General features: G+C 46.4%; 1 protein-coding gene across 1 annotated transcript; it reads right to left on the bottom strand.

Moving 5' to 3' along the window:
• Positions 5042-7961, bottom strand: GLYCAM1 (glycosylation-dependent cell adhesion molecule-1). Its single transcript, NM_001285626.1, is given in 4 exon segments — positions 5042-5291; positions 5786-6010; positions 6819-6863; positions 7828-7961. Coding segments are annotated over 4 exon segments (465 nt in total). The 5' UTR covers positions 7892-7961; the 3' UTR covers positions 5042-5160.

The raw sequence follows: 60948 nt of genomic DNA, 5'->3' as shown, positions 1-60948 counted from the left end.
ATAAAACTGAATCACTTTGCTGCACACCAGAAACTAACACAGCATTGTAAATCAACTATGCTTCAACAAAAAAGAGAAAACTAATACAAGATGAAAACCTTTTTCTCTCAGTGTCTGTGGGATGAGACTCTATGGCAGCTGGTACGGCAGAACATTTCTCAGGCCATGTTTCACCCAGGAGTGGAGTTGATGCATAAACAGGAACGTTCCTGAATAGCACTGTCTCTTTCTCTGCTGCTGCTGCTCCTAAGCTGCTTCAGTTGTGTCCAACTCTGTGCGACCCCATAGATGGCAGCCCGCCAGGCTCTCCTGTCCCTGGGATTCTCCAGGCAAGAACACTGGAGTGGGTTGCCATTTCCTGCTGCCCTCTCCTAATGCAAACATACACACTTGGATAGGCTTCCCCGCCCCGCCTCTCCCCTGAGAATGTCTGCTCTTTCCCTCTGTGCAGGGGCTTAGGCAGGCAGGAAGGAGAGGAGGTCCCTTTCAGTCTCCTGTCTCAATTGTACTCTCCAGCTCAGCTGGCCAGGGAGGGCAGAGTGCTGTTGTCTGGCACTGGTAGGGTTATTAATAAAACTGATACTTTGTCTCCCTTCTGCCCTCTGTTCTCTGGGTGCTTTCTCCACAGACCAGATTCAGAGTGGGGAGGGATGACAACATGCTGGGCCTTCCTATGGCCCTGATGGTAAAATCAAGGACTGGCCTTTGGGGACCCAGTACCTGCGTGTTTGTGTGTTCAGTCACATCAGTCGTGTCCGACTCTTGGCGACCCTATGGATGCAGCCCGCCAGGCTCCTCTGTCCACAGGATTCTCCGGGCGAGAATACTGGAGAGGGCTGCCATGGCCTCCTCCAGGGGATCTTCCCGACCCAGGGGTCAAACTCCCATCTCTTCCGTCTCCTTCACTGCAAGCGGATTCTTTACAACTGAGCCACCGGGGAAGCCTGTGAGGACCCAGTACAGTGGATTTAAAAAGGCAACAGGCTCTGAAGTTACCTCTGGCCTGCAGCTTTATAGGTACAGTTGAAGCTGGAAAGAAATTATCACAGTTCCATGTGGGTACAGAGCACGAAACTTAATTTTACTTCAGATTATTTGTGCTCATCTTTAGCAGGAGCATGAGTAAGTGATGCGCAGTTGAGTGTCCCAGGTCCTGATTATCTATGCTGTTATGAATTTCACTTAGGGTCGCAGAAGGAAGGAACCGTGGAGGGGTTTTGCTTATGGCCTGTCCCCAGGTTCCTAGAATTATTTCCTGCTACACAGTTTCAAGTTGGCTTGGAGTTGTACCTTTATTAAGTTGGCCCTGTATATTCAGACATTGTGCAACTTGCTGTGGGATTAACCACAGAGGTGTGGTGGACCTCATGCTGATAAAAAGACCAGGACCCCCCATATGGAGAAAATGCCAATGTGTGTGAAAGTGGAAAAGAACTCAATTTGGAATTATCACAAAATGAAAGATAAGAGAGAAATGAACAAATCTTGTACCTGGAACATTCTGTCTCTAGAAATCAGACTTATTCAGGAAATCAAGCAGGCATGGGGTCCATGTGAGATACAAGCGTTGGTCTCGTAGTGAGAAAAGTCAGCAAGTAAGGGGAAGGAGAAAAAGAAGGAAGTTCTATTGCTCAAACTAGGGGAAAAGATTTTCTTGAGAAAAATGTTGAGTTTTTAGAGAGTATGCTTGGGATGTATGAAGAGAAAAAGGAAATATTTTCACACCTCAATGATTTTAAGGGCAGAACTAGAAAGGAGCACAATATTCGTTTCTAGATGATGAAGGACGAAGGGGTAGATTTGACAATGCAAAGTGGAGTGAGGCCGCTAGAGGGAGCATGGACCCAGGGAACTAGTGTAGACAGTTGCCCAGCAAGAGGGAGGAAAGGACCAGGTGGTTTGGTGGGAGCAGTGTGAGTGTCATTAGGTAGATAACTTTTAAACAGCCATGGTTATTTGAGTGGTGTGTGTATTGCCCATGCCCACACCTAGGAATTTGTGGCATCAAGACACATAGTCACTGAGAAGATGAAACATACACGAAGGGGAATTAATCAGGCAAGAAATAGATGTAGTCACATCTGAGTTAAATTGGAACTACCGGCAGAATTATTTTAAATTTCTACGTATTGCAGGATGACAAAATGTCTTAAGTGCCCCTCTCTGAGAGAAGACATAGTAGGCATGCCCTCATCCCGCTATGGCAAAATTGACACCCAAATCAATCCTCCATTGTGTTGCAGAGAAAAGCCAATTCTGACTCCAGGTTGGAACTGTTTCTTTAACTTGCTTTCCATTGCTTTTGTTATTATAATCATACATAATGGTCTGCCTCAGAATCCAGCCACTTTGCCTGGCTGTTAAAGTAAAGTGCCTTTGTTCAGAACCCTGTCTATCTGTAGATGGCAGGAAGGAAGAAACTAACTCATCCCTCTCCCCTCCCCACACCCTCCCCTTGCCATTCTAGGAGATATTTACCAGATTAATGGCCTTTATATGGAGAAGGCAATGGCAACCCACTCTAGTACTCTTGCCTGGAAAATCCCATGGATGGAGGAGCCTGGTGGGCTGCAGTCCATGGGGTCGCAAAGAGTCGGACATGACTGAGCGACTTCACTTTCACTTTTCACTTTCATGCATTGGAGAAGGAAATGGCAACCCACTCCAGTGTTCTTGCCTGGAGAATCCTAGGGACAAAGGAGCCTGTTGGGCTGCCGTCTATGGGGTCACACAGTTGGACATGACTGACACGACTTAGCAGCAGCAGCAGCATGGTTTGTTTCCTCACTTCCCCCCATCTCTGGGGGTTCAAAAGAACCTGGCATCCAGACCCCGATAAGGTGGTTATTTTGAGACATTAGTCTGCCGTCTTCTTGGTGAGCTGACTCAACACCTTGTCTCCGATTCATTGGCCTGTCATGTGGCTAGCAGAGAGAGCTTGGACTCGGTAACAGTTGGAGGTTTCTCTCGGTTGGAGTTTGAATTCACATGTTGGGAAAGAGATGGCATAGACTGAGAGCATCCTGGTGAGGTGCTGCTTTCTCAGGTACCACTGAGTTTCTCCTATGTGCGGTGCAAGCATTGGCAACTTGATTGGCTGAGCTCAGTGCCCCCACCTGTCAGGAGGAAACTGTCGTGGAGATGCCTGGCCATCACCTCTTGTGTCCCAACTGTATTCTGCCCTGACTGAGTAAGCTAGCTTTCTGCCCCTGTTCTGCCATGAGCTGCCCACTGAAGACCACATTCAGGAGGAGCACTGACCAGACAGGCTCTTCCCCAAGCAGCAGGTGCAGCAGCACTAGAGAGCCTCTGTGCACTCACGAGGCATTTCCACAATATCTTTCTCTTGCACCCTGAACTCTCACTAAGAGTTTCTTGGCCTCCACCTTAGCCCTGAAAAAACCCCTACAAATAGCCATGCACTAGATTTTGGACACATAATGGCCCTGATGTCTGAACTCAGGAAAACACATTTATCAACTTATTAAAAGATGTGATACAAGATACTGATGAACAGCCAGGTGGAGAGATACACAGGGCAAGGTCTGGGAGGGTCCGTGGTAGGAGCTTCCGTCCCCATGGAGTCGAGCTGCACACCCTCCTGGTCCGTGGATGTGTTCCCAACCTGGAAATTCTCTGAATCCAGCACTATCGGGATTTTATGGAGGCTTCTTCACATAGGCATGATCAATTATTAACTCCATTTCCAGGCCCTGCCCTCACTCTGGACAAGTGCGGGGAGGGGCTGAAAATTCCCAGCTTCTAACCATGGTTTGCCATCCAGGAGCTCACCCAGAGATGCTTAAATACAACGAAAGATGTTCCTAGTGCCCTTATCACTTAGGAATATACAAGGGTTTTAGGGGCCTGTCATAGATGTGGCCAAAGACCAAATGTTAGAATAAGAGATGCTCCTAAATGTGCTCATCACTTAGGAAGTTATGAGGGTTTTAGGAGCTCTATGCCAAGAACAAGCTCTATTATCTCACATCTCCCTTCCTGTCATCCTATCTGTCCTGGTGTGAAGAGTCTTCTCTCCAGTTGCAAGAAAAAAGAGGTGTATTACTTTATTTTCCCATGCTCTTTCCCCCACAATGAGTTCCATATGCCTTGACAGTGAAAACTGGCTGCAGTTGAGGGAGATTGGCACACATTTGTAGATGAATCTGGCACGTAGGAAGCACTTGGTGGATGTTTGTTGTGTGTATAGATGGAGTCGCCCACCCTGAGTTGAAGCAGAAGTCTTGGCAGATGAGGGTATAGATGAGGAAGAAAAGTGAAGAAGGAATGAGAAGGCACTGGATGGGGCCTGGGAGCACAGCAAGCAGTCACAGAATGTGCAGGGACCTGAACCTGGAGCTTGGAGAACCAGGGCAGAGCAGCATCTCCCTGAGAAGAACATTCTAGAATCTTCTGTCCAGTTCTACAGACAGAGTGAAGAGCATCAGGACTGTGAAACAGGCACAAGTTTCACTGGGCTCAGTGGGCTTTGGGAGAGCAGTTGCTGCAGGCTGGTGGGTGGGCAAGGTAGACTGCAGGCCAGTGAGGTGGGCATGGTGGGTGAGGGAGCCTGGGGGCAGTGGTGTGTGAGGTGGAGGGGCAGCTGGAGAGAAGGGCCAAGACTTCACAAAGAATATTTTGGGATGTGGAGACTTGAACACATTTGTAAACTGAGGAGGAAGTAAGTAAGTAAGTAAGTAAGTAAGTAAGTAAGTGTGTGTTAGTTGCTCAATCATGTCCGACTCTTTGCAACCTCATGGACTATAGCCTGCCAGGCTCCTCTGTCCATGAGGATTCTCCAGGCAAGAGTACTGGAGTGGGTTGCCATGCCCACCTCCAGGGGATCTTCCCCACCCAGGGACTGAACCCAGGCCTCCTGCATTGCGGACAGATTCTTTATCGACGGAACCATCAGAGAAGCCGGTGGTGGTGGAGGAGGAGTTTAAAACCAAAGGAATGGGGTGACTAAAGGAAGAATCCTGGCAGAGTGGGGGCCTTGGGCCTTCCTTCCTGGTGCTACAAAGCCAACACAGAGCCAGGCTTGGGATGCAAGGCTTTAATAAAGGACTTGAGGAGCTGAGAGGTGGTGGTGATGGGGCAAGTGGTGTGGGTGCTGCAGGCACTGGCAGCGGCCCCCCTGGGCTGTGGGCATCCCCATTACTACGGCTTCACGACTTCAGAGGCAGGAGGGAATAGGCTTTTCAGATATTTTATGATTTCTTTCACTGTGTTTTCCAGATTCTTCATGATTTTATGACCGAGCTCCATCAGTTTTCCTTCTGTGGCGGATGCTGGGGAATATCAGGAGAGAAAAGTCAGGGAAGAGCTATTGCCCTGCACCCTCGCCGCTCCCCAACACTTTGCCACAGTGCTGGCAAAGGCAACTAATGGGTCCTTTGATTTGCTTTTCACTCTCATTTCTTAACATTTTTTTTCATTTATTTTTAATTGGGGGATAATTGCTTTACAAGGTTGTACTGGCTTCTGCTATACATCGACATGAATCAGCCATAGGTATACATATGTTCCCTCCCTCCCACCTCCCGCTGCATCCCACCCCTCTAGGCTGTCACAGAGCACCAGGTTGAGCTCCCTGTGTCATACAGCAACTTCCCATTAGCTGTCTACTTTACGAATGGTACTGTATATATTTCAATGCTACTCTCTCAATTCCTCTCTCATTCCTTTTTGCTACAGCTTCCTTTCTCTTTCTAACCCAACCATTTCCACCCTCCTTTGCTGCGTATTGTTTGCCCAGCTCCTTCCCACTTCCCCCATCTCTTACCATCACTGGGAGCGTGCTCTGTAGTCTCTTCTGATCCAAGGGTAGCATTTCTGAGTTGTTTTTCCTTGAGTATGGACAGAGGCAGCTTGGGATTCTGATTCTGTGGTTGCCTGGGAGATCTGATCACATTTGGCTCTTTGGAAATCAAATCTTCTCTGGAGATGGAAGGCTCCTTAGAAAGGTCCTCAGTGGAGATCTGGAGGTTGCTGATGATGAACTGAGCAGCTGAGACCAAGATGATGGAGGAGGTGAGGGCAGAGAAAGAGCTCATGGTGAGGAGTAGCCAGTCAGTGCTCTGTTATCTCCCTGAACACTGGTGGTCACCAGGGTTGAGTCATTGCCCAGTTATCATAGAGAAGGGTTGATGTCCCATGCCAGCATCCAAATCCACAAGCACCTGGTTTTGGATGCCTTTGGCTAGGAACTGCACTTTTAGCAAATTTACCTTCCTAGTGAAAAGAGAATAGCTATGCAAATACCTGTCCCATTGTCTGGCGCATAGGAGGGGGTTCAGTTTTTTCCCCCTGAATTTTGGGAATTGCTTGAGTCTGCCTTCTCTGGCTTTTGCCATGTAAATTGTGTATGTGTGTGTGTGTGTGTGTGTGTGTGTGTGTGTGTGTGTGTGTGTGTGTAGGAAGTTAGCCTGAGGCTAAACCATATTTACGGATAATCCACAAAGCAGAATCCTGCAATGTTCAAGGTTTTTGTGGGATAGGGAGCTTGGGACCGAGGAGCCCCAGAAGCATCCTCACCTCAGGGTGAGCTGAAACTCCTCACCTGCTAACATTCAGGTGTGAGATGTAGTCTCCATACCCATCTCCAATGACTAACCAGCATGAAGTGCTGTTCAAAGAGCTTCTGGCCCCTAGAGCTTGGCCAGTTAGTGCTGTAGGAAGGATTAAGATCCAACATCAGAAGGGATTGTCTCTGCTCCACCTCTTTCTCAGGTGGAGAATTCATCGTTGTTCGTCACTCATTGAACAATCCTTTACCACCACTGACTTACTTTAAAGGGTGCCAGTGTGAGACTTACAGGCATCAGTGGGCTGAGCTTCCAGGTGGGTTTCATCTTCTGGCTCTGAAAAATAAAACAGTTAAATTTTCCGAGTTCTGAAGACGTTTAACGTGTGAGATGCTCTTATGCAGCCCCTTTTGCCCCAGCGTTCTTCTCTCCCTTACCATGTTTTATGTTTTCCTTCGCACTTCTAACACCCTGGCCCTTATTTAATGTGCTGCTGCTGCTAAGTCGCTTCAGTCGTGTCCAACTCTGTGCGACCCCATAGACAGCAGCCCATAGGCTCCTCCATCCCTGGGATTCTCCAGGCAAGAACACTGGAGTGGGTTGCCATTTCCTTCTCCAATGCATGAAAGTAAAAAGTGAAAGTGAAGTCACTCAGTCGTGTCCGACTCTTTGTGACCCCTTAGACCGCAGCCTTCCAGGCTCCTCTGTCCGTGGGATTTTCCAGGCAAGAGTACTGGAGTGGGGTGCCATCGTCTTCTCTGTTAATGTGCTTACTGTTGGTTTATTCCCCTAGGGTGTAATCTCAATGATGACCGATATCTCTGTATTTTGAGAGTGTATTCCAAGCATCTAGAACTATGTGTCTGGCATACATTAGGTGCTCAATAAATAGCTGTTGAATGTATGTGTGTCTATGTCTTGGCCTCACTGTACAGAGGAAAGCAGAAAGCTCCATGGAGGGGTAATGACTCTACCGGGGGTTTCCAGCATCATCTGAACCTGGAATCTAATCTGAATCTCTGCTGACCCATAGTCTGCCCTGATTTGGGTTCTGTTTGGCCGCTCTGGTCCCAGCCGCAGGTTTTCTAGGGTGCAGGATTCCTGGGGTCACGTGTCCTAGCTCCCTGCCTCCGTCCCTAAGTTTATCCGGGTGTGAATGTCTGGTTCTGACTGCATCTCCTGACCTCTTCACACAACACATCACAAGGATTAAGGAAAGGCCTTTGGAGCACTGAGGCCTCTCCAGCCAAGGCTCAATGACCCCAGGGGACAGGGGGAGGTTGATGGAAGCCAGACTCACCGTTAAGGATGGCGAGAGAGGTGGCGGCCAAGCTGGCCAGAAGCAAGATGCAGAGGAATTTCATGGTGGGGCTGTAGCAGCAACCGTTTTCCCCGGGGCAGGCTGCTTGGTGCTACTGAGGAGGCTGCTGCTTGGCAGGGGCCTTATTTATTTGAGGGTAGGGATCGGCTCTGGGAACCTAGTTCAGGATTGGACCTGGAAACAAACCAGGTTTCCCCTCCCCATTTCCCTATTCTGAATACATTTCTTTTGGGGAGCTGGAACTTCTGGGAAACCAGTTAACAGGAAAGCAAGGTGCCAGCACTCCCCCTGGCCTGGAATGTGCCAAGGGAGCCAGCCCCAGGCTCCCTATATGCCAGACATTGTCTTGAGTTTGTGCATATGGGATCTTTTATTTAAATCATGATGGTTGTTAAAATATATCTATTTGTCAAACAAAAAAACACATTCAAAGTAACTACCAGGGTGTGAGTTTCCCTCCTTCATGGTACTTATTACTGATAAAATTTTACTTTTGTTTAAGTGATCATTAAATTAATATCTATCTCCCCAGGAGAGTAGGGACAGATTAGATGAGCAGAGTGAGTGAATAAAGAAAGGGCTAGGCTATCCTCTGGGGCTACAGATGAACACTCCCCAGGCATTCAGGAAAGAAAGGGCCAGGATTTTTTTTTTTAATATTTATTTTTATTTATATATTTGCTGCACTGGGTCTTAGTCGCATGCGGGACCTTCCGTTGCGACGTGTGGATTCTCCAACTGTGGCACATGGACTTACCAGTTGTGGTGCACAGGCCTAATTTGCCCCATGGCATGTGGGATCTTAGTTTCCCCACCAGGCATTGGACCTACATCCCTTGCGTTAGAAGGCAAATTCTTAACCACTGGACCTCCAGGGAAGTTCCAGGGCCAGGCTTTTATAGGGATTCCAGCTATATGCCAGACATTGTCTTGAGTTTGTGCGTATGGGATCTTTTATTTAAGTCATGACAGTTGTTAAAATATATGCTATTTATCAAACAAAAAAACACATTCATGGAGGTGAGGCACTTTACACAAGGTCACACACCTGGGTGAATTTGAACTTATGTTAGTCTGACTCTAGACCCTATGCCTTATCACACAGGGGCTGGTAGTTCTAGAAGCAGACAAGATGGAATAGCAAGACGCCCAGAGGCATCTGGAGAGGTTGGTGGGGGATGCACCTAGGGCCTGAGGCCTGCTCCTGGGCCTGGAACCGAACCGGTTGACCTCCTGTGCCCTCCTATGGCTGGAGGATTTGATGATCCCTCTGGAGCCTGTTTTTGGATCATGTCCAGGAAGGTGAGGGCTGCTGTCCCTGTGACTGAACTTCCTGTCCTCAGCAGAAAGCATGGCTTGCTGGGCATGTGGGGGTCCCACAGAGGGTAAGGTCCCACCTGTGGACCACAGAGAGCTGTGAGCTGTGTCAACCAGGGCCTTCCCTTCTCTCTGGCCGCAGGAGGGAAGAGCCCAGGGGGCTAGCAGTCCTCCTCCAATGGCTTGGGCACTGCTCTCTCCCTAAGCGAGGCTGTGAAGTGAAGGCAGTTTGTCTTGGGCTGCCTCCCACCTCCCCTTCCTCCCACCTCCCCTTCCTCCCTAGTTTCCCCCACTGATGGGCCACCTCCCCTCTGAGAGGGCACTTGGGAACAGGGCAGGGACAGAGGAGGGTGTTCACCATGTTCTCCAGTACGTGTTTGTAGCCCTGTGGGCTTGATTCCTAACACACTTCATGATTGGCAGGTTCGGGCCTCCACCATCTCCAGCTTAGGCTAATTCTCACTGTTTTTCACTGCCCTTCTGGCGTCCAGTCTGTCTCCACTCTAGTGCTAATGCTGGAGGATTAATCAAGCCCTCTTCCCTACTCAGAAGTGTCTAATGACCATCCACCAATCACAGGGTAAAGTCCAAACGCGTTGGGCGTGTGTTCGAGGTGCTCCACCTTTCTGACTCTATCTCTTGGCCCTTTGAATTACTCCTCGCTCACTGGAGTGTTCTTGTTCAAGCTGTCCCTCTATCTGCCAGCTGCGCTTCTATATCACAATCCACATCAATGATACCTCCTCCCTCGAGTGAGCCCCACCTTCTCACCATGACGATTCCCTTGGTTAATTGCCACGCCCCTGTGGTCCCCATGATAAAGTTCACATCTTCGTCTTTTTGTGATTCCATCCCAGTACTATTTCTTGAGTAGCTGTTGTGTTATAAGTTTTGGCGATACGGTGGTGAGCAAAATCTCCTGGCCCTGTCTCAAAGGCCTTTGTTGTCTAGCATTTATCACACTTGATTGTAATTCTCTGCTTTGATCGATTGCTCCCACTGGTCAATTACCATTTTGAGGACAGGAGCCATAGTTTATTTCTGTATCTCAATTTATTTAGCACTGATCCTGACACTTGCTAAGTGCTCCAGTTTGGTAAATTGAATGAGTCAATTTGTCTGTTCAAAGTTGGCCCCTGGAGGATATGTTTACTGTTAGTGGGGAGGGAGGGACCTCTGAGAGGTCTTCTTCAATAATTGAATATTCCAACAAGAATTGTATGTGATAGGTACTTGAGCTTCAACAGTGAGCAAAACTTCTGGGATTCTTGCTCTCCTAGATAGGATTGCCAGACAAAATGCAAGTTGCTCAGTTAAATTTCAGATAAGCAGTGAATAATTTTTTTAATGTAAGTATATACTCAAATATTGCATGGGACCAGCTCATACTAAAAAGTTGCTTATCATTTCCTTCAATTCACATTTAACTGGGTGTTGTGTATTTTGTTGGCCAAACTTGGCAATCCTACCCCAAGGCTCCAGAGAAGCCTCCACCCTCTGCCACCTGTCCCTTCTAGCTGGAGCTTTGTCCTGTGTGCCTGAGGGCTCACAGGTAGGGGAACAATGGACTGAAGTGAAGTCCAGCTTCCTTCTGAGAAAAGAGGTCACAGTGGTTCTTAATGCACAAGTTCCCGACTGTGTCAGATGACCCTGTTCCTCTGGCCACTCATATTTGGTGAGGAAGCCTGGGTCTTATCCAGAGAGAGCTATCACCTGGCTGGACATAAAGAAGACCAGTGGCTTCTGAGGATACCTGGGTGAGAGCCGTGTCCACTTCTGGTACTCCATACAGGATGGTCTCTAACCAAGTCAATGAGATCCTTCTCAGTGAATTCTGAATGTGAGGTCGACAGAATGAAAAGTCAATGAGATGGAAAAGTGGTCGTTGCAGAGGAGGAAGGGGGAGGCAGAGAAATGCCAACGAGGCAGAGGGAGGTTGACATATGCACCCTGGGGCTGATGTCACTGCACGACGAGCGTCGCCGGAGCAGCTGGAGGGGCTCACAGTCCACCCCGGTTGTTCCCTGCTCAGCACTCTACAGGGCCTGCTGAGATGCTTTCCTGATCACCCTTCCTGCTGTGTCAGCTGATGTAACTGGAGTGAATCTTATAAACTTGGAAAAGCCTATTTTGTTTTTAAAAATTAGCTCTTAGTTGGGACACCCAAGTCCAAAGGTCAGTCTGCCGTGACTTCATTGTATGGCCCTTGGCCAGCCACTCCCCACCTCTAGGCCTCATTCTCCTCTCCAGCAAGGAGAGGAAGGGTCCTGAGGGATCTCCAAGGATCTCTAGGGTTCCTGTTTTTCAGGATCTGACACCCTCTTGGGTCAGGGGTAGTGGCTTATTGGAGATTGCCATTTCTAAAAAGATAGCAGCGTTAGGCTGGTTAGCCTTGAACTTCAGTGCACACAGGGTCCGCTGGGAAACTCCCCCTTCCTTTGCATTTAATAAGTCTGGGATGCACCCAGAAATTCACATTTTTAAAGCCAGTGTCTAGGGCCATTCTGACTTGGAGACGTTGAGGATCACATGCTCTTTGGCAGACAGGACGACGGCTTGTAAGCAAATCTCAAGCTTTTGTTTTGATAAGAATTTTGGGAGGCAGAGAGCCTATTCTTTTGAGTGTGTGTGTGTGTGTGTCTGTATGTGTCTGTTATTATTGTAGTGGTTTCTGGCCTCAGATGGTAAAGAGTCGACTTGCAGTGTGGGAGACTGGGTTCGATCCCTGGGCCAGGAAGATCCCCTGGAGAAGGAAATGTCAACCCACTCCAGTATTCTTGCCTGGAAAATCCCATCGATGGAAGAGCCCAGCTGGCTATAGTCCATGGGGTTGAAAAGAGTCAGACACAACTGAGCGACTTCACTTTTCTGGCCTGGGGAATTAGGGGTTCAATACTACGTCCAATTCAGCACTCACTTTCTCCACTTTTCCGTCCCAACTTCGAGTTCTCCCTTCAACACCAGCGGAGAAAGAAAGTGGGGAAGTTGCTGAAACACTGACGAGAAGAATGAGGTGCTCAAGATCTACGCGTGCATGCGTGCAAAGTCCTGTCTGACTCTCTGTGACCCCATGCACTGTAGCCTGCCAGGCTCCTTTGTCCATGGGATTCTCCAGGCACGAATACTGGAGTGAGTTGCCATACCCTCCTCTAGGGAATCTCCCTGACCCAGGGGTTGAACCTGCGTCTCTTGGGGGTCCTGCATTGCAGGTGGATTCTTTACTGCTGAGCCACCGGGAAATCCTGCTGAAAATCTATCTTTTCTGTCTAATCAGACAAATATTTCGTGCTGCTCTCTCCCTTTTCTCTCTCCCCACACCTCACCATGTTGACATTGTCTTGAATTTTAGTTCTATGATATAAATTTAGTTCTATGAGACTCTTTTTGAATTTTCCTTAGTCCTTTAAACAATTATTTAATGGTTTTTCATTTGCCATATCTCTTAACTCATCTTCTTAGATTGAATTATTTGAATAGTTTTTCCATGATTGTTTTCTAAGTAGAAATTTTTGTGGCAAAATTTTTGAGTGTGATTTTATTACCGGTATCATTTAAACGATAATATCATCATTAAAAAGCATGAATGTTGAATTTTTGTCAAATCCCTATGTAGAATTCTTGGGCTATAGCCATACACTTTCCTTTATTGATCACTGGTTTATATGATTACATTCATACATTTCCTATTATTAAACCATTCTTTTTAATATTTGTTATTTTTACTTATTTGGCTGTGCCAGTCTCAGTTGCAGTATGTGAGATCTAGTTCCCTGTCCAGGGACCGAACCTGGACCCCTGGCTTTGAGAGTGCAGTCTTAGCCACTGAACCACCAGGGAAGTCCCTGAACCACATTTTTTTTTTTTCCCCCTGGTATGAATTCAACATGGGCTTTCCTGGTGGCTCAGTGGTAAAGAGTCTGCCTGCCAATGCAGGAGACACAGGAGATGTGGGTTCCATCCCTGGGTAGGGAAGATCCCTTAGAGAAGGCAATGGCAACCCACTCCAGTATCCTTGCCTGGAAAATCCCGTGGACAGAGGAGCCTGGTGGGCTACAGTCCATGGGGTCACGAAGAGTCAAACGCAGCTGAGTGACTACACGGCAAGAATGGACTCCTCTTTCAGCTAGATCCTGTTGGTATATCTCGCTTAGGACCTTCAGTGTTTGAAAGCAAGAGAATTTGTTGTTTTTTTTTTTTTCCTCCCCACTCCCTTCGTGGGCACTCGTTTGGGTTTTTAAATCAATGTTCTACTGGCTTCATTTTAGTATTTGTGAGGTTTCCCCCTCTCTCTGTGCTCTGGGACAGTCTAAATGGAATCAGGGTCTTTAAAGGGCTGATGGAACTCATTTGTGAAGTCCTCTGGGCCTGGTGCCCTTGTGTGTGTGTGATAGCTCTTGATATTTTCTGTCTCTTCTATTTTAATTTATTTATGTAGTTTAGCTCTTCTAGGGTCAGTTTTCTTGGATATTTTTCTAGAAAACAATCCATTTTATTCAGGTTTAAAATTTTATTTGTACATATTGAAACAGCATAATCTTTTAACAATTTGTCTCCTTTTGTCTTTGATATGTCTTCATTCTCATTTCTTATTCTGATTTTTCTCACTCTGTTTCCTCCACCTCTTTTTTTGGTTAAGTTTGATAACTGTACATCTATTTCCCCCTAAATAGTCAGCTCTTGGATTTTTTTAAAGTTTAGGTTTTATAATTTTTTTCCATTTAATTAATTCATTTTTAAAGATTTTGTTTCTTTATAAATATTTATTTTTGTTCATTTATCTATTTGGTTGTTCTGTTGGTCTTAGTTGCGGCATGTAGGATCTTTAGTTGCAGCATGTGGGATTAGGATGTGGGTCTATTTCCATGACCAGAGGTTGAGCCTGGGTCCCCTGCTTTAGGAGTCCAGAGTCTTAGCCACTGGACCACCAGAGAAGTCCCATTTAATTAATTTCTGATTTTACTAATTTCTTCTATATACTGTCATTAAATTTAGTTTGTTCTTTAATTTCTTTGAGTTGGTTTTTATTTCAATATTTCAAAATTGTTCAAAATCCTTCAAGCTAGGCTTCGACAGTACATGAACTGAGAATTTTTAAATGTACAAGCTCGATTTAGAAAAGGCAGAGGAACCAGAGATCAAATTGCCAACATCTGTTGGATCATAGAAAAAGCAAAGGAATTCCAGGAAAACATCTGCTTCTGTTTCATTGACTACACTAAAGCCTTTGACTGTGTGGATCACAACAAGTAATTCATTTTTATCTTTTCTTTAATGAATGTTAATATTTAAGGTTTTGAAATTTCCTAAGAATATTGTTTTAGCAATATCTCAGATATATAGTATTTTATTACTGTTGCATTCTAGATACTAAGTAGTTCTGCTTTTATTTCCCCTTTTAAATCAATAGCTGTTTAAGAAGGTTATAAATTCCCATTTGGATAGAAAATTTTAAGGGGGATTATCGAGGTCTATTCTTAATTTCTAGTTTTACAGTTTTATGATGAGAGAATGTCCATTTGTATTGCTCCCACATTTTAGAGCTTATTAACGTATTGGCTAAGTATGTGGACTTGGAGCCAGATTGACTCAGTTCAAACCCCAGTTCACCGTGTACTAGCTACCTGACCTTATTTAACTTCTCTGCTTTGAGTTTCATCATGGAATTGTTATGAGGGCTAAACAAATTGAAATCTGTAAAGTGCTTAGAACAGGGCCAGACACATTTTTAAGGTTTATAGAAATGTTAGTCATGATTATTGTTGTGGTTATTTATCATGATATACTTTTTGAGGTTTTGAAATGAAATATGTTCTTTTCAAGACTAATAAATTAGCTCTATCTTACTATTTCGGAGAAGGCGTACTATTTAAGTTACTTAGATACTCCATTTCTATATTTTCCTGCTCTACTAGACTTTTGAGGACTGAGACAAATAATTAGAGCCTCTCCAATTGCTAATTTTGCTTGTCCTCAAGTTTTGGTGTTCTCTTAGAAGGTGCAGAAACATTTGTGTCTGTGAGGTTTTTTTGTGTGTGAATTATAAACTTTATTCATATAAATACTCTTCTCATTTAATGTCTTTGTATTGATATAAATGTTATCTGATATTAAGATCAATATTCTGCTTTGAAAAATTGTCTTATGTGCTTTTGCCCATCCTTTAACTTTCAATATTTCAAAATTGCTCAAAATCCTTCAAGTTAGGCTTCGACAGTGCATGAACCGAGAACTTTCAAATGTACAAGCTCGATTTAGAAAAAGCAGAGGAACCAGAGATCAAATTGCCAACATCTGTTGGATCATAGAAAAAGCAAAGGAACTCCAGGAAAACATCTACTTCTGTTTCATTGACTACACTAAAGCCTTTGACTGTGTGGATCACAACAAACTGTGGAAAATTCTTAAAGAGATGGGAATACCAGACCACCATAGCTGCCTCCTGAGAAATCTGTATACAGGTCAAGAAGCAACAGTTAGAACCGGACATGGAACAATGGACTGGCTCAAAATTGGGAAAGGAGTACATCAAGCCTGTACATTGTCACCCTGCTTATTTAACCTATATACAGAGTACAACTTGTGAAATGCCAGGCTGAATGAATCACAAGCTGGAATTAAGATTGCCAGGAGAAATATCAATAACCTTAGATATGCAGGTGACAACACCCTAATGGCAGAAAGTGAAGAGGAACTAAAGAGCCTCATGATGAAGGTGAAAGAGAAGAATGAAAAAGCTGGCTTAAAACTCAACATTCAAAAAACTAAGATCATGGCATCCGGTCCCATCCCTTCATGGCAAATAGGAAAACAGTGGAAACAGTGACAGACTTTATTTTCTTGGGCTCCAAAATCACTGCAGACAGTGACTGCAGCCATGAAATTAAAAGATGCTTGCTCCTTGGAAGAAAAGCTATGACCAACCTAGACAGCATGTTAAAAAGCAGAGACATCACTTTGTCAACAGATGTCCGTCTAGTTGAAGCTATGGTTTTTCTAGTAGTCATGTACAGATGTGAGAGTTGCGCTATTAAGAAGGCTAAGCACCGAACAATTGTTGATTCTGAACTGTGGCTCTGGAGATGACTCTTGAGAGCCCCTTGGACAGCAAGGAGATCCAACCAGTCAATCCTCAAGGAAATCAACACTGAATATTAATTGGAAGGACTGATGCTGAAGCTGAGGCTCCAATACTTTGGCCACCTGATGTGAAGAGCCAATTCATTGGCAAAGACCCTGATGCTAGGGAAGATTGAGGGCAGGAGGAGAAAAGGGTGACAGAGGATGAGATGGTTGGATGGCATCACCAATTCAATGGATGTGAATTTGAGCAAGCTCTGGGAGATAGTGAAGGACAGAGAAGCCTGGTGTGCTGCAATCCGGGGTTGCAAAGAGTTGGATACGACTGAGTGACTGAACAACAACAAATTTCTGAGTTACTTCTTTTCTTTCTATTTAATTTTGTGTAATTTGACAAACAAGGACATCCTCATCATAACCTCAATACAACCATTAAAATCAGAAAATTAACATGAAAAATTTTAAATTTTATATTGCAGTATAGTTGATTTACAATGTCATATTATTTTCAGTTGTACAGCAAATTTATTTAGATATACAGATACACATATCTATTCTTTTTCAGATTCTTTTCCCCTATAGCTTATTACAAAGTATTTAGTAGAGTATCTTGTGCTATACAGTAGGTTCTTATTGATTACCCATTTTATATAAAGTAGTGTGTCTATGTTAATTTCAACTTCCTAATTTATGCCTTCTCCTACCTTTCCTCTTTGGTAACCACAAGTTTATTTTCTAAGTCTGTGAGTCTATTTCTGTTTTGTAAATAAATTTATTTGGATAATTTTTAGGAATACATATGCAAGTGATATCATATGATATTTGATTTTGTCTGACACTTCATTTAGTGTGATAATCTCTAGGTCCATCCATGTTGCCGCAGTTGGCATTATTTCATTCTTTTTTATGGCTTAGCAGTATTCCACTGGATACACATACCACATCTTTATCCACTCATCTGTCAATGGACATTTAGGTTGCTTTCTTGCCTTGGCTACTGTAAATCATGCTGCGGTGAACACTGGGATGCATGTATCTTTTCAAAATATGTATTTCTCTGGATATATGCCTAGGAGTGGGATTGTTGGATCATATAGTAGCTCTATTTTCAGTTTTTTAAGGAACATCCATACTGTTCTGCATTTCATTCCCACCAACAAACAGCCTAGGAGGGTTCCCTAAAAAATTAACATTTGATGTATTATTAATATCTTATTGCCATCTAAACCACAGGTCTCATTTATTTTATTTCATTGATTTGTTTTAGTTTCTAAACACTTTTATACAATCTTGAAGGTTACTTTCCATTTGCAGTTATTATGAAATATCAGCTATCTTACACACAATAGTTTATACCTCCCACTACCCAACCCCGATGTTGCTTCTCCACCCGACTGGTAACTACTGGTTTGTTCTCTGCATCTATGAGTAGCATAGGACCTATTTAAATGTTGCTGGTTGTCCCAGTAATGTCCTCTATGACAAAGGGATCCAGTCCAAGATTCTGCAGATCATTTGGCTGTCACAGTTCCTCAGTCTTTCCTGAATTTTCATGGCGTTTTCAGTTTTGAAGATTACAAACCAGTTGTGCAGAATGTTCCTCGTAATTAGATTCAGTTTCTTTTTTTTTTTTTTGTCAGAAATATCAAGAAGTGACACGATACTCTTCATATTCACATTCTGTCAGGTGGGACATAATTTGACTTGGCCCACTTTTGTGATGTTAACTTTGATCACTGATTAATGTGGTGTCCGTCAGTTTTCTCGGCTGGGGATTTACTCTTTTTCCTCTTTGTAATGAATAAATATTTTGTGACAAGTTACTTCGAGGCTATGTAAATGTCATATTCCTCATCAAACTTTTACCAATTAGTTTCACATTCATTGATGTTTCTTGGATGAGTTCTTTATCCCTGTAACGGTTGCCAAATAGTGATTTTCTAGTTCAATCATTCTTTCTTTGTTCATTAGCTGCTATTCTGCTGGAAGGAAAATAGCTGAGTTTCTCACTTCCTCATTTATTTGTTCATTTATTTATATCACTATGGACTCATGATTTTCTATTTAGTCAATGAATGATAATCCTGTTGCTATAATTATTTATTATGATGATGATTATTATAATTATAATCCTTTATGGTGCTTTTCTTTTTCATTAAACTTGGTTAGTCTGAGACAGTTTGACAGTAAGGGGATTAAGCCGCCCTTTTGGTTAGCCTGTGTATTCTTCTGACACGTCTGCATCATCCTGTGAGCACTTTTTTAGTTTCTGGCACAGCAAGGCATTTCGGCTCATCGTGTACTCTCTCTACCCCAGCCCTGGTATCAGCCATTTCTTCAAGGACTTTTGTCCTCTTAATGATACTTAGAAACAAAGATACAGGCTGTAGGTATGCTCGTTGTTCTTAGGATGTTGCTGCTTCCAGGCCTTCCCGTTGGTTAAATGTAGAGGATGTGTGCGTGATTGCATGTATGCATCTGTGTACATATGGATGTATGGATGTATGGTCATGCAGATAAATAACACATGATACGTATTTTACAGCTAGATGTATATGTGTATATACACACATGTACACACACACACATATATATGCATATGTATTTTGCTGTTGTTGGTGGTGGTGGTTGTATCTGACTATTTGTGACCCCATGGACTGTAGCCCATCAGGCTCCTCTGTCCATGGGATTTCCCAGGCAAGAATACTAGAGTGGGTTGCCATGCTCTTCTCCAGGGGATCTTCCTGACCCAGGGATCAAATCCGTGTCTCCTGCATCGGCAGGCAGATTCTTTACCACTAAGCCACCAGGGAAGCCCATATATATATATAATTTGCCAGTGATACCTCCAATTCCAGTTTGCCTCCACAGAATACAGGCTCAGTCACCCTGCTGCAGGGAGACCCCTCCTTACCCTCCTTGGGCTCTGACACCCCATACTGGGCCACTACTTCCTCCTCCACACTTGTCCCTTGGGCAGACACGCTCATCTCACTCCACTTCCAGAATCTTGTTCAGTTTCCCAGCAATCCCCCATCCCCTGCCCATGCAGGTGTCTGTCTTGCTGGGCTCTACCTATAGGCTTTTGTGCTGAATTACTGGGAAGGAAGGCAGAAGTGCAAGCTGGAAGAAAGACAGTATGAAGCAATTACTTTGTTATTGATATCTCTATTGACCCATCATTTATAGCTTGGTTTTGCTTTGTGATCCCATCTGAGAATCTTTTGCTTTCAGTGTATGAATTTGTGTTATTTTATTTATTCGTATGAAAGGTGTGTTAGATACTAGTTTTATCTTAATACTGTCCTCTTGTTTTAACAATTTTTTATTGTCATGTTTTGCTATATTATTCGTGCCTCTTTTTCCTCTTTTATGTGTATCTCTTCTGGTGATAGAAAAGATTTATAGTTTGTTTATTGTCCTTTTGATTATCTTTATAACCATAACTTCAAATAATATGCTCAGTGCTTTATTATTTAGAGTTGACTCCCTCTACTAGCAATCATTCAGATGGTGTACCTTCTGGTTTATATGTATATAGCATGGAATATTAGTCACTCATAAAAAGAATAAAATAGCAGCAACATAGATGGATCTAGAGAATATCATACCAAGTAAGTCAGAGAAGAAGTAGTACAGTAAGTACATATGAACCTTCAAATTGCAAGCTTTCAAAGATTAGAATGTGCATCACATGCCCAATCACATAAGGCGTGAGGTAAATTGCAGATTGCCCTCTGTCCCCGATGGCTGATGATCATTCCACTCTGCCATCTCCCACCTTCTCTCCCTCCTTCAATCAGTAACTCTTCTTTCCTGTCCAGTTGATGCCAGTCTCTGTATGGCAGCTACTGTACTGTACTACTGTACTTTTCAAGGTACTGTACTGTAAGGTTAAAAATGCTTTTTGTGCTTGTTTTTCATTATTTGTGTGAAAAGTATTATAAACCTCTTACAGTACAGTAGTATATAGCCAATTGTGTTAGTTGAGCACCTAGGCTAACTTTATTGGACTTATGAACAAATTGGAACAGAACTTGTTTGCATGTAGGGGACTTACTGTATATGATATCACTTTTATGTGGAATCCAAAAAAATAATACTAATGAATCCATATACTAAACAGAAACAGACTCACAGACATAGAAAACAAACTTATGGTTACCAAGGGAAAAAGGGCAGGAGGGAAGGGATAAATGAGGAGTATGGGATTAACAGATATACACTATACATAAAATAGATAAGCACTAAGAATTTATTGTATGGCACAGGGAATTATATTCAGTATCTGTGATAACCGATAATGGAGAAAAATCTGAATATATATGTATAATTGAATCACTTTGCTGTACACCTGAAACTAATACAATATTGTAAATTAACTAAACATCAATTGAAAAAACCCCTTCATGGGTCACAGCCTTGTTGTGGTGCAGAGGCTTGTGTGACTCATTGAAGCTATGAGCCATGCTGTGCAGGGCCACTCAAGATGGACGGGTCATAGTGCAGGGTTCCGACAAAACGTGTCCATGGGAGGAGGGAATGGCAAACCGCTCCAGTATTCTTGCCGTGAGAACTCCATGAACTGTATGAAAAGGCAAAAAGATATGACACCAGGAGATGAGCCCCCCAGGTCAGAAGATGTTACATCACTGACTCAATGAATGTGAATCTGAGCAAACTTGGGGAGATAGTGAAGGGCAGGGGAGTGTGGCGTCCTGCAGTCCATGGCGTTGCAGAGTCAGACACAACTTAGCGACAGAACAACTATTTTAAAAAGTGTATTTTCTCCTTTCTCTCTTCCTCTTCACCAACTGATTTTCATGGGTCATACTACTATTATGAATTTTCTTACTAATTTCTTTTATATATTCATTCCTTGACTTAAAAATAATTTCTGATACTTCAACTATAGAAGTTGTATATCTGCCTACCTATATTTGCTCTGCTCTCTCTTCTATCTCTTTCATTCCTATTCTGATCTTTCATTACATTCTCATGGTTTTTAACATTTTGTGTTTAAGTCACTAAGTCATGTCCAACTCTTTGCGGCCCCATGGACTGTAGCCCACCAGGCTCCTCTGTCCATGAGATTCTCTAGGCAAGAATGTTAGAGTGGGTTCCTGCAGCAGTTTTAGCTCTTGTCTTGCATTACAGTGGATTTAACACTCACAACTAATCCTTTTACCTAGTTTTTTCCATTTAATCTCTCAGTTGGCTAGAATTTATTGCCTGATGCTTTTTTGGAAAGCGCTCATAGGATTGAAATTTCCTGAATTCTTGCATGCTAGAATATTTGTCTGTTGCCTTTAGCCTGGTAAAATGGTTTGATGAAGTACAAAATGCTTGGATCTCACCTGGAGGACTTTGTAGGGATTTCTCTACTGTCTTTTATTGTTGAAGTCTGGAACGAAACCATGTGTGTGTGAAAAGTAAAAGTGTTAGTTGCTCAGTCATGTCCGACTTTTTGCAACCCCATGGACTGTAGCCTGCCAGGCTCCTCATTTTTCCAGGCAAGAATACTAGAGTGGGTTGCCATTTCCTTCTCCAGGGCATCTTCCCAACCCAGGAGTCAAACCCAGGTCTCCCACATTGCAGGCAGATTCTTTCCTGCCTGGGCTTCCCTGGTGGCTCAGAGGTTAAAGCATCTGCCTAGAATGCGGGAGACCTGGGTTCGATCTCTGGGTCGGAAAGATCCCCTGGAGAAAGAAATGGCAACCCGCTCCAGTACTCTTGCCTGGAGAATTCCATGGAGGGAGAAGCCTGGTAGGCTACAGTCCATGGGGTAGCAAAGAGTCAGACATGACTCCACTTTCACTTTCTTTCTTTACTGTCTGAGCCACCAGGAAAGCCCGTATTTGTTTGTGTGTATTTCTGTTTTCTTACCTCAGTGGATATGTTGAATGCCCGATGATTCTTTATTTTTGAAGATAAGGAACTTTACTAGGCCAGTCTCAGCACTGATCATTTTGAATCAGTTTTTCCTTTCAATCTATAACTTCAAGTTTTAAAGTTTATTTATTATTTTATTTTTGGCTGGGTCTTCGTTGCTGTGTGTGGTCTTTCTTTAGTTGCAGTGAGCAGGGGCTACTCTCTAGTCGAGGTATGCGGGCTTCTCACTGAGGTAGCTTCTCTTGTTGCTGGGCACAGGCTGTAGATCCCAGGCCCAATAGTTGTGGCGCCCAGGCTTGGTTGCCATGAGGCATGCGGGATCTCCTCCAGCCAGGGATCCAATCTGTGTACCTTGCATTGGCAGGTGGATTCTTAACCACTGGACCACCAGCAAAGTCCAAGTTTTTAATTTAAATTTTAAATTATGGTAGAATACCTGTACCACTGAATTTACCATGGGGACAACGAATGCTGCCTGCCAGATCAGCAAAGGATGCTGCGGCCATCAAACCATCAGCCATTACAGCAGCCTTGGCTCAACAGTGAGCCCCAAGGGAACTCTGTATGCAGACGAATAGGTGCCTGCCACCAAGCCTTCAGTGCCACCAAGCCTGCAGCTATCCCCAACAGAGCGCCCAGAATGGATTCTGGATGGGCAAGAACAGGATACTGGTCCTAGAGAGTTAAGATGCATATCAAAGAAATTACTTCAATGAGTCTAGACTCTTCCATCTTCCTATTCATAAAAAAGTACTAAATTCATTAACTTAAGATGTCCTTAACAATAATTTTTTGTTCTATTTTTTTTTTTTTGCAAACATTCCTATGTATCCTGGCTCATTCCTTACCTCTTTGGAACAGCCCCTCAGAGCTATCTGAGAGGCTGACTTGCAGGCTTAAGTACTCAGCAAGTACACTAAATAAAACATAATTCTCCAGTTTTAGGTTGCGCATTTGTTTTCAATGGACACCATCTAAATCATTTTTAAGTGTATAGTCCAATGGTGTGAAGTATATTCATGCTGTATAGCCCATCTCCAGCACCTTCTCATCTTGCAAAGCTGTAACCCTTCAACAACTCCCCGTTTCCCCCTCCTTCCAGGAAGATTCACGTTTTCTTTATTTTTAAAGAAACACTGTCTTCAATTACGTTTTTCTTTTCTACGCATTCAGATCTCTTTTTCAGGAGCAGTCATTATACACATGGTGGATCTACTTATAAATAAAGTGCCCTTGATTATGTTCCTCTGAGTATATCATGCACTTAAGAGAAGGTGTCCTCTGCCAGGCCTGCCCGTGATCTGTCCTTAAGGGACACCATCAGCATCTTCCCTCAATTTGGTTCCAGTTTCACTGGGCTTGGCAGAAGTTTGTCATAGAAAGTGTTATTTGGGGTTAGTACTTTCTATTTTCATCCACAATGGGATTTACACATCTGCGTTTATTTTTCTTGTTGTAATCAATTCAACTGACTTCAGAGATAAGAGGTTGGTAGATGTATCTTTACTGTTGCTCCTTACATTTGGATTTGTGTTACTGAGTGGGTCCCCCCACCACCACCGCTGCCATGTTCATGTCTGAACATCAAACTTCCATAAGACCGGGTAAACAATGGCACACCCAGAAATGAGTCTATATGTTAAAGCACTGATTTTTATTTCTGTGACTGTGTCAGGTCTTAGATGCAGCATGTGGGATCTTTTCCTTTTTTTAGTTGCAGCATGCAAACTTACCTGTGGTGTGTGGATCTAGTTCCCCGACCAGGAACCAAACTCGGGCCTCTTGTGTTCAGAGTGTGGAGTTTTAGCCACTGGACCACCAGGGAAGTCCTGAAATAAGCCTATTTTAATTAAATTTTTTTTGTGTGTGTGTGGTCATTTTCATGAAATTTAGGGTGGAACTTGTTGTTGGCCAAAATCTTGACTTCCTCTACTCACAGAAGCTGAATGAAAATATGGAGACAGAGTTTGGAGGAAATAGAAAGGTAGTTTCAATTCTCAGCCAGTGGAGAGGGGCACACAGTAGGCTCATACCTAAAGAACTGTGCCCCCTTTCCCATGAGGCGCCTAGGGGCTTCTATAAGATGAGGCTTGCGGTCAGGAGTCGATGAGGAGTGTTTAGGATCTTGATTTCTTCCTGTTGCATTGTCCCAAAGACAGTCTTGCGCTGGTGCCAGTAACCCAGTAACTGAGCCTGGCAGTTCGGTGGCTCTGATCTGTAACTACAAGGGGAAGGGTGTTGTAAGAGCAAACACCGGACACAGGAGGTACTTAGCATAGAGTCAAAGGAAAATAGGTGTGAAGTGGAACTCCTGCAGAGTTAGGGGTCAGAAAAGCAAACTTAGTTATAGACATATAGAGTTAGGAGCAGTTAAAGTAAAAAGGGCTTCCCTGATAGCTCAGTTGGTAAAGAATCGGCTTGCAATGCAGGAGACCCTGGTTCAGTCCCTAGGTTGGGAAGTTCCCCTGGAGAAGGGAAAGGCTACCCACTCCAGTATTCTGGCCTGGAGAATTCCATGGGCTGTATGGGCCTGGAGAATTTCATGGACTGGATGGTCCACGGGGTTGCAAAGAGTCAGACACGACTGAGTGACTTTCAGTGAAAGTAAAAAGAGTAGGAGTGTTTAGGTTTGCTCACTGATGCCTTTATTCTCTTTCTTCTCAGGAAAAGCAAAGAGAAAAACTCATTCTTCTTTTTTCCTTTTTCACTGCAACTCATGTGGGATCTTTTCTTTAAGTTGTGGCATGTGAATTCTTAGTCGTGGTATATCAATCTAGCTGCCTGACCAAGGACTGAACTTGGGCCTCCTGCATTGAGAGTGCAGAGTTCTGGCCACTGGTCCACCAGGGAAGACCTGAAAGATGCCTATTTTTAAGTAAATAATTATTTTTTGGTCATTTCATGAAATCTAGGGTGGGAAGGGAGGTAGAAAGTCACGCTTAGCCTTCCTTTTGGACACAGATGTGTTTGTATCTACTTTGAGTGGTTTGTCCCACAGACTGTCTATGTATGCACTGCACCTTCAGTTCAGTTCAGTTCAGTCGCTCAGTCGTGTCTGACTCTTTGCGACCCCGTGGACTGCAGCATGCCAGGCTTCCCTGTCCATCACCTGCTCCCAGAGCTTGCTCAGACTCATGTCCATCAAGTTGGTGATGCCATCCAACTATCTCATCCTCTGTCACCCCTTTTTTCTCCTGCCCTCAATCTTTCCCAGTGTCTGGGTCTTTTCAAATGAGCCAGCTCTTCACATCAGGTGGCCAAAGTATTGGAGTTTCAGTTTCAGCATCAGTCCTTTCAGTGAATATTCAGGGCTGATTTCCTTTAGGACTGACTGGTTGGATCTCCTTGCAGTCCAAGGGGCTCTCAGGAGTCTTCTCCAATACCACAGTTCAAAAGCTTTGGCGCTCAGCTTTCTTTATGATCCAAATCTCACATCCATATATGACTACTGGAAAAACTATAGCTTTGACTGGATGGTCATTTGTTGGCAAAGTAATGTCTCTGCTTTTTAATATGCACTGCATTCTGCCCCCACCCAAAGTAATGTTCAAGTGTACAGATCCATACCACAAGGAGGAGTGGTCTGCTTCTTTTTTCTTATATAACCCTCCCTAGGTATCCTCAGGGGATTGGTTCCAGGACAGCCTCCCCCCTCACCCCTACCAACTTGAATTCTCAAGCCTCTTGGATGAAATTGCCTAGTATCTGCATATAGCCTATGTAACCTTCTCATATACTTTAAATCATCTCTAGATTACTAGTAATATCTCATACAATGTAAATGTTATGTAAATAGCTGTATATACAATGTAAATGCTATGTAGATGATTATATATCTAACATTAAAAGCTATATAAATAGTTGCCAGGGCAGGGCAAATTCAAGTTTTGCTTTTTGGAACCTCCTGGAATTTTTTTCTGAATATTTTCAATTTGTGGTCGATATGATCTTGGGCAACCTCGGCCTGCAGCAACTTGGAGTGGGGCTTGGGTTACCAGCCAGAGATTGAGGCTGGGTCACTGTCGTGAAAACACCAGATCCTAACCATAAGACCAGTGTCAGTGACAAGGGTCCTGGCCCTTTGACTTTGCAGAAAAGAATTTCCACAAAGATGGAAAGTAGTGAAGCAAGTAAAGTATTCATTAAGTGAGAAAAAGAGTATAGTGTATGTGGATAGACACATGGGCAGACTCAGGGAGAGTCCCTGAGCTGTGCCCTCGTGGCAGTTTGAATCACTTATACGGGGTATTTCTTCTGGTTTTCCTTTGACCAATCATTTTGGTTCGCCTGGTTCTCAGTCCATATTTGGTATATCTCAGGATCCTTCCATGTGTACACATGCATCTTTTAGCCTAGACGGATTCTACTGAAGAGGCCTGTGGTTAGAACACCCCTTGGCATCACTTCCCCTTTGACCTCCAGGAATCTTTCTGCACATGCGTGGTCAGGGAGGTCTCCTGACTTTGAGAATCAGAAACATGTGGTCTGGGCAGGGCCCAGCCTCCTCCCTTAATTGACCTGCTGTTCTCGTCTTGCAGTTTCGATCCACTGGATGGAATGGATCTCCAATCATTTACCTGGGGAAGGGCCTCATCTACTTCCTGCCTCAAATTGAATCCACAGATGTGGGACCTGTGGAGAGGGAAGGCAGATTAAAGTCTTGTCTAGGTCTTTTGGACTGCTACTGCCATTGTCTTCAGGGTTGAAAAAGATTTTATCCCAGCTGAGGTTTCTTCTGAAACTGTCTGGGGAAGCTGCTCCCCTTCATTAGGCTTTGCCATGATTTCTGTGCCTAAAAGGGCACCGATGTTTGGATGAGAGATGGTTGGTCTGCCCTCTTTTGAGGGGGGAGGATCTGGGTTGTGTTGGCGTGCTGGATGGCAGGAATCACAGGAGCCTGGGTGGGTACTGTTCAGTGGGGAATGGAGAGGTGTTGTGTGCAGGTAAGAGCCTGAACCGCAGGAATCCCCTTCTTTTAATATTCGGAAAGAAGCATCTGTTCCCTGTTGCATATTAGGGATACTGAATGACTTTCACATAAACCTGCATCTTCACCTGTCTGGTGAAGAGGTAGTACACAGGCAAAAAACACGTTCTGAGAATAGAGAGGTGCAACATTAGTCCTGACAGTGTTCTCTTTTTTTGTAATGCAAGTGAAACTGAGGGCAGTCATCAGATAAGATCCCTTAAACTTGTTTAATCAGTAATGTCCTATAACCTGTCTTCACTGACTAAGTTTAATTATTTCGAAAATTGCGTACCCTCCTAGCTTCATGTAGCCTAGATAATACATCAGAAGGCTCCTTTCTTCCTCCTATAGATAATACCTATGACAGATGGCTTGCTATAGTAATGATTGCTTAAGTTGTTTTTCAGGAACTGGGAGTCAGCTCTTGTCCAGTTTGAGCTGGCTAAGGGGAACCCAGGTCATGGGGACCCTGACCCTCAAACTAGGTCCACGTAAGTGTCCAATGAATGACCTTTTGACGAAACTCCATCCTCAGATCGTGCTACATAGCTATGTTCTGAACATGCATTCCGTGAAGAAGCATGTAACTCAGACATGCCTGCACAAAACACACATTACCTTATCTTTTTCCTACCTCCTAATACTTTTACCCACACCTCAGACAACCCTGCTTCTCTAAATATTTCATGCCCCCTGCCTTCAGAGAGGCAGATTTGAGATCTGCTCTCCTCACTTGGCTGCCTTGTGAATGAACCCTTTCTTTGCTGCAGATCTCTTGGTGTCTCAGCATTTGGCTTGCTGCACGCTGGGCAAAGGAATCTGATTCCCAGTTCAGTAACACAAGTGCCTCACTTACTCCTTGATTGTCAGGACATCCTCTTGAGAGAGGCATCCACTTCAAAGATGGCTATCTTGAAAAAAAAGAAAAGATGACTATTTTGAGTAAACACAATTACCAGCCACAGACTAGGTGAAGAACCAGGCCACCTCTCCACCCCCCACCAATGGCTCCTTTATTTTAGCGATCTTGGCTGGTTTTGATAAATGGCCTTTAGGGTCATTGCTTCTTCTTTACCCATACTTAATTTTTTTAATTAAAAAATCTTTTAAATTTATTTTGACTGCGCTGGGTCTTTGTGGCTGTGCAGGCTTTTCTTTAGCGTGGCGGGGGCAGGGCCTGCTCTCTGGCTGCGCACGGGCTTCTCATTGCAGCGGCATCTCTTGCTGTGCAGCGAGGGCTCTAGGGCCCTCAGGACCCAGTAGTTGAGGCTCCTGGGCTCTAGAGCACAGGCTCAGTAGTGTGGTGCATGGGTCCAGTGGATCCACAGCCTGTGGGATCTTCCAAGGTCAGGGATGGAAGGCAGACTCTTCACCACTGAGCCACCAGGAAAGCCCTTTCTTCCCATACTTTAAATTCTTGCCCTTACAGTGTAAATTCACCAATAAAGAGTGAGCCCTTAAACCCTAGGCGTACTCCTCAATTTCAATAAAAGCAAAACCCTAGGCCTGAGTTTTCCACCCTGCTGCCATGAACATGTTGTGTGGTCCTAGCTGGGGCATGCAGTTTTCAGTTCTGAAGATAATACATTCCCCCCTCATTTCCAGACAGTTATTGCTGAAGGACAGCAAGGGCTCGTCCAGCCACAGCATGCACCATTGATAGACTCAGACCAGCGTAAAACAACAGGATGGAGACATTGACTTCACAGGATAAGAATGGAGAGGTGGGCAGGAGTGGTGAATTCATTCAACATTCAAATAACATTTATCGAATGCCTGAACATTCTAGGCATTGTTTTAGGCCCTGTGGATATAACAGTGAAAATAACAGAAATCCCTGCCCTCGGGATGCTTTAGTTCCAGTGAAGGAAACAGACAAATAAGTAAATTTTACAGTATGGTAGGTAGTGAGAAATGCTAGAGGATGAATTTGAGAGATCTGCTGTACAAACTAATGCCAATAGTTAACAACATGGTGTTGTGCACTTAAAAACTTGTTAAAGAGAGTAGATCTCATGCTAAGATGCTAAGTGTCCTTAACACACACACCCACAGCAAGGAGACACAAGAAATCTTTTGGAGGTGATGGATATGTTAATTATATTGATTACAGTAGTGGTATCATGGGTCCGTGTCTACATCCAAACTTACCAAAATGTATATATGAAATATATGCAATTTTTTATATCTTAACTACACCTCAAAAACCTGAAAAAAAAAGATAAAGATAAAAATAAAGTAAGGATTATGTGGGGGCAAGTTGCCAGCCAGGAAAGGCCTCTCTGAAAAAGAGACATTTGAACAAAGATTTGATGGCAGTAAGGGAGTGAATCATTAGATTACATGTTGATGTTAATATATATTTTTTGCAATTATTTAAGCTCTGAATAAAACATTCTAGATGCCAGCTTTAACATATGTGAAGGGGTTTTAAAAGCTTCAATTAAAAACTTCTTTTAGAACAAATTGTAAGAAAGAGAAATTAAAACAATCCCATATACAATAGAATCAAACAGAATAAAATACTTAAGGATAAATTAAACCTAGGAGGTGAAAAATCTGTGTGGTGAAAATTCAGGACATATATATAAGTGTGTGTTATATAAATATTACTTATTATGCTGTTCTATTGTTAATCTCTAAACCACGTCCAACTCTTTGTGATCCCATGGACTGTAGCCTGCCAGGCTCTTCTGTCCATGGAGTTTCCCAGACAAGAATACTGGAGTGGGTTGCCATTTCCTTCCTCAGGGGACTTTCCTGACCCAGGAATTGAACCCGCATCCCCTGCTTGGCAGGCGGATTCTTTACCACTGAGCCACGTGGGAAACCCCATTATTTATTATATGGATATTATAATTATATTATATTATATGAATATTATTCAGCCATGAGGAAAAAAGGAAATACTGCCGTTTGCATCAGCTTGGATAGATTTTGAGGGCATTATGCTATGAAATAAATCTGACAGAGAAAGGCAAATTCAGTGTGATCTCAGATGGGGAATCTAAAACGAAACTGCATAAAACAAAGTAGACTGTGGTTACCAGGGGCTGGGAGGTGGGAGAAATAGGTGATGGTGGTCATAGGATCTGAAAGTTTGGGTAGAAGGTGAGGAGCCTGATGGTGGATGAATCCGAGAATGGTGTTGCGTGTTAGTTTCTTAGGGCGGCCATAATAAAATACCATAAACTGGATGACTTAAAACAACATAAATTTATTGTCTCACAGTTCTGGAAGCTAAAGACTGAAATCAAGGTGTTATCAGGGCCATGTTCCCTCCAAAACCTGTACAGGAGATTCCTTTCTTCTTTTTTCTTTTTCGGGTGCGTGGCTTAGGGGATCTTAGTTCCCTGACCAGGGACTGGGAGCACAGGCCACCAGGGCAGTCCCAGGAGACTCCTTTCTTGTGGCCTCTTGGAGCTTCTGGGGTCTGCTGGGGAGTCCTGGCCTCCCTTGTCTTCTGAGGCATCACTCAGCCCCTGCCTCTGTTTCCACTCGACTATCTATCCCGTGTGTCTTCATGTTGTCTTTCCTCTGTGTGTCTCCGTGTCCAAATTCCTCCCTCCTTATAAGGACAATGGTCATTTTGGTTTGGGGATTTACCTTACTGCAGTAGGAGGTTAACTAACTACATCTGCAAGGATCCAGTTTCCAAATAATGTCACTTTCTGAGGGGCCAGGGATTAGGACTTCAACAGGCCTTTTGGGGGAACAGTTTAACCCAGGTACAAGGTGTAGGCTACTCGAGTGTGACGTGCCTTGGGCACCCAGTGGTGATCATAGTGGGTGCTCCAAGGGTGCCTGTTCCTGAGTGTCCCCCTCTGTTTCCTTGGCAGTGTTCTTGGAAAAGGAGGATCTGCGGTGGAGGTAGGAGGGCTGAATAGGAGAATATATTGCTTGATTCACTGAAAACAGGGTCTAGAATGTCCCTGATGGTACAGTGGATAAGAATCTGTCTGCCAATGCAGGGAACACGAGTTTGATCCCTGGTCCGGGAAGATCCCACATGCCTCAGAGCAGCTAAGCCTGAGCACTGCAGCTAGAGAGTAGCCCCTGCTCACTGCAACTAGAGAGAGCCAACACACAGCAATGAAGACTCAATGTGGCAGAAACCCCAAACAAGACAAAATCAAAAGCAACAAGGTCTGGGTTGAATGCCCCTCATGCCCAGGATAGAAGGGGAGGGAACCTGATGGCGGGGGAGAAGGTTAGTCTAGAATCAGTGGCTCTGGGGGTGTTAGATCCCAGATGTGCTATGGACTGGGCTTTGGGAGAGCGCAGGCGGGAGGAGAGCTGATGGTTCTCCTTCTGCAGTCATGCATGTCTTTTCCTGTCCGTCTGTGACGGGCAGCCTTGGACTGCGATGCAGGGAAGGAGGAGACACAGGATGAGCACGTGGGTAATTGTGATGGATTCAGTTGGCCTTTTTGGTCAAGCCTTTGCTGCAGCAGCTCATTATTTAACTGGTCTGATCTAACTGGCCGTTGGTCCAGTGTACAAAGTACGAATGTACGGCAGGGGAGATGTGTTTTTTGATAACAGTGCCAGAACATAGCTGTAACAGCAATGGTTCGGGCTTTGATTATTTTTCAGGATGATAAATCCTGCTTCTCTGGAGGCTGGCTGAGGTTTTAGAAATGCTCAGATGTCACTGGGAGCCATGAGTGAAGAGCGAGGAAGCAGACCAGAACTGGAGTGGTGTTTGCGCTCGCATGAGGCCCAGTGCGTGTAACTCTGGCTCAGGGGGGATGAAGGGGCTCATCACAGGCTGTGTCCCCAAGGCAGGCGGAGACGGACTGGGAGCTTGGGTCACGTCGGGCTTTGCTCCCCCTCTGCCCTAGGGCCCACCCCACAGAGCACTGGCAAGGGCAAGTTGGATGCTTTCACTTTAATTGCTATGGGCTACAAGTATGTTTAAGGTGTTAAGTCCAGAGACTCAATTTCTTCAGCTTCTCAAAAAACGAGGAAACAATGTTACTGGAATGAATTTTTTCCTTAGGCTTTGTGCCAGTTCAGTCCCCTCTAGAAGAAAGTGGAGATGAGAATGAGGTTTGAGGGGTCCCGGGCACCAGCTCCACCCTCTCCACCCTCCTCCACTCCATCTCCTGCTTCCTAGCCTCACTGAGCCCTTGGAGGGCCTTACCCAGGAGTCTGGGATGGAGGTTAGGGACAGCAGAGGCCGAAGGACCTGCCCATCCCTGACCCCGCCCCGACCTGGGCAGGAGCAAGAGGAAGAGTAGCAGGCAGTGCAGTGGGAAGTCTGGCAGTCAGACCCCAGGGGGAAGCTGATATCAGGCGGTTTGAATGTGGGTGAGAGGCTGGAGGCATGTGAAGGCCCAGCATGGGGGCAGCTTCAGTGTGGAGGCGTGGTGACATTCCCAGGACTCAGGTGTGGGGGGCAGGTGACAATATCCGGTCCACCTCCCACCCCTGGCAAGTGGTGAGTCTTCTCAGTTTCACAAGACTTTGAGTTGGTATGCACTCACCTTCGAAGAATTTCTTTCCTTCTTCAAGTTTTTCTTGTATTTTTCTTCTTACTCCTTGGGCTACCGAGAGACCTTTATCTAACCCGAGTTCTAATTTTGGAGCAGAAGAATCACAACAGCAGAAAGATCACATCATTTAAAGAGGACTCCCCCCCTTTCCCCAAGCCTGTCCTCGACTAGACATTATCCTTGGACAAATTCCTAAAGTGGAGAGGTTTTGCCTAGGGACTGAGCTTCTCTTTCATGGGAGGGTGGGTGGGCCAGGGTAGAAACCACGTGTGGTGCAGGCAGCACCATCGCCTACTGTAGAAACTGCGTGTGGGTGGGTGCAGGGTGAGCTCCGTTTGTGTCTTTGTGTTCAGGTGGATGCATAAGGCTGCTTCTTCCTGGACTTGTCTCTGCGTGGAGGTGTCATGCAAGCACGCTACTGGAGAGTCCTCTGGGGATACTTACGCAGTGGGTTGAATCCTGAGCTGGGAGGTGCTGTCGAAATCTTCTGGGTTGCTGGGGCTGTATTTGGGGTGAAGCAGATTCTGTTGGAGCTGTGGTCCCCTCATCAGCTTAGGTACAAATACACCAATTTGTTCATTTTAACAAAATCAAAAGTGTTTTTTTCCCTTTGGAATGGGCAGTCAGGATACCTGATGTGTGCTGGCTGCCAGAATACAGAAATGGTATGGCATGAATCCTGTCCTGTTAAGGGAGATAAAATTTCTACACACTATGTACCTGTTATGGACTGAATGTTTGTGCCCCTCTCAAATCTATATGTTGAGGAAACTTCCCTGGTGATCCAGTGATTAAGAATTCATCTTGCAATGCAGGGGATAGATATGGCTTCAATCCCTGGTTGGGGAACTAAGTCTCACAAGCTGAGGGTCAACTAAGCCCACATGATGCAATGAAATGATCCCACATGCTGCAAATAAGACCAATGCAGCCAAACAATAAAATAAATATTAAAAAAAAATTCAAGGGTCTTCTCTAACACCACAGTTCCAAAGCACCAGTTCTTCCTTGGAGGGTAGGAAATGAGTCAGCAAGGGGGGGGTTGGGGGGTGGAGGGGGGTGGAGGGGGTGGGGTGGGGGGCATGGGTGGGACGGGTGTGGGAATGTAAACAAGTTCAGCTGAGCTGATGTGGGTGGTACAGGAAGGAGCAGAATGGAATGTGGGGCTGGAAATGAGTGAGGCTGATTAGAAGGCACCTCTCTAAGCAGCTGGCAGTGAGGGGAGGTGTTTGTGGGTGAAGATGTTAATACCATGGGGATATTTCCCTTGTTATTTAACCTCATCTTCTTTTTCACTTTTTTCACAAAAAATCTTTTCCTTGCCTAGTTATTCTTAGCCTTAGTTTTGTCCTTACCCCTGTCCCACCTCAATTCACAATCCTCCCATCGACACCAAGAGCAAGACCTTCTCCCCTCCCCCTGGATTCCTCTCCCAGCTTTCAAGGACATCCGCAACTCCTAACCTTCCCCCTGGGCAGGGACCCGAGGGAGAGAAGGACTCACTGATGAAGGGTTCCTCGGGAAGAGCAGAGGAAGCATTTTCTGTAACGGAGGAAAGAGATGACAGTGAGGACCGAAGCTGCCCCTAGAGTCACCCTCCGTCCATTCCCAATCAGCTCTCAGGATGCCTGTGGCCACGAGAGGCAGGTTGAGCGCAGCCTTCTGTCCGATCACTAGGTCTACCCAGGTGTTCTTTCTGACAATTAACTTCCGCAGTTTCTTGACGTAGGCTCTGTACTCCTCAACCTGTCCATCATTTCTGAGGCTATTTTTTTCATAATTTTCAAGAATGATCCAGCAGGGACATGTAGTTATTCCTGATCATTTGTTATTTTGAAATCGAATTTGCTAATTAGTAGAACTGAAAAACCAAGAAAAAAAGTCTCGACTTAAAATTAGTCCTGTGGGTCAAGCATTCCATCATTTAACTGAATGTAATAGGCTGCTAAATAATTGTAAACAATACAATTTCTCTAAGATATACAAAATATGTACTATTATATTATTTTTATAATTATTAGTATTATTTTACATTATTGTTTTACTTTAAAATATTGTTTTATTTTTTAAAATTCCGATGAATTTTTTTTTTCTGTAAAGCTTTATCAAAATTTAACAACAGCAACAACAAAAAATTGCCCTCTGACTTACTCCTGGCCTATGAGTTTCCCTGAGATCCCTGCTGGGGAGCTGGCCAAGGTTGGAGGGACTCAGGCTCCTCTGTAGTGGAGAGGGACAGTGCATGGCCTGGTGATTTCTGAGGTTGGACCCCCCCATTCCTTTAGTCTTTCAACATATTTATGCAAAGCTCTCTGCTAATTGAAGGGGGTTCAGTGCTGAAGAAGACAGACCTTGCCTGACAGAGTGCAGTCTATTATGTAATCACTTAATCCCTAGGGTGATCATGCTAGAAGGGCAGGTACAGCAGGGGGCAATAAGGGCAAATGGGGTCTAATTTATTCTCCATCTTCATGGAAGACACCTTTGAGGAACTGATACCTCAACTGAGATTTGATAGATAACAAAAGCTTTGGCCGATTGATACTGAGTCAGCTAGGGGAAGGGATAAGGGGAGAAGCATTCCAGGCAGAGGGAAGAGCAAGAAAGCAGGTCCTGATGTTCAAGGAATGGCAGGGTCGTCCTGGCCTGAACAATCCTTGTGGGGTTGGAAAAGGCATCCTGGGAGGCATGACCGAGAATAGGGCACACTGCTGGGCGAGTGGAATGTGGGCTAGATTTCGGTTCCCACCACCCCCAGCCCAGCACTCCTGTGCAGCGGACAACCTGCCCAGGCATATGCAGTGGCTCAGAGGCCTTGCAAGAAGGCCAGGGTGGTGGAGCAGAGTGGGTGGAGGAAGGCGTGTGAGGTGATGGGCCAGGCGAGCAGGCAGGGCCGGGCCGTTCCTGGCTCCCTAATCAGTGGGGTGAAGAGGCTGCGTGTGAAGAGGAGGGGGCGGGAGTCACTTGCAGAGGCTGGCAGATGGGACAGCACGGGGAGAGAAAGAGAGGCGGGAAGACAGGAATGAGGGTGGCCCTACACAGCGAGGGCTCTGGTGGGGTGCAAGGGAAGGGCCATACTCACGGGCAGAGACCAGGGTCCCGACCAGAGCTGCCAAGAGGAGGAGAGTCATGCGTCTCATGCCTTGGGTTGAGGAGAGACTGTAACCACAGAATCCTCTGAGGGTCCGAGAATGCCGCTGCTGAGACTGCAGGACCCTTTTAAGGATCTCGAGAGCCAATGGGAATCAAGCTCAGAGGGGTGTGACACCCGCACCCTCCTCCCCCACTTCCCCAGAGTGTCACCTGCTAAGTCAACAAGGCTCTTGCCTGGCATCCTTACAAGGAGATCCTCTCCCTCTTGACTTCCAGCCATCTCTTTCCTCCCTCCCTCCTTCTCCATCCCACTCGCTCCCTGGGGTTACACCTCTGGAAAGGCAGGGATGGGAGGCAGAGCCAGTTTGGGGCAATTCTGGAATGTGTCTGCTGAGGGTTCTAGTGGAACTGGAGTCCTGGCGTCTCTCCAGGGGGAATCCTGGGGCTCTGAAATCCCGCCTGCCTCCTCCATTCATGGAGGACTCAGAGCACAGCTTGAAGACTTTCCCAGACTGAGTGAGCTTTTCCCTGGGAGGCCACCCCCAGGACACTTGGGCGCTAAGTTCTTGGTTCATTTTTGCTCTTGAGGAGATAGATTTGCAGGCTTATGTGCCTTCTCTGAAGAAGTCCTCGTTCTTGAAGTTATCTTCCCTCAGGAGGCCCTTTCCCTGCTTCATCTGGGCCCCTATCAACCTCCATCTTCAGGCCTAATCAGTGGGACGCCCTGTTTCTGAGGCTCCCCACATTTACTGAAATTGGGACTAGTTTCTCCCCTCAAATGGAGAGCTGATCCATGGTGTGAACAATCCAGGTATCCAGATAATTCTGAAGAAGCTTCTCTTTTGGAGCTGAGATTTCTTCCTTCCCGAAGCTGGGATTTAAAAGGCCCTAAATTTTGAGTTCTGGCTTTGTCACATACAGGGTTCAGACAGTAAGAATTTGCTTGCAATGCAGGAAACACAAGAGATGGGGTTTTGATCTCTGGGTCAGGGAGATCCTCTGGAGAAGGAAATGGCAACCCATTCCAGTATTCTTGCCTGGAGAATTCCATGGACAGAGGAACCTGGCGGGCTATAGTCCATGGGGCCGCAAAGACTTGGACATGAGTGAGCAACTAACACTTTCACTTCCGTCACATACACAGGACAGTATACTAGTATCAGACACTGAAAACAGCAAGATTTTCATTTGTCATCAAGGAATTACATGACTCCTATATGCAGGACGGTAACGGAGATTAAATGAAGTAACATATGGCTAAGCATTTGTAGACAATACATTTCTATGGGGATGTGTGGAATTCTCAAACCTTGTAGAGGGCTCATCTTTCTGGGTAGGTTTGGTTCACACTGGTGCTAAGAGCTTAATCAATCAAGGCCAAGTCTTGTGCTAAGGCTTAGGCTGGTGCTAAGGCTTAATCAATCAAGGCCAAGGAGAGCTGGAGTGTCGAGGGGCTAATGGATGGAGACGTGTGACTGCTTAGTTGCTCAGTCATATCCAACTCTTTGTGACCCCATGGACTGTAGCCTGTCAGGTTCCTCTGCTCATGGGATTCTCCAGGTAAAATACTGGAGTGGGTTGCCATTTCCTTCTCCATGGGATCTTCCCAATCCAGGGATCAAATCTAGGTTTCCTGCATCACAGGCGGATTCTTTACTGTCTGAGCCACCAGGGAGGCCTGAAGAATAGGGTACTGGATGTCAGTCTGTGTTCTACATCAGGTTGGTCTTACTTCTCAGCAGCCCCAGAGGCCTCGAAGGTTTCTCCTCCTCACAGCCGTTCTGAAGATCAGGGGGAAAAGGGAGCGTCAGGGAGCTTTTGATTTGAGGGTGATTTGTCTGCTTGGGCTCAGGGCATTAGTTTCTTCAGGGGATAAAGAAAGAGAAAACGAATGGAGTGGGACATGATAGGTGCGAGGAGGGAGACTTTTCAGGCCATTCCATCCATCCTTTGCCTCCGGTCAGGAAGCAACAGTTAGAACTGGACATGGAACAACAGACTGGTTCCAAATAGGAAAAGGAGTACGTCAAGGCTGTATATTTCACCCTGCTTATTGAACTTATATGCAAAGTACATCATGAGAAACGCTGGGCTGGAAGAAGCACAAGCTGGAATCAAGATTGCCGGGAGAAACATCAATAACCTCAGATATGCAGATGACATCACCCTTATGGCAGAAAGTGAGGAGGAACTAAAAAGCCTCTTGATGAAAGTGAAAGAGGAGAGTGAAAATGTTGGCTTAAAGCTCAACATTCAGAAAATGAAGATCATGGCATCCAGTCCCATCACTTCATGGGAAATGGATGGGGAAACAGTGGAAACAGTGCCAGATTTTATTTTGGGGGGCTCCAAAATCACTGCAGATGGTGACTGCAGCCTTGAAATTAAAAGACGCTTACTCCTTGGAAGGAAAGTTATGACCAACTTGGATAGCATATTCAAAAGCAGAGACATTACTTTGCCAACTAAGGTCCGTCTAGTCAAGGCTATGGTTTTTCCAGTAGTCATGTATGGATGTGAGAGTTGGACTGTGAAGAAAGCTGAGCACCGAAGAATTGATGCTTTTGAACTGTGGTGTTGGAGACTCTTGAGAATCCCTTGGACTGCAAGGATATCCAACCAGTCCATTCTAAAGGAGATCAGTCCTGGGTATTCTTTGGAAGGATTAATGCTGAAGCTGAAACTCCATACTTTGGCCACCTCATGCGAAGAGTTGACTCATTGGAAAAGACTCTGATGCTGGGAGGGATTGGGAGCAGGAGGAAAAGGAGATGACAGAGGATGAGATGGCTGGATGGCATCACTAACTTGATGGACGTGAGTCTGAGTGAACTCTGGGAGATGGTGATGGACAGGGAGGCCTGGCGTGCTGCGATTCATTGGGTCACAAAGAGTCGGACATGACTGAGCAACTGAACTGAACTTGCCTCCAGCTAAGAGGACTGTCACACACAGGCAGCTGATCTCCAGACGTAGAGGGTGGGAATAGGGGTTCAAGTAAGGGCTCTCCAACTAACTCCTTGTGTGATTTGATATTTAACATTTGTCTGGCACCTAATGGTGGGCAGTAGGTGAAGAAGGATGCACTGAATTAATGCAGAGATAGGACTTGACAACTATGTGCCTGCCTGAGGGTCCAGGTTTGGGAGCCTTGACGGTGGTGGTAGTCTTAACTGGGACGGAGGGCTGATGCAGAGGGAAACGTTGACTGCATCAGTGCCCTGGGGTGTATGTGTGTCCATGTGTACACTACCAGAGAAGCTTTGCCTCTAGATCCCAAACAAGCTCAATGAGCACATTAAAAAAGCCAACAGAAGCAAACTATAATATTTGCACATGTTTTTTCTAAGAGGAAATCAGAATTTTGGCAACAACACTAGAGCTGTCACAGAGCAGGGTCTCTGCAAATGTCACCGCTCAGCCTTTTTCCTCTCCCAGTCCTCCTCCTAGCCTCGGGAATTAAAGAGGCAGGCACTGACATAAGCGGGAGTGAATGAAAGTGAGATGGCGTATTTGTTCTACAGAAAACTTTCATTATTTTATATAAGAGCCCAGGTTCACTGTTACCCCACTTTATAGCACTTGGGAAAGATTTGGACATGAATGGTAAAGACAAGAGACACGCCTCATGTGTCTGGGTGGGGGTCTGTCCTCTGTGATGCCTTGTCTTCTATCTGACTTCCATGTGGCCGTCAGTGCGCCAGTCTGTCTTTTCTCATGTCCTGGTTATTCCCTGTCCATCATCCTTCCCTCCTCTCCCTGCCTCAGATCTGTTCTCCGTCCATCTCTGCTTTGTCTGGAAAGATGAACTTAGTGGCGTGTATCACCTGGGCTCCCTTACCATCTAGCTTCTAGCTTTGTTTGGCCAACGAGAGACATTGATGGGAAGAGAGAGGTCAAGGGATTTGTTCTGCTCCCTCCCTGCTTATGCTTAGGAGATGCTCCCCAGTGGCCCCAGCTTTCCAGTACTCATGCCCTTGTGTAATTCTCTCTGCTTGAGCACGAACTGGGTGGGCCTAGTGATTCACTTCGAACAACCAGAAAGTGACAAAAGTGAATGGACTATCACTTCTGAGATTAGGTTATAACAGGCTGTGACTCTCGTCCTGTTTATACACCCGCACTCTCTCTCTGGATCTTCTCAGCTTGCTTGCCCTGGTGAAATCAGTGGCTGTGATGTGAGCTGCTTAGTGGGGATGTCCATGCGACAGCTTTAGCCTCCGTCAGGGAGGAGTAAAGCCCCTCAGTCCAACTATAGATGAGGAACTGAATCTTGCCAATGACCACGTGACTGAGCTTTGGCGTGGATCCTCCTGCAGCTGAGGCTTGAAGTGACTGCAGCTTCGACAATGCCTTCAGAGATGTCAGCCTTGTCAGAGATGCTGAGAAGAAGACCAACTCAGCTGTCCCGGACTCCTGGCCCACAGCAACCATGAGATGAGAGATGATGTTAGTTGAAGTCAGTAGGTTTTGGAATAGTTTGTCACGTGGCCACAGGTCTTGAACACAGCCTGGTGTGGCAACTGCAGTGTTCCTCTGAGACTCTGGCTCCTGCCTGGTGGCCCCGGTTCCATCTCCTGACTGACCTCAGGAAAGGCCATTTCCTTGCCATCCGTCTGTTTGAGGGATCGTAATGGCTTCCTGCTACTGCATGTTCTTACTTGCACCTCTGTAAAATATTATTAATTTTTCATTCAAGAGTTTCTCAAAAAATCTCTTCCGCATGTGCCATCTGCTTTCTACCAGGACACTGACTTAAACATCCCTCCCTGTCCGACCTGTGCTGAATGTCTTTTTCCTTTTCCCCTCCACCTGTGGCCTGTGCTGGCGAGGTAGCAGACGCTCCAAAGGGAGGGAGTGACCCAGGTTCTCTGGCGTAGAGCTGACTCATCCAAGTCACAGACGTAAGTTATATCTACGAGGCCATCTTACTCTGACTGCTTTGGTTCACCTGTTTGGTCTTCTCTGCCCGGCTCTGGTGGGCTTGCCCTAGCTCCACCACATTCCCCTGATGCCCTTGGTCATTCATCTAGGCCAATGCAGGGAGGTGACTGACAAAGCAATGGAGTGGAATTTTAAAAACTCCAATTCTACTTTAACAAATACATGGCATTAATATGCGTCAAGCACTGTTCTCAGAGCTTTATAAATTTTAATGTTATTTAATCCTCCTAACAACCCAAAGAGATAGGTGCTATTAATACTCTCACTTCACAATGAGAAACTAAGACAAATGCGGGTTGAGAAACTGACCTGTGATCACACAGTTAGTAGGTAGCAGAACTTGTTTCAGATGTGGGCTCTCTGGTTCCAGAGTCTGCTATCAACCACAAATCTTGGCTTCAATATTAAATTCCAGTTTATAAGAAAGGTTGGACCTCTGTAACATTAAGTTGCTGTAGTCTGTTTCTTGAAAGATGTACTTATTTATTTAGAGCTACACTGAGTCTTCATTGCTGTCTGTGGGCTTGGTCCCGTTGCAGCGTGTGGGGGCTACTCTCCGGTGGCAGGGGCTTCTCATTGCAGTGGCTTTCTTGAGGCAGAGCGTGGGCTCGAGGCATGCGGGCTTCAGTGGTGCAGTTGCAGCACGCGCTGGCTCAGTAGCTGGGTGCATGGGCTTAGCTGTTCTGCAGCATGTGGGATCTTCCTGGACCAGGGATTGATCCCTGGCCTGTGCCTTGGCAGGCAGATTCTTAATCACTGGACCCCCCCCGCCCCCCCCCCCACCGCCCCCAGGACAGCTTAAGTTTCTGTAGTCTTAACTAATCAGTGTCTTATTATTCAGGAGTCTCTAGGGAAAACAGAACCAATTGTGTGCGTGTATTTATTTCTTTATTTTAAGGGATTGTCTCACAAGATTATAGAAGCTGGCAAGTCCAAAATCTATAGTTTAAATCTAAAAGTTGAAGACCCAGGAAACAGCTAATGTTGTAGTTCAAGTCTGAAGGCCATCTGCTGGCAGAGTTCCATCTTGCTTAGGGGAAGTTGGTGTTTTATTCTATTCTGGCCTTCAGCTGATTGGATGAGGCCCACCTATAAATGGAGGACAATCTGCTGTACTCAAAGTCTACCAGTTTAAATGTTAATCTCATCAAAAATATTTGAGCCCGTATCTGGGCACCATGATCCAACCAAGTTGACACATAAAATGAACTGTTACAGTATCTTTCAACATTTTGATATTGGAGGGGTTAGTGGACATTAGGTAGGGCCCAGAGGGAAAAAGATATATTATGTGCAATTTCAGAAAGCTTTCTCCAGACTTAAAGTAAAAGACTCTATTTTTCTGTTCCTGGTTTCCAGGGAGCCACAGAACAAGTCCACAAAGAAAACAAAAAAGCTGGTCCACTTGCCTCTGATCTCAGCAGAAGAAATTCTCACGGCTCCCATGTGGCCCGGCTATTTCAGAAGTACAATGATAACTGTGCCCTCAGCTCAGGGTTGGGAGTCAGGAGGAAGTGGGGGAGCTGGAATAAATTGGAATGTGTCCTGTCAGACATTCCCCAGCCCTTGCAGTTAGGTGGGGCCATGAGACTGAGTTCTTCCATCAACACGTATCACTTGGTGGTACAAGAGAACAAGCCCCAGGAAGCCTCCAAGCCATGTAGCTTCCCCGCTTCTGTGGTTGGAACAGCGATGAAGATGACAGAATGAGCTTAATGCCAGGTGTTGAGGATGGCAGAGCAGTTGCCAGCATGAATCCCTAAATTACTACCTGGCAAAGTTGTTGTTGTTCAGTCGCTTAGTTGTTTCTGACTCTTTTCAACCCCAGGAACTGCAGCATGCCAGGCTTCCCTGTCCTTCACCATCTCCTGGAGTTCACTCAAACTCAAGTCCATCGAGTTGGTGATGCCATCCAACCAGCTCATCCTCTGTCTCCAGCTTCTCCTGCCCTCAATCTTTTCCAGCATCAGGGTCTTTTCCAGTGAGTCGGCTCTTTGCCTGCTCCACCTTGACCATTTTCTAGGACAGATCTTGATTTGGGGCAGAAGAGTGGCTTTATTTGTAACACAACCCTCCTTCCCTTGGCCCCCGTACCATGGAGACCCTTAGGGTGGACTGCCTTTGCTGAGGAATCCAACTTCTTTCTTATGAGAAGTTGGCGGGCTGGCTCACAAGGCAAATTTTACTGTGTGGACACCACCCCCTTGCACCCATACCTACATAATAGGAGTTCGGATGTATCTGTTCCTGTGTTTATGCCTGGGAGTAAGCCTCAGGCAGATGTTCCCCCTAGAAATTTGACTGTTTCATGCATTGGAACTGAAGCCTTGACAAAGACACTTATCCAGAATGCTGGATCTGTGCTTCCTTGATAGATTTGATGCCTTAAAACTTGTTCTCAGGTCCTGAAGGGGATCCTGCAGCTATAAACACATCCATCTGTTTATTCAGATAATCAAAACATCTGTCCTCCCACTGGTGTGAAAGGTGCCAGAGGTGTTTGGGAGGAGCTGAAGGGTGTCTGGTGTTCCATGGGGTGGGGCTGGGGTGGTTCCAGGCTGTGTATGAGGAGGCAGGCAAGAGCGTGATACGGTTGGGGCTCATAGTGGGTGAAGGTGGATGGAAATACATTTCCTCTTTCCGACAACTGATTAAGCACCACTGTATGTACATTGCCGAGGCACTAGGAATGAATGAGAATTAGATCTTGCCTCAGGAGCATACAGTTTAGGAAAGCAGACAGAACTGGCCCATGCTGGGAGCTGGAAGGAGGGAAGCTGAGGGAAGGGGGCAGGGCAGGCACCACTTTCCCAGGGTGGGGATGGAGGGGTTTGGGGGAGGGCTGCAGAAAGCAGCTCATATGCAAGCATGTCAGGCCTGGACAGGCGAGGGGTTGGAAAGGTGACCAGGAAAAGGAAAGTCATGGCATGGGAAGCACTTCATTTTGCCTGATGTGGAGGAGGCAAGAAGTGGAGTCTGGGGAAATTAGATGTGGAAAGCAGCCTGGATCCAGACCATGGGTACCTTGGATGTCAGGCTAGGAAGTGGGAGTCTTGTGGTGGGAAATGGGGAATTCCATGAAAGGATTTTAAATCGAAAGTGTTAGTGAGAGTGGGACATGATGGGCGTTTCTAATCCTACCGTCGTCTATCTCCTACGATTTAATACAAAGCTTCCTCCCTTTCCCTTTGCCTTGCTCTGCTTCCAGGCAGTTAAGTCGCTCAGTCGTGTCCGACTCTTTGTGACCCCATGAATCGCAGCATGCCAGGCCTCCCTGTCCATCACCAGCTCCCGGAGTTCACTCAGATTCACGTCCATCGAGTTGGTGACGCCATCCAGCCATCTCATCCTCGGTCGTCCCCTTCTCCTCCTGCCCCCAATCCCTCCCAGCATCAGAGGCTTTTCCTCAGCTCTTAGCATGAGGTGGCCAAAGTACTGGAGCTTCAGCTTTAGCATCATTCCTTCCAAAGAAATCCCAGGGCTGATCTCCTTCAGAATGGACTGGTTGGATCTCCTTGCAGTCCAAGGGACTCTCAAGAGTCTCCTCCAACATCACAGTTCAAAAGCATCAACTCTTCGGTGCTCAGCCTTCTTCACAGTCCAACTCTCACATCCATACATGACCACTGGAAAAACCATAGCCTTGACTAGACAGACCTTTGTTGGCAAAGTAATGTCTCTGCTTTTCAATATGCTATCTAGGTTGGTCATAACTTTAGAGCTGTATAAAAAAAGAACCCAGCTTTCCAAATGGAAAGTACCCCTTCTTAGAGGCCTTGTGATGTGGCAGAATGAACTTTGAGATTAGGATGATCTGAAATCAAAGTTCGATCCTCTGACAAATTATCTCTGCGACTCTTCAGTTCTAATACCCAATTCCAGTGTGTGTGTGTTTGGGGGAAGGCTTCCCCACTCCCACAGCAATGTTGCAACACTAGCTGGGTGTCCTACAATTCAACTTAATCTTAATTTTATATACCTGGAGGTAGTGTCAGATTGCACAGGTTAAGGGCAGCCCCATAAGACTGCACTGCACTCCACTCCCCACCCGCAGCTTCACACACCAGCCACCAGTCCAGGTTGTCACCTGTGCTTCTAATCAGTTGACTATAGGTCAGAGGGTCCCATGACCCCTTCCTGGGATATGATTAATTTGTTATATCAGCTCATAAAACTGAGAGAAAGATTTTAGTTTATTATCAGAGGATATAACCCAGTTATAAAAGGATATAACCCAGAAACAGCTAGATGGAAGAGATGCCCAGGCCAAGTTACAGGGAAGGGCAGGAGCTTCCATGCCTTCTCCAGGGACTCCACCTTCCCTGAACCTCCACTTGTTCACCAACCTGGAAGATCTTTGAACTCACTCTTTTGATTTTTCATGAAGATTTCAATATAGAGGCACAGTCGTTAAATCGTTGGCCAGTGGTGATTGAGTCAGCCTCCAGCCCCGCTCCTCTTCCTGGAAATTAGGAGAGGGTGGAGCTGAGAGAATTACAACCCTCTCATCACTTGGCAGTTCCCTGGGCATCAAGCCCTCATTGGTTAGGTGCTGGGCTTCCAGGCAAGAACACCGTTTTTCTCTGTTCTGCTCCAGTGCATGACTCTTTCATAAAGTCTTTCCTCGCCCCGGCTCCTAAAGGTAGGAAGCCCAGTGTTCCTTCCCTTCCATCCTTTTCTACTTCTCATCTTTCCTTCACTCACACCCCCAGTCACTAACCTTCCCAGGGTTGGGGCAGGAGGGAGAGGAAGAACTTAGAGCCCACCGATGCTGGGGCACAGGCAGCCTCTGGGTCGCCTGCAGAGGAGGGAACAGCGACTGTGACGAGTAGGGCTAAGCCCATGCACCAGATCCAACAACGGGCGCTGCCTGGAGTCCCCGGACCGCTAATCTCAGGAGCATGGGTGTGGACGGATGGGAGAGAAATCTCTGTCACACCAGGATCCACCAGATACACGTTCTGATATCGAAATCAAACCCTGCTGTCTGTCATCCTCCCTAGGATGACCTCCCTAGGATGAGTAGACCTAGACCACTCATAGCAACTCTATGAATATGGAATTGTTCTCGGATTCTCTTCCAAATCTTGTTAAATGTTGGAGTTTCACAGTTAAAATGGAAGAGACAGGACGTGGTTGTAGTGATGCGTCAGGACTAGTTCTGATTATTATGTGATATGAGGCCCCTGGCCTCCAACTGCGAGACTGAAGCACATATTATGCACCAGAGACTGTGTTAGGAGCTGCGGCTATGGCTTCAAGGAAGACAGACAGTCTTTGTTTTGGGGGAAGCTGATAATCCATAAAAGATTTGGAGGAATTAATATGGTTACACAAACAATGGCCTCATTAATTTCATTTCATTACATTACATGGTGCTAGAAAGGAAAAGTAAGGAGGCAATAAAATGGAAAATGGAAACCTAAACCATTATGGGGCTTCAGTAAGGCTGCTCTGAGGAAATCCGTTGATGTGGAGAGATAAACAGACCAGCATTGGAAGACTGGACAGGAGGGGCTGATGGGGGCGGGGGCGTCAAAGAGTGGGCTGCAAAAGGGACAAGTAGAAGTGTAAGAGTCCGGGTAGATGGGAGATAGCGTGGATCACTGGAGCTGAAAAAGAATGCCGGAGTGGTAGAGAGAGGGGGCAAGCCAGAGACAGAGGGTGCTTGGCTTCCTCTGATTGGTGGGCACGGGTCCTTGTGTGGAGTACCAGGAGTGGGCTGCAGAGAGGAACTTGAGGGAAGCGCCTCTACCAAGAAGGGGAGAGGGGTGCACAGGCAGGAGTCTTCTAGAGGCCATAAGGATGGATGTGGGCGAAGGGCCATGCTCACAGGCAGATTCTAGTGCCGCACCCAGAGCTGCCAGGAGGAGGGAAGCCGTGAGTCTCACGCATCCATGTACAAGAGTAAGCTTAGCACAAAATTCGGGGAGATTCTTGTCCCTAGTGTGTCTGTACTGTCTCTCTGGGCCCCTTTTAATGACGGGGACTCGTGGGAGCCAGTCCTCTGGTGGTGGTCCTCTCCTCGTCTTCTCCCACCTCGGAGTCACCTGTTAGGTCAATGAGGGCTGGCTGGGCTGGCTGGTGCCCGCCTTCCCTGTAGGCTGGTCCGGGGCAGCAGCTTGAGCCGGCATTGTTCTGAGTGGCATCCTGGTATCTTCTGCCTGCCCCTCCCTACACTGTCTCCCCTACACTTGGGCTGCCATCTCCAGCGACACCTGGGTCCTTTGGGAGACTGTGAGAGGTTTCTGGGGAGGGCTGTGGCAGGAGGGCTGTGCCCAGAAATCTCTCCCTCCATGTGGACGTGGGCGTGTGTTGGCAGATGGAGGGAACGAAAGGTGCCCACTAAACTAAGAAGGCATCCTGAGACAAAAAAAAAAGCAAACGAGGCAGACGGTTCCATACAATCAATGAATCTGTTTATTATGTAGTGACTCACCAGGTGGGATGGCGTAGACAATGATCCAGGAGCATTCCTGACTGCTCTCCACACCAGTGACGGGCCATTGGGGCAATTTCATAGTCAACCTAGCATATGTAGGTAGGAGCTTGAAATAGGACATGCTCTCCCAAGTCAACTTTGATAAATGGGTGGACAGTCTCATGGGTGCTGGGAATATGTCAGGGAAAGGGAAAGTGAAAGTCGTTCAGTCATGTCTGACTCTTTGTGACCCCATGGACTGTATAGTCCATGGAATTCTCCAGGCCAGAATACTGGAGTGGGTAGCTTTCCCTTCGCCAGGGGATCTTCCCAATCCAGGGATCGAAGCCAGGTCTCCCACAATGCAGGTGGACCACCAGGGAAATCCTATGTCAGGGAAGTTTTCATAACTGTTTGGGCATCAACAGAGCATAGAGGCCACCTGGTCCTAATGACTATTAAACTATCTATTAACTACAAAGCCCTTGATGACGGAAACAAGTCACTACACAGCACAGTCCCAGGTCAGGACAAGGAAAGGACTGGAGTAACTGTAGGGGCCTAAGATGGCATCATTTATGCTAATAGGTATATAGTGTGTGAGTCAGGAGGTCAGACTCAACGTGCAGGAGAGAGTGGACTGTCTGAGGCTTCCCCCCACCTCAGGTGGCTGCGATCAGGGTATTTGGAGAACCCTCCTCAGTAAGGCCTGGAGATGCCAGGATCATTTCTGGGGATCTCCACACAGTAACCAGAGTTTCCCAGCCTCTGTAGACTCTGACTAAGAGGTTTTTAGGCCCAGATAATGATTCTGAGCTCCAGAAAATTCTCCTGGTAAGTCAGCCAGAGGATGTAGTCAGTTCTTCGCTTGCCCTTCAGATAAGGAGGTGACCGGTGATGGGATAATTCAGGGTGGAAAATCCAAAGGTGCTCGGTCTCCCTCAGCATTGCTGCTTGGGGATTTGGAGCTGCGCTGCGATGACAGAATCAGCCCTGGAGCGATGGGTCTGTGACTCAGCTTCGTAATTTACTGGCTGCCTGGTCTTGGGAGAGGCAACTCACTTGCCCTGCTTCAGTTGTTTTTCATTTGAGCATTGGAAATTATAGTCCTTTCCTGACGGGTTTATTGAGGAATATGTATGCCAGGATTGGCCGTCTCCTTCCTCCATCTGTACTAGGCCCAAGCAGGGGAGCAGAGGGTAACTGAAAACTCTGGTTTCTGGTCCTGACAAAGCCATTGACTTCCCTAAGGTGTCTTCTCTGCTTGGAGAGGCTCCTGCTCTTACTCATTCCCTGGGGCTGTGATGAAAATGGACTGAGATTCATCTCTTGAGCTGCTTTCTCCGTGCTGGGCACTATGATGGGTTCAGACAGACAAAGATGGGTAGTAGGTTGTGGTGTTGTCTTGACGGATGTGTGATGGCAAGGGCCCCTGACAGATGATGAGATATTACTATTTTTAAAATTTTTTATTGTATTTTTAATTGGAGGATAATCACTTTACAATATTGTGATGGCTTCTGCCATAAATCAACACGAATCAGCCATAGGTATACATATGCCCTCCCCCTCTTTAATCTCCCTCCCACCTCTCTCCCCATCCCACCCCTCTAGGTTGTCCCAGAGCCCTGGGTTGAGCTCCCTGTGTCATACAACAAATTCCCACTGGCTATCTATTTTATATGTGGTAGTGTATATGTTTTAATGCTACTAAGGGACAGTACTATTAGCAGGAGACCGCAGGACCAGGAAGAAAAAGCATGCCCCTCCTAGTTCACAGGTTTAGGGGCAAAGTTCTGCCCAGCCATTTAGTAGCTGGGTGATTTGGGGTTGTGTCACGAGTCACACAAGCTCTCTGGCTCTGTCTCTGGGGCACTCGAGAAGCTCAGATGGGAAAAGCTCAGGGGTGTAAACTGGGGGAGCCTCCTCTCTGAGCTCTGGACGTGCTCTCCTGGCCGCCTGCTCTGTCCAGCTTCCGCTCCTCTCTCCTGCTTGGTTAGTTGTGAGCATGTCTTGGCCTTCTCCCTTCAACACAAAGACATCCTAAAAATAAGCAAAATATTTCCTTTACATGAATCCTTTTTAGCTTCTTTCCAACTCTTGAACAATCAAGCTTTTGGAAAAAGCTGTATTTTCTTTTTCTTTTTATTTTTTTGCCTTGACATCCTCATTTAACTTTACATTGTTACCGTACCGCAATGTTCCCACCACCATCCCTGGAATAGAAACAGTCCTTGCTGAGTACAAGTGCACTCTCTCTTTTAAGCACATTCACTCTCTTCTCTTTCTCTCTTTCTTGAGTGTACAAATACACTCAAGTACACTCTCTGCTTTCCAGCCTGTGGGTTTGTGACCCTGCTACACACTCATCTTGTGAAACGCTGGGAGGTCTTCCCCCTCTCTTTTTCTTTCCCCACTCCCTCTCATTTTTGGCCACCCTTCACCCCCTTTGACTCACCTCTCCCTGCCCCTTCCATTTTCTCCACTGTTCTATTCTTAGCCCCTTTCTCTTCCCTCTTACATACTCTCTCCTGTGACTCATCCTTGGATTCATGCTTGGGACTCCCACATGTTCATTCCGGCCCTGATCCCTCTCCTGCTCATGAACATCCACCAACCGATGGCCCATCCCAGCATGGACTGAAGTCTACCGAACCCTGCCAGTTGAGAACTGGTCTCAATGGGCCTCCCCCTCCTTTCCCCCAGTATCTCTGCCTCCTCCACCACTGTTTTCTGTTCTGAGCGCATCAGCATTCACCAGTAATCTAAATCGAGATCTGGGAGTAATTTCGCATTTTCCCTTCCCTCCTAAACACCTGTGTTACAAGGACCTGGAGGGCTATCGAGTCTTCCGCTTTACGTGCTTCCTTTTTGTCATTTGTGGGGCCTCAGCATTTCCTATCAACACGAAAGAAGCAGCCTCATAACCGATCCTCCCTCTGGCAGTCTCAGCTCAGCCCCGTCTCCCTGCTGTTAAAGTGATTTCCCATACACAAGCTCTGGCAGGACACAAGTGTCCTTTATCAGCAGGCTCTGGTCTGTTGCTTCAGTTTTAACCCCCTCTCACTCCCTCAACCAAACCATCCCTCAAATTTCGTTCAATTTCTCCCAAAAGTTTTGTTATTGTTGCCTCTGCCTCTTCATGTATTTTCCTCCATATACTGTCTTTAACGTCCTCCTACACTTGGATGGCATGGCTTCATTTTATCCATCCTCCAAGATTTAGATCTTGGATACTTACTTGGCCTTCCAGTCTTCCTTCCCCTCCCCACTGAGTTAGGTCAGAGTCCTGGGTGGGGTGTCTCGTGGGCTCCTTGTCCTTCTATCTTTGCATCAATCGGCTGACCTAAGGCTTTCTGGGCAGAGCTGGGTCTCCCACATGAGACTCAAACCCTGTAGCACAGGACCGTGTTTAGTCTGTCCATGCATCCCCGGTCCAAACCAAGATGCCTGACCCACAGTAAGAAAACGGCATATTTCCATGGGGTAAGAATAAACAAGTGAAACTACATGTCTTCAGAATGTGGGCTGAAGAGATATGGAGCTGGTGCACTAAGCTTAGATTACTTAGCAACATTAATCTGTTGGAAACTGGGAATTTCTCTAATACACTCAGCTGCTTCTTTTGATGTATACTTTGCTGGAATATCTGTGGGGTTCTATAGGGAACCTGGCCTGACAGCCCCTTTCTCTGTCTGGCGAGGTGCTCTGGTGCTGGCAGAATCCTGGTGATTCAGGCCATAGAAGCTTTCTTAAGTCTGGAAAGAGAGCCTGCATGTTCTTAAAGGCGTGGGGAGTCTCTGTGGGGTTCCGTGATGAAGAGAGCTGGCTCTGGGCTTCAGATTCCTCAGGAGTCTGTGGTGGGACTCCCCTGGACAGGGGAAGATATGGGGGTGCTTGGCTTGGGAGAGAATGGGGTGCTGTGTCTAGCTGGGCCTCCAGCAGGATCTCCAGTGGGAAGGGTCGGGGGGTTCCTGTATTCGGGGTGGGAATAAAGTTGGGGGTCAGGAGGTGAGTCAGTTCTCACATCGGAGGTGGGTGAGGAGGCCTCTGAGGGGAGCAGGGAGGATTCAGAGGAAGATGCCTGGGGCTCTGGTCCTTCTGCAAGTATCGGGCCCTGGAAGCAGGGGTCAGTGTGGCAGGGCATCTTCCCTCCCTGAGGACACAGTCCAGGCAGTGAACTTCACTGAAGAGTTTGCTATTAGTAGTAGTATTGCCTGTAGTGGGGAGTACCAAGAAGAGCGAAAAGGGAGGACCTGCAGTGGTTCAGGGATGCTGCGGGGAGAAGCGCTGAAACATTAGATGAAATGCTCAGAGGCAGTTTGGTCACCAGAGTGAGGAGAGGAAGTACTTGCTCCCGAGGTCTGCAGCCCACTGTGGAGGGGGTCAGGGATGGGGAGGGCCTGGGTTGGGCCGGAGGTTCCAGCTGCAGGAGAGCATGGGGGCCTGCGTTTGTGCGTGTGAGTGCGGTGTGTATGTGGTGCGTCTGTGTATAATGTGTGTGTGCTGTGTTTCTCTGTGCATGTATGTGGTGTGTGTATGTTGTGTGCCTGTGTGTATAATGTGTGTGTGGTGTGTTTAGCTGTGGGTATGTATGTGGTGTGTGTGTATGAGGTGTGGCGTGTGTATATGTGTATGGTGTGTGTATATGGTGTGCGGTATGTATGTAGTATGTGTGGTGTGTGTTTGGTGTGTCTGTGTACATATGTCGTGTGTGTGTGTTGTGTGTCTGTGTATAACTGTGGATATATATGTGGTATACGTCGTGTGGTGTGTGTGTATGTATGTGTATGGTGTGTGTATATGGTGTGCGGTATGTATGTAGTATGTGTGGTGTGTGTGTTTGGTGTGTCTGTGTATAATGTGTGTATCTGTGGATATGTATGTGGTGTATGTGGTGTGGTGTGTGTGGTGTATGTGTGTGATGTGTGTGTATGGTGTGTTTGTGTGTGTGGTACGTCCTTGCAATGTATGTGTACTGTGTTTACTTGCGTGTATGTATGTGGTGTGATGTGTGTGTATGTATAATACGTGTGTGGTGTGTGTATGTGGTGTGTGGTATGTGTGTGGTATGTGTGTGGTATGTGTGTGATGTGTTTGAGTGTATATGTCATGTGTGTGTTGTGTGTCTGTGTATAATATGTGTGTGATGTATGTATCTGTGGGTATGTATATGGTGTATGTGTGTGGTGTGTGCTATGTATGTGGTGTGTGTGGTATGTCTCTGTGTGTATGCAATGTGTGTGTGCTGTGTTTATTTATGTGTATGTATGTGGTGTGTGTGTCTGTGGTGTATGTGGTGGGAGTATGTGGAGTGTGGTGTATGCAGAGGTATGTATGTGGTACGTGAGGGTGTGTGTGTCTGCGTGGGAGGTATGTGGGGAAGATACTCTTTTCTTAATCCAAAAGTCGTCTTGGGCAGATCATTACACAGCCAACAGGAAGAATTCTCGCTGCTTGCACAAGTCTTATCCAGGAGGAAAGCAGCCCCCGGGGTCTGGAGCCAGCACTGCCGACAGCCTCTGCATCGTCCTGCCCCTCTGACTCCTCCACTTTCTGGGCCTTAGGAATTAAAGGGTCGGGGACTCCTGGGAGTGGTAGTGAGGAGCCAGAGGTCTGTATGGTAAAGATTTTTTCATTAACTTAAAACAAGATGCTTTTCATACATTTACAACAGGTCCTTGATGACCCATTAGCAAGCCTAGGCTGGAGCGGGCGTGGAGGCATGGGGTGGAGCCGGGGGAGGGATGGCACGCTGAAGACAGCCATTGCTCTCTCCTTATTTGAGGGGGTGACTGCTGGATGCTTGGCTGAGCATCCTTGTGGTTGTCAGAGCGCTGACCTGACCCCACTCCTGTCCTGTCGTCTCTTCCGCTATCCTCAATGTAAGGAGGGTGGGAATGCGGGACCCAGAGGGAGGAGGTGTCCCTTCTTCTGAGAGGATGGGAGGGACTTCCCTGGTGGTCCAGTGGCTAAGACTCCTCGCTCCCAATACAGGAGGCCCTGGTCAGGGATCTAGATCTTACACGCCACAACGAAGGTGGAAGATCCCATGTGCCGCGACTAAGACCCAGTGCAGTCAAATAAATGAATGAAAACAGGATGGCGCTTCCCGCATCTGAGACGTAGACTGCAGGTGCCTTTCCCTGGCCACTCACCCTGACCGCCTTGACCTCGCTGGCCTTTCTCCAAGCACCCCTCGGCGCTGTAGCCTCGAGCGGTCTCCCTGAGCTGGTCGAAGGTGACCCGCCACCTCTGTCAAGGGCGCCACAGAGGACCCAAGCTAAACTGGCCGAAATGTACATAGGCTTGCCAGGAAAATGTTCTCAGAGTCAGTGTTCCAGGCTGTGAACAATTTCAGAGTGGCACATCACGTGCCTCTGAAAGGAGAGTTAATATTTGGAAATGATCAACTAACCATCAAGAGCCAAAGCTGAGGAACAAGGTGGAGGGAGCTTTGGGGTGAAACTCAGTCTGGTTAATTCATCACAAAGCTCCCTTTTTGTCTGGCTCCTGAACTCACTCTGAAAGTCAGTTCAAAAGGGGAGACAATTCTAGAACAACGGTAGTTTGCTTGGGATGAGTATGGCTTCCCAAGTTGACAAGTCTGAAGATGATGAAATTCTGATTTACTTGAGGCAAGTTCTCCTCTTTTTATTCCCATCAGATTGGGACTTGGCCTAACCAGGTCTTTGGAACACATAGTACATTCTAAATTCCTTTATCCTGACAGGATGGAGAGCTGAGGAGTCATCAGAACTTGCAGGGAGGCAATTAATGTGGGGAGATTTCCTGGACAAGGAGGCCAAAGAGGGGAGATGGAAGTGTGGGCCTTCAGTGCTGAGGACTTGTTAGTGTAAGGCTTGGATGCAGAACTGGGGCATATGAACTGAGGGGGGCAGTTGGGAGAAATCCAAGGTAAATCATCAGAGTGGAGTTTTAAACAGGAGGAAAGGAGGGTCATCTGGTTTGCATGCCATTCTCTGCCTTTGGACAACTGGAACCAGTTTTAAAGTACCCAGTGCCAGCTGAGTAGGGTCGGGGTCTTCTCCAGGCTCCAGTAATTCTGACTCACCTCCTTAATCTCCAGAGGAGCCTGGCTGCACGGAGAGCCAATTTCCTCATGGAGATGACGTGGATGAACGGGATTTTTATGTTCTTACAGCTCATGTGAATGCCTGGGGTGTTGTGGGCTGGAGGCTGAGGTAAAGGGTTGCCTGAGGTTTACAGGAGGCAACTCGCCTTGTTCTCTGTAGAGATTCTAGAACTCTGGGGGGCTGCTGTCCCAAAATGTCCTCAGTTGGCCACAAGCCCTGGCTCCCTCTGGTCCCGTGGTGCTCTCCTGGGTAGAATTCTGACCTCTTTCCTATTCCTGTTCTGAATTAACGACAAGGAAGAGGGCTGTCGGGTAAGGAGAAACATTTAACCTCCTCAGACACTTAGCTGAGAAGAGTCTTAGGGAGAATTCATTCCATCCATATTCATCAGACCAGCAGAGAGAAGGGAATGGAGACTCACTCCAGTATTTTTGCTTGGATAACCCCATGGACAGAGGAGCCTTCATGGGCTACAGTTCATGGGGTCAGGCTTTGACGTATACTGCAGATCTGTGATTTCTGTTGTTTGCTATGTTCTCTGTTTCATGCATTTATAGTCCAGCTTTCTCAATGTGGGGACAGGGGAGGAAGACTCCAGCTCTACTTTTCTCTAATGTTTATTTTTAATGCACAATAAATAGAGTTGACCCACCTTCCATCGGGAGAAATTCAACTGTCTTGTCAATGTCTGTGTGGATTCCCAGGAGCTTCTGCCCCTTTGATCCCTATGATTTCCTCTTCCTGCTGCACCGTCAGTGTCATCTGTCTTAGCCCCTTAAGCTCTTCTTTGAGGCCTGCGTGTGTGCTAAGTCCCTTCAGTCATATCCGATTCTGTGCCATGTTATTGACTGCAGCCCGCCAGGCTCCTCTGTCCATGCAGTTCTCTCGGCAAGAATACTGGAGTGGGTTGCCATGCCTTCCTCCAGGGGAATCTTCCCAGTCCAGGGGGTCTCCGGCATTGCAGGCAGATTCTTGACTGTCTGAGTCACTAGGGAAGCCCTCTTTGAGACCTGAATCCTCCCCGGATATGGAACACAGCCCCTTTCTCTACATTTCTCTGAGCACCAACAACATAAGGTTTTTGTCTTGGCTGAAAATTTGGGGTTAAATTCTAGCACAAAAACACTAACAGTGAATATTAATCACCCCTGTGCCAAGAAAGCTTTACACCATCTCTGGATCCTTCCTTGGACCTTCACTTCCCCCAACCATGCTCTTTCCCTGGCACCCTCTATCCATCTTCTGAACTTTATCCTTCATCTGCGCACTTGATAAATGTTTACTGAATAGCAACCACGTGCACTATTCTGCTCACTGACTAGCGTTTAGTTCTCTCTGTCTCTTACACCCAAGGGAACCTCACCTTTCTCCACTGAGAATGCAAAACTAGTGCCAGTCAAGGGAGCCATCTTTGACCAAACGTGCACGTCACATACCTCGGTCAGAGAACAATCTTTGTATCCTGTGATAAACCGCGACAAACCGCAGCATTGTCAAGCACCGTCCCTCTCTCCTGACCCTTTATTCTACGAATTGCTGACTCACTAGTGAGAAGAAATTTATCTCTAGCTTTATAATACCAGTGACTGCAGACCATATACTAATCCTTGTAGCTATGATACTCATGCGGGGAACTGCTGTTTTCCTACCAATGAAATAAGGAACAGACCAACAGTTACTTTGCATTTTCCTCTACCGACTGTGTGTCTTATTCAGAGAACCCAGCTCTTTTAGAGGAATTCCTTGTAAACCAGGCAAAATAAAATATTTTGTTTTAAATGGTCAGATTTGCCTCTGACTCTTCCAGTTTTCTTTTGATACTAGCCAAAGTTCCTTTCTTTTAAGATTACCCAAAGCTTGCTGCAGTATTCTCTAATCCACAAAAAGATATACATCTGGATAAATAAGGCCATTATTTTGGAGGGCAGGAGGTCAGTAGTCAATTATTTTTTTAATTTTTAATATATTCCCTTGTGGCTCAGCTGGTGAAGAATCCACCTGCAATGTGGGAGACCTGGGTTCGATCCCTGGGTTGGGAAGATCCCCTGGAGAAGGGAAAGGCTACCCATTCCAGTATTCTGGACTGGAGAATTCCAAGGGCTAGTCCATGGGGCCACAAAGAGTCAGACACGACTGAGCGACTTTCGCTTTCACTTGTATTTATTTGGCTGTGCTGGCGGCATGCCCAGCTCTCAGCTGTGGCGTGTGGGTTCTAGTTCTCTGACCAGGTGGGGAACGCTGTCCCCCTACACTGCGAGCACAGAGTCTTAGCTACTGGGCTACTAGAGAAGTTCCCTGTAGCCAGGTATTTTTATATAAATTATTCTATAATAAGAATGATGTAATTTGATTTGTATAAGGAGGGCCTGGGGAGAAGGAGGAGGTCCCCCTGAAGGCTGAGGTAATTCTTTGGGCAATGGTCGACCCTCAGGTCCTTGCCTGGCACACTCTCTGCCTCTTCTCCATCTCACCCTTTCCCACCACCCACCCCAGATTTTTGGCTTTCTTGCCACACGAGTTTATCGGAGGCAGCTCTTGGCTCTATCACTGATATATTTCTGGGCAGTGGCGGTGGAAGAAAGTTTTCTGGAATGGACACAGGCCAGGGACCAAGGGAGGGTCATAACTCAGATTCCCGCCTCTTGTTTCTGAAGCCCCAGCAGCAGTCTTGTGAGGCAGGGGATAGATGCGGGCGGCTGTGAACCCTGGCAATGAGCACTCCCTGGGAGAGTCAGGATTCCGTTAGTTGGGTTGTTTGAATCCTGGTTTTTCATTTTTAAATTCTCTGTTTATTTTCCTTAAGTAAAATCACACTGAACATACTAGACTAGTTCTGCTGTGCTAAACCAATTACGCAAAAGGTGTTTTTCCACACATGAGCCTGGGGGATGTCAGGGGCCAGAACGTGATGGTGCGGCAGGGACAGTCTCCAGAGCATCTCACAGGGACATCCTGGCTGCCCTGCCTGGCTCTCTCCCCTCTTTCTTCCAGCACGAAACTCTTACTTAGCATTTCTGAGTTTACAGTTAGGAAAAGAGGACAGTTTTTATATCCAGGGCTCCTTTAAGGACTGAGTTCTCAAGGAGAGTTGGGGGTATGGGGAATGCCAAGCAAACTAGCCCCAATCAAGTAGAGCATCAAAGTGAGAAATAGTGGTGAAAAGAGACGCACATGGTAGGATGGTTTCTGTGAGAACTGGGGACGTGCTTTGGGTGTGGATGGGGGCTCCCCAAGTGGCGCTGGTGGTAAAGAACCCGTCTGCCAATGCAGGAGAAAAAAAGACGTGGGTTCGTTTCCTGGGTTGGAAAGATCCCCTGGAGAAGGAAATGGCAGCTCACTCCAGTACTCTTGCCTGGAGAATTCCGTGGACAGAGGAGCCTGGTGGGCTACAGTTCATAGGGTCACAAAGAGCCGGACACGACAGGCGCCTAAGCACCCAGGCATGTGTGTGGGGGTGGGGTGGGGGGTGGGGGGTGCTTCACTAGGGCCCCAGCCGGGGCTGCCATGCTCATTAAGCAGTCACCTGGTCCTTCCTCCCTTCCCTTTGTCTTAGAATGTTTTTACTTTTGCCACTGTGGATGCTTGTAAGCTGTGCAATTCTGGCCCCTGGTTATACAACATCACATCTACAGGAAACCTCCTGCCGTGTATCTGGTTCACCTTTGGTCTGTGAATGTCATTGCCAGGGAACATCTCTGCCGAACAGCCGGGAGAACTTGGGTTCTTCTCGCAGCAGCCTCACTGGGTCTCTCTGGAAAGCCACTGCCCCTCCCTTGGCCTCTGCCTTCCTCCTGTGTAAAGCAAATGGGTTTCATTAGAACCCTCTCTGGTCCTTGCCAGTTCTGGCGTCCCAGCATGTGGGCTGCCCCTTGCCAGCTCTCCCAGTGCTTTCTGGCTGATGCAAGACTGCCTGACACCGGGACTGGAACCGGGCCTGAGTGGAAAGTTCCCTTTGCAGGGAGGATGCTAAGTCCCTGCTTTGGACTGACAGTGTTTACAACCCCACCTTCCCCTCTTTCCCCCAGGCCCAGGACACTTCTGCCTGAGAGAAACCCTGGATTAAGAACTGTTTCCTACCAGCTTTGTGTGTTTTCCATTGGAGGCTACCCTCGCATGAATGAGGACAGAAGTGCTTAGAGGAGGCAAGTCCTAGCGTGATCAGCTGTCTGGACAGTTGCAGCAAACCCCGGACAGCAGAGGGCACTGCGGGAGCAGCCTGATGTTCCCCTGGCAGCCCGCCCTTCCCTTCAGAGGTCATCTCAGGCCACCCCACCTTTAAACCAGACTGACCTTCATCCAGCCCAGGCTAGCCCCTTGGCTGTTTCATTTTTGTAATTTTATAATTCCCTGTACATGGAAGGTGCTCCGTGTGTGTTCGTCAAATGAATGAACTTTGGAAAGAAACAAATCTCTTCTCAGTTCTCCCAGGAACAAAGGAGAGGTGCTCCTGCCGCAGGTTTCCCGTCCCTCGCTAACCTTGCTGGAACATCAAAGTCTCCCACCAAGGCCACTTGCTTCCAAGAGTCTAGAGACAAGGAAGCAGGCAGCGCTGAGTCCAGAGCAGCAGTCTTTTTTTTAAATTTATTTTTTTATTGGAGTATAATTGCTTTACAATGTTGTGTTAGTTTCTGCTGTACAACAAAGTGAATCAGCTCTATGTGTACATATATCCCCTCCCTCCTGAGTCCCCACCTCCATCCCACCCCTCTAGGGCAGCATAGAGCACATAGCTGAGCTTCCTGGGTTATACAGCAGCTTCCCACTAGTTATCAGTTTTACACACGGTCTCTCAGCTGGTAAAGAATCCGCCTGCAATGCAGGAGACCTGAATTCAATCCCTGAGCTGGGAAGATCCCCTGGAGGAGGGCATGGCAACCCACTCTAGTATTCCTGCCTGGAGAATCCCAGGGACAGAGGAGCCTGGCGGTCTATAGTCCTTGGGTTTGCAAAGAGTTGGACATGACTGAGTGACTAAGCGCAGTGTATACATGGCAGCGCTTCTCTTTGAGAACAGCAGTCTTGAATCACTGTTCTGGTTGTGCCCAGGCTCTCTTTTTTATTTTACTAAGTCCCAGGAATTGCCTAGGTCAAGAATATCTCTGAGAGGGATACCAATAGACAGGTCAGTGAGCATGAGGCCAGGACTATGTACCAGAGGAAGGTGGGCAGTCCTCCCACTGTCTCTGACAGGAGAATAACCAAGGCACGAGGTCCTGGAGGACCTAGGGTCGTGGGGCAGTGTGTCCTCCCCTCCAGGTGGTTCTCACCCAGCGCCGGGTGAGGCCTGATGTGAAAGAGGGTGGAGTTACGACCTGAGAGCTCTGCAGTATGGTCCTCTGGGGGAAGAAGCCAGGCTGTTCTTTGAACACCATGGAGGATACACCAGCGAACTGTCCTGGGCTTTCAGGGAGCGTGCAGGTGAGCAGTGTGGAGAGGAGATGAAGTGGAGGTTACTCCAGAGGGGATCTCTGATGTGCTGAATATGGGCTCCTGGTGCAAGAAGGAAAGACCCATGGGAGTAGCGAGGAGGCTTCATGGACCAGGCAGAGGATACAGCTGACTCGAGGAGGTGGCAGGTTTCTGCGTTGGGAGTTGGTAGTGGAGGTTAGTGGGAATTGGTGGTCATGATCATGAGAAGTTATCACCTCAGTCTATGGAAAGGATGTGATGAGATGAATCTGGACGGGCAACTTAATTGTGGCTAGGGGACTTTCATTTGTTAGTATTTACGTATTGTGGCTCAGATGGTAAAGAATCTGCCTGCAAATGTGAGAGATCCAGGTTCGATCCCTCGGTCAGGAAGATCCCCTGGAGAAAGGAATGGCAGCCCACTTCAGTCGTCTTTCCTGGACAATTCCATGGACAGAAGAGCCTGGTGGGCTATAGTCCATAGGGTTGCAAAGAGTCGGACATGACTCAGCAACTAACACTTCAATGTGTAAAGGAGTACATTTTTCTTCAATTAAAAATTTTTTGTTGTTGTTGTTAGAGGTGCCTGAAAATAAAAGGGTATATATTCCCTAAGAAAGAACACATCCAAGCAATATTCATGTCATGTATGTTAGGGGAACGGATGCATCAATTCTCTAAATTCCATCTATCATTATAGTCACTTTCTAAGTCCAGGCTGTAATAACTATGTACAATAACCTTCTAACTGGTATCTTGGCCTCCAGTCTTTCTGTCCCCCATGGTTCTGCCAGAATGAGTTTTGAAAAAGCATATGTCATGCCAGCTTTCACTTTAAAAATCTTTGTCAGTCAATTACCTGCAGGATCAATTCTAAACTCTTTAGCATGGCATTAAGGCTTAAAAAACACTAGTTCCTTTTTCGGAGAGTCTGAGAAAATGGGGCAGCTGTAGCATAGATTTAGGATTTTTCTGAATTCCCACTTATATACAGAGTAACTAAATGACAAGATCCCCAAGTCATGAACAATACTTATAATAGGTTACAATATCTTCACAAACCCCAGAATGCAAGGGGATGAGGGCGAGTCACCTTCTGACATGCAAGTGTGTTATTAATGTCTAGAAGGGAAAGAGCAGAAGCAAGTGATAGGACACCTTGCAAACTCGAGAGCAGAAAATCCCCCAAATATCCAGCAGGTATTCCCTGGAAGGTATCATTAATGGAGTCAGGTTTTCCTCACTCCATTCGTGGGTGAGTGCCAGGGGCCTGCGGGGAGTCTGAAGGGGCTGGTTGGCCAGGACAGTCAACCCCTTGTTGATACAAAACTATCAGAGCTCCCTTCCAGGGAGGAGAAACTGGTGAGAGTGGAATAAAAATCA

This window comes from Capra hircus, chromosome 5, assembly GCF_001704415.2.
Source record: "Capra hircus breed San Clemente chromosome 5, ASM170441v1, whole genome shotgun sequence".
NCBI classification, from domain to species: Eukaryota; Metazoa; Chordata; class Mammalia; order Artiodactyla; family Bovidae; genus Capra; species Capra hircus.
The sequence above is the reverse complement of the archived record's forward strand: the minus strand, read 5'-3'. Positions and strand labels throughout refer to the sequence as shown.